At 50.7% G+C, this 71,469-nt stretch overlaps 4 protein-coding genes across 4 annotated transcripts; 3 read left to right on the top strand and 1 right to left on the bottom strand.

The window, feature by feature from the left end:
- The first annotated feature begins 14,331 nt into the window (after positions 1 to 14,331).
- On the top strand, positions 14,332 to 16,005 carry CHC_T00007188001 (hypothetical protein). Its single transcript, XM_005710648.1, has 3 exons — positions 14,332 to 15,099; positions 15,196 to 15,217; positions 15,347 to 16,005. The coding sequence occupies exons 1-3, from the start codon at positions 14,332 to 14,334 to the stop codon at positions 16,003 to 16,005; spliced, it is 1,449 nt and encodes a 482-aa protein (XP_005710705.1).
- Positions 16,006 to 25,665: 9,660 nt separating this feature from the next.
- CHC_T00007187001 (hypothetical protein) lies at positions 25,666 to 25,845 on the top strand. Its single transcript, XM_005710647.1, has one exon. The coding sequence runs from the start codon at positions 25,666 to 25,668 to the stop codon at positions 25,843 to 25,845; it is 180 nt and encodes a 59-aa protein (XP_005710704.1).
- A 308-nt stretch (positions 25,846 to 26,153) lies between these two features.
- CHC_T00007186001 (hypothetical protein) lies at positions 26,154 to 27,548 on the bottom strand. The gene has a single exon (XM_005710646.1). It carries the CDS (start codon positions 27,546 to 27,548, stop codon positions 26,154 to 26,156), a length of 1,395 nt encoding a protein of 464 aa, XP_005710703.1.
- Positions 27,549 to 29,678: 2,130 nt separating this feature from the next.
- CHC_T00007185001 (hypothetical protein) lies at positions 29,679 to 29,846 on the top strand. The gene has a single exon (XM_005710645.1). The coding sequence runs from the start codon at positions 29,679 to 29,681 to the stop codon at positions 29,844 to 29,846; it is 168 nt and encodes a 55-aa protein (XP_005710702.1).
- Positions 29,847 to 71,469: the final 41,623 nt, after the last annotated feature.

Below are 71,469 nucleotides of genomic sequence, written 5' to 3'. Positions count from 1 at the left end.
ACACACTCGCCTAGGAAGACTGGCCCTTCCTGCGCCAGACCGCGAATATTTTCGTGAAAGACTTCGTCGTTCGAGGCAGCAACAAAGGAATGCAAAACAGGGAAACAAGAGACAAGGGAACCGGCATTTGCTTTCTTCATTTATGAGGTGACGGAGAGTCACTCCCCAGTCTCCTCCTCGCACGCCCTACAGGACCACTGCAGCGAGAACGACTCCAGCGGAGAGAATGCGTAGCTCGACGAGCTTGATTACGGCGATCAGTCCGTCGGTCATGACGACGGCCGATGTCACAGCTCATGTCAATTTTTTTACCCCGAGCGACCAACCGTGAGGGTCCCTCCCCTTTCCTTTCCATGTCCTGTTCCCCTACCCTTCTACTTTATTATTTCTTTCTGTCCTCCTTCTATCTGTTTTTTTGCGAAGGCAGTGAAGTACAACGAAACACAGCGAGGAGATGGAGAGTGTCGTTTTTCAAGCCTGGGGCAAGGGACGCGTTCCCCACGTACCAAGATCGACGATGTCGCGAGTGGCCTTGGCAAGGGCGACGACGCTCCCCAAGATCACCAAAATTCCCCGACTCCCTCTAAGACACAACTATAGGAGGACTGTCAAGCCCCCTCGCGATGGAGGACCAGAGAGACATGTTCTGCCTCTACGCTCAATTTTATTTGGACTAGATATACCCGACCCGGGATGCAACGCACGAAGACAGTAGAGGCATCGCACGAATGGCCTGTCTCACGGAGATCGTGGTCGACCACGAATGGAATTTTTCCCGGTATGGGAGCAGAGACAAGGACGGTCAAATAACACAATCGTCGCGCTGGTGACGCAGTCGCCATTGTTTTTCCACTTAAAGGGGAAATTCGAAGGGACGATGCTTTTCAAGCTCGTTCCCAGTCGCAAGAAAGAGGGAAGCCCCACTCTTGATGGGAAAAGGGGTCCCTCCGATACGAGGGCAACGTGTGCAGCAAGACGCTGTCATACAAGATGACATAAATATATAAGGGGGCGACGCCCCGTACACTCGGACAGCGGGGTTGTCCGATACCATTTAGTACTTTATTTATTGATGCATTTGGAAGGATGGAAGTCCTCGAAGAGGACGGCAGTTTTCCGCCCTCATAGGAACGAGGTAGAAAATGGGGGAATGACGAGTGAGCAACATTGACAGGATCACCGGTGCGTGCTTCAATCTTGAAGGCTTCCGAGGGAATGGGCTGACGCCCAACGCACAGGACGAGGAGGTTCGCGTACTGTAGAGTGGTTGAAACTACGATTCGACGATGCATTATATGAGGCGGTTGAATACCAAGAAAGGGCCGAGACGGAGTGGGCATGTCGTGCGCGCTTTGAGCCCTCGCGGGTGATTTACACGTGAAGAACTGGTTTGACGGCGGAGTCTGCTGACTCTCGTTTGGCCAGAAGGCCACAGAATGAGACCTCATCGGCCCCAGTTGGAACACATCGTGACAAAATCGGCAGTAGGAAAGCGAGACCAGCCTTTGCATAAGAGGGAAGAATCAAAGAGGTCGCGTCACGAATGAGGCGATGGTTTTCCGGATAGCGCATTATACTGCTGATCGATGACGTATGGGCTGACAGTGATATCGGATGTTATATTACAGGGAGGCTGCGTCCGATTGCGGATGTGGGGGCTGACGGACGTGAGGGAAAAGAAAGTACTTCGCATCTTTTCGAAGGCGAAGTGTGGCAGAAAGGAAGGAACGATTGTTGAATTAGAAGAGGATGCAGTGCTCAACATGGAGAAAACTGCCAAGAGATTTTCACAATATGTGACATCTGGAGAGGCCTCGGGGTGTGCAAAGCTTGTATGAGAAGCTTATCTCATGGAGATCAAGGTCAGTGTTCCAGCCCGTTCGCTCCGATTGAGGATGAGGCATGTGAGTCGATGGGTCGCAGGTAGATGGCACAAGTTGGTTTTCGTCTTACCCTTGCGCACGCAGCGACCGACGGTCGGAAGAAAAAGGAAGAAATTGGGACGCAAGGGAGTGAAGCCGCTGCGCAAGAGCGCTCAGAAGGGGGATATGTAGTGCAATACCCGTCTCGGGTAGGGGGGTGAAAGGAAGTGAGAAAAGGAAAAAAATTGGATACTGTAGTCCGGGCTGGAGGACACACGTGTGCAACGATGCGCACGATTATTTTAATTATTTAATTCTATTTACAAATTAGATCTAGAATCTAGAGCCGGGAGCTACTGTACTCGCCCCGGCGGGGCTATATAGCATAGTCCCGTTACCAACCCAAGTGAGTAAAGGTAACCCGAGTTGCCAGAGTTTGATATCGCCTTGGTCGAAGTCCGTCTTTTACAAGACATTCCCTTCTACTCTAGCCTACGGTATCCTTTGCGCTCGGGGGCCCCCTTTTTCATTATCAATTTTCCTTTATTTCCCTATCCTAATTTCCCTTAATCTTGAGTTGGTCCCACCTTATAGGATTGCGATCCGCAACGTGACGTCATTAGCCATCGGGCTTCTGTGTTGGTGCACCAGTGGTGCTTTTCTCAGAGTTGGTTCCATCGGAATCTGGTTACGACCGATCCGGTGTTGGTACTTTGCCATCGGGCAGTACGACGATGTAGCGCTGCTGCGTTTTCTTCATTCCCGACGGGCTACGTTGCGACATCCCCGTCGAAGACCTTATCAAGGGTATAAGGTGTACAAGGCGCTCTACGAGCATTGGATTTACGACCCATCGGACCAGGTTTACCTAGACAACCCTCCGAACTCGTCGAGCAGTTGCCTTTACAAGACTCTACCACCAGTTACCGATCCCGGGCTGGGCCCTTCTCTTTGCCCTCCCTATCAGGGATCCGAGATACTGCGGGCCGCAAACCCGCTTAAAGAGGACAGGGAGCTTCGAACACTCCGTAGCGCTGTGCCGTTGGCAGTTGTTGTTTTTGTTGTTGTTGTTTGTGTAGGACCATCGGACCTGGGTCTCTGCCTGACAGGCACATTGCACTACAGTATCGTCGGCTGTGGCCGGCGACAACAAGTCTGTGGCAACTCCTTTGGTTTCTTGATCTGAATTAAAATTTCGCGTCATCCCCTGTATCTCACTTCTGCTCGCGCACCACTTGTCCTTTGTCCACTCGTGAAAACCCCTCAAAAACACTTTCCTTTCAAATTATTACAAGCGAGTGTGGATCCCTGATCCAAGCGTTCCAGCGCGTGCGCCTCACTGCAACGCGTGATCATATATGATCGCAAATTACGTATACGTAATTTGCGCAATGCCTCATCCAAGGATACAATTTTACTCCAATTCCTCGAAAACGCGTTGCGCGTCAGTGCCATTATGGGACGCGTTGCAAAAAAGGACTGCCAGTTTCCTCCCGCTCTCATGTCTTCTATCTTCAACCGTCGCGGTCCGTCGCTTCCTTAAACTTCTGACTTCTTTGCTGGCTCTTCTCTGCATTCTTTCTTGACAACAGCTATCTAGGTACCGCGTGCGGGACTTGCCCCGGCAGGGGCAACCGTTTCCTTCGGAAATACGTGACTGCTGTGCTACGAGGTAACTGCTCAATGGGCTCCCACGTCGCGTCCTCGATGGTATGCCCATACCATCTCACTTTGAGAATTAATTTCTCCTCGTCGTAGCTATGGTCCACGATCTTGTCGATCACCTACTCCTGAATCTCGGCTCCTTCTTCCTGCGTGTCCAACTGTCCTTCCCCCTTCCGAAGAGCCAGCGACTCATCCTCATCCTGCTCTTCCGAACCTCCCATCTCTTGTAGATCGGGCGGGATGCCCGCAGTATAGTGCAATAATGGGCTCTACAGGGAGGTGGAACGAAGAGAAATCCATAAGGTATGACAAAGTAGTCCGGATTGGGGGACACAAGTGTGAATATTTGCACAGTATTATTTTAATTATTTGTTTTAATTTAGTTACCAATTATTTAGCTGACATTAGATTAAATTAAGAATCTAGCGCCGCGAGCTACTGTAGTGGCTTCGGCGGGGCGATACATAACTTAGCCCGTGGACCACCAAGTCAGTAAAGGTAACCCGAGTTGCCGGAGTTAGATCTCGCCTTCGTCGAAGACCGCTTCCGTTCACGCGACGCGCTTCATCACTTCTACGCTGCTAACGACATCCTCTATTGCTCGGGGTCCCCTTTCCTTATCCTTTTACCCTTTTCTATCTCTAGTTCCTATCCTTTTCTTTCTCCACCTCTATTTTTCCCTTAATTGTGTTGGTTCCATTAGAGTCGGTCGCGACCAATCCGGTGTTGGTGTGATTGCGATCGGGCTGCACGTATGTCGTAGCGCTGCTACAGTGTCCTGTTCCGTCGGAAGGCTGTTGCCACGACGCCTCCTACGAAGGTCTTATCAGACAAGAAAGTGTGGGTACCACCAACCGCGATTGCGATCGCATTGGTGTCGGTGTTTTGCCATCGGGCAACACGTTGGTCGTAGCGTTGCTACATAGTTACGTTCCCGTCGGGTAGTGCTAATCGAGCCCCCGTCGAAGACCCTGAATTATACGCAAGGTGCTGAAGACGCTCGTCGAGCATTGGCCTTACAACCCAGCGAACCGCGGTTAGGTTCTCGTACACAAGCCCAACCCGCACTCGCCGAGCACTCAAGTCTTCACAAGTCTCTACGACCATTATCCTCCCCGGCCGGGCATCTTTCCTTAACCCCCCCGTCGGAGTGGAGCTACCGTGGGCCGCAAGCTCACACAAGGGAAAAGGGAGTCTCGAACGCTCTGTAGCGCGTGCCATCGGCAGTGGTTGTTTCTGTTGCTGTTTTCTTCTTTTTGTTTGACCGTCGGACTGTGTTCGCGGCCTACCAGGCACATTGCACTACACGCAGCTTCCTGATTTATCAACTGTCCGTCATCCGTCCTATCCTTCGCTTGCGCGGCGGGTTCTTCTCGTTCCCCACCTCGATTTAGGAACTGTAACGCTTGTCGTAGCCCGATTATCGGCGTGTAGTCCATGGGACTAGGGGCTAATTCGACTCTATCTCGCGACACGCGCTCTTCTTGGTCGCCTATAACAATGACGACTGTATTCTCAGTTGACTCCTTCACTTGATATGGATCCGCAGCTACTTGGGCCAACTTATGTTTCGGCTTGGTAGTCGTGCCTTGCTCTTTCCGAAGGAATACGTATGATCCTGAAGGGATGTCATACCTCGGTTTGCGGAGCCGTGCGTCAAAGTTTCGCTTGTAGCGCGCTTGTTCTTTCCGCAAGCTCTTACCAGCGCCTTTGATCAGGCTTTCCAACCACGACTGCCATTTCAGGTAGTACGCTCGATTCGAGCTAAATCCTTCCAAACTTGGCTGCGCTTGTAACGCAATGCTTCTTGGCGCCCGAGCTAACACCAGCTCGAAGGGCGCGATGTTCGTAGGTCGACGAACTCGCGTGTTGTATGCGAACGTCACAGCGTCGCTAAATAGGTCCCAGTCCTTGGGATGCTCTCCAACATATTTTCGCAACGCGGAAGTCAGCGTGCGGTTAAACCTCTCAACTTGGCCGTTGGCTTGCGGGTGGTACGTAGTCGTGAACACATTGCGTATGCCGAGAATTCGGCAGACGTTCTGAAAGAACCGGGCCGTGAACTGTGTTCCATTGTCAGACAGCAGCTGGACCGGCAGTCCGTACACGAATACCCAATGGTGAACGAAGGCTTGTGCGATGTGCGCAGCTGATATTTTCTTCAACGGTACGGTTCGTACCAGTTTCGAGTATCGATCGCTGATCACGACAATATACCTATTTCCTCGTTTAGTTGTAATTAGCTCGCCGAGAATGTCGATGGCGACAAATTCCAGCGGAGCTTGGGGCGTGAACAGCTTCATTTCTTTCGTGTTTCTTCTTAACTTCACCCTTTCCCGCGCACATGCGGCGCAATTCTTCGCGACTGCGTAGCAGTCTAGGGCCATCGTAGGCCAGTAAAAATATCTTCTCAATGTCTTGTACAGTTTCCTGCCTCCAGGGTGTCCTGCCAGTTTTGCGTAATGGCTTAACCCAAGGACGCGGTCACTTAATGATTGTGGTATTACCATTTGTACGAACTCCGCCGCGGTACGGCATAGAGTTCCTTCGAGTTCCTCGGTCTCCGTTGTGAACGTGCGCGTCTTTCCCGCATCCATTTCTTCTTTGGTTCGGCTGCAGAAGGGGTCGACGGCTTGCTCGTTGCTCGCGATTGAGCTCCTCCCGAGTGTCAGCTTGGAAGTGATCGAGGCGATCAGAGGTGGCCCCCTCCTCAAGAGCGAGGATGTCGTCGAGCCGTTCAAAATCTTCTTCTTCGTCTTGTGTAGCGTCGGCAGGTTCGGCCATAAAGAATGGGATTTCGTCGTCGATTTCGTCGACGGTTTCTCCTGCTGTCCGTAATCTTGACAGTGCATCAGCTTGGCTGTTAGCCTTGCCCTTTTTGTACTTTATTTCGAAATCAAGTTCCGAGAGGCGGAGCCTCCATCGAATTAATCTCCCGCTGGGGTCGGTTACGTTCATCAACCACCTCAATGAGGCATGGTCGGTATGCACAATGAAGTGCTCGCCATATAGATATGGTCTTAGAGTCTGTACGGCCCAAATTACCGCTAGACATTCTTTTTCTGCTACAGAATATTTTCTCTCTGCTGCGGCTAACGTTCTGGAAAAGAACCCGATGGGTTTACGTTGCACATCCGGATGCGTTTGGAATAATGCAGCGCCGATTTGATAGTCGCTTGCATCGGTATCTACAGAGTATGGTAGGTCTTTCTTCAGCAGCGCCAACACCGGTGGCGCCAAGGTAGCGTCTTTGAGCTTATGAAAAGCTTTTTCGCATGGTTCGTCGAATCCTTCCAACTAGACCGGTTGTCCTTTCTTGAGTAGTTGGTTTAGAGGATGCACAATTTTCGCATAATGCGGAACGAACCTGCGGTAGACATTGCAAAGTCCCAGGAAGCTTCTGAGCTGCGTCTGCGCTTGAGGGTACCTCACTGGTTCCAATGCGGCGGTTCGCGCGGCGTCAACTTCGAGCGTACCTGGCCGAACGACGTGGCCCAGGTACTTGATCTTTTCGACGAAAAATTCGCACTTGCGAAGCTTGAGCTTCACACCTGCCTTCTCCAATACAGACAGTATTTCGTCAACGTGGACGACGTCCTCCTCCCAGGATTTGCTGAAGATGATGATATCATCTAGATATACCAGACAGCATTTCGAACGGAACGGAGAGAGCAGGATATCCATGGCTCTCTGGAACGTTGCTGGCGCGTTGGTAAGCCCGAAGGGCATTCTTGAGAATCGGTACAAACCTGAGTGACACGAAAATGCGGTTTTGTCGCGATCGCTTTCGGGAATTGGCATCTGCCAGTACCCGGAGATGGCGTCTAACGCGGAGAAAACCTTGGTGTCACCAAGCGAGTCTAAACACTCATCCATGCGCGGCAGCGGGTACGTGTCCTTCACCGTCACTGCATTCAATCTTCTATAATCAACGCAAAAGCGCATTGAACCGTCCGGTTTCGGCACCAGCAACACGGGCGACGCCCATTCTGACTGTTCCGGCTCAATTACTCCTGCCTCTAACATCTTCTGTACTTCTGCATCTTCTTTCTCGCGCGCCTTAGGCCCGGCCCGATACGGGGCTTGCGCAATTGGTCTTGAGTCCGGGACCAATTCGATTCGGTGGACCGTGGTGTTAATTTCACCAAGGGTCCCATCCCACATGCGGGAATATTTCTTGAGCATCTGACAGAATCGCTCGCGTAGCCGGTTCGGGACGTGGCTTAGGTCGAGTTCATCCACGTCCGGCGGTGGAGGCTCGATCCGTCGTTCCGGCTTCGCAGTTGCCGACGCGGAGAGCCCATCCAACCGTTCTTCTCGCGGATCTTTCGGGTTTTGCTCTGATGATAGAAATTTAACGTCGCCTGTAAGCGACGGAGTAGAATTAGGAACTCCTTCCTCGATTATCTCTTGTACTCCAAGTACCTCACCAATGGTGGTTTGGCTTGCGAACGCGGCTCGCGGATGCGGTAGAAGTTCGGAAACCACCTGGCCTTTTTGTAGCCTGACAGGGTACTTCTTAAAATCCGCAACGTGTAAACGGAATGGCCTGTCAGGCTCAACCTGGACGACACCATTCGTGCTCACTAAGCCGTGTTTTTGATATAACGTTGAGTACGGCTGGAACACGACTAAACCAGTCCTCTTCGAGGTGCATTCGACTACGCGTTGCGTCCCTGGCTCAATAGTCGTGGCTCTTGCCACCTTCACTCTGGGGGAAGTTCGTTCTCCTTTTTTCTCTTCCTGGTGCTCTCCTGGGACCAGAGTTTTCTTTCCCTTTCTCGGCGAGAACTTCCTTATAATCGGAACCTCCGAGAAATCTGCCAACTCCACAGTATTCTTACGAGGATAGATTGCTTCCAAAAACCGATCAAAGTAGTCCGCACCTAGAATTAGGGGGAAAGGAGTTTTTCGTACACTATGAATTAGGCTGAAGCCACGAAACGTCCAAGTCTCACAGGCATTTTGAGTGTACCTAGAGTTCGGAGTGTCCTATTATTCGCATCGCCGATGTCTTGGGTCGCTCGGAATGACACAAGAGTTTCCATTCCTGCGGGGAGCTGGGATCTTCGGATGAGATTAGGTCCCGCGCCGGTGTCCAACACGGACAGTACACGGCTCATCAATCCGACCGTTGGTCCAATGTCCGCAAAGACTTTGTAGTTTTTCCTCGCAAGGACTAAAATCTTCTCGGGACATTCCCCGCGCTTGACCCTGTACCAGGAGCGTCGGACTTGCTCCAGCGGATCGTCCTTGCCTCTTCGCAGAATCTTCTTGACCCCAACGGGTCCTTTCGGTTTCTCGACGATTCCAACTGTCTCCTCTTCGTTGACTGCCTCTTTCGCTAAAAGCGGGGAACGGGACTGGGTCCCGGGCATGGTTCGCCGGACACATGTATCTCCTTTCGAATTATTTGAGATTCTCCCCCTTAGTTTTCCTGTCGCTGCGGATTTCTTCTCCAGTCCGACGACGGCCCTGCGGCCGGCCTTCCTGATGTTCGGTTCGAACCTTCGGCAGAGGCACTCAGTGTGCTCGCCGTCTGCGATTCGAACCATTGTTTTACCTTCAGGTAACTTGTCGACGGAATTCCTAACCTCCCCATCCGGGAGGGCGCCTCGTAGTTCTTTAGAACTCGGTGCATCTCTCGGAACGAGGGCAAAAACGTAGGCGCTCCGTGCCCCTTCTCGTAGCAATGGTAGCATACGAGGCCATGCTTCTTCGGAGGGTACGGCGACCTTGGCGGTCCTCGGGCCGTCGGCCGGCCCGTCCAGCCCGGTCTTCTGAAGGCCGTACCCTTGTCTTCCATCGGAATTCTTGGCGCTGGCATGTGTCCGCGCCCTCGAAACGCTTACACGGGATTCGTGGTTTTTGTATACGAGTCCGTCGTATACGTGGGCGTCTGTAGCGTAGACATCCCACTAGCCCCGTGTTCCTCGTCTCCATATTCCTCCGATGGGTCATAAAAATCGCCCTCGGCGACCAATGCTCCTGCGTATCTATTTTTTTCCTGATCAACAGTACTAGGTCCTCTGGACGCAGACAGTGAGTCGGCCAAGTGGACAGCGCCGCGGGTTTTTCGCGTGGGGTGCGAAGTCTTCTGCTTCCCCCCCATCCTTAGCGTCGCTGGCGCTTGGATGGTGACTCTCCTAGTCTTTCTCTCCTTGGCGCGGCTCGCCGATCCATGCGCCTTCGCATAATTAACTAGTCTCAAAGACGAAACGTTCCGGTTGTCTTGTCGGTATTGAGATACAATCGGCTTGATACTCGAATCGAGTCCTTCAATAAACATCGTCATTTGTTCTTCCATCGAATATACGTTTCCACATCGATTGCTCGCGTCCGTCAGACGGATATAAAATTCCATCTCGTCTTCAGACGGTAGCTGCTGTACTTCCCGAAATGCGAGTACGGCTTGGCGGATCGCCTCATCGGTGGCGAAGCTTCGCAATAGCCACTGTACGGCCTCCGGCCAGACGAATATTTTCCCATGGTGGGACCCAGCCGTTTGTGACACCGAGGTGTACTGTCTCAGGGCGATTCCGCTGAGAAACTCCGGTAGCAAGCGGATCGCTTGGCCTTCGTTCATCTCCTGGGTGTGGAATTCTTGGACTATCTTAGCTAAAAAGTCTAGAACTAATACGCCATCTTCTCCTGTGAATGTATTGTCTCTCTTCCTCCTTGGTAGTGTGTCTCTTCTGATCTTTCGCACGGCGGTCCGCCGCTTGCTCGACAAATGTGTCTGCGGGGTCCGCAGGCGGTACGTCCTGTACGAAAGCAACTTCTTGAAGAGGTGGTTGGTCGGATTTAATTACTCCAACTCCTCCCATCGCGGTCCGCGCCGCGTCTCGATGTCTTCTGGCTCCGCTTCGTTGTCTCTCCGCGAGGCGGACGAAGTGACTCCGCCTCTTTTAGAGCTCTTCTTACTTGACGAAATTCCATTTCCTTCGGTCGATCTTCGGTCAGTATTTCTTGAATGGTTCGACGAGCCGTCGCCACCATTTTCTTCTGAAACATTCGGCTCCGAATTTGAGTCGCAATTTTCGCGGTCGTCACTACAGTGACTTTTCTTCTTCTTTCGACCTTTGGCCGACCTGGGGCTCTTCCACTTGGAGTCCCGGATCCGGGCTGACTTGTCCTTCTTCGTTGGACTGTCGAGTTCTTCTCCGTCCGAGAGCAGTCCCGCGTCTAATCTTTGTTCGGCCCGGCCCGTGTCCAATCTTGGTTCTGCCCGGCCCGCGTCTTGCGCAAGGTCCTTGAGTCGTCGCAAAGGGCGGTAGAACCGGTCGTCGATGCTGTCCCTTGTCTTGGCCAGCGTTTCCAGGGCCTGATTCGCGTCTCGCCGCGCTTCTTTCGCGGCGAGCTCTAGCGAATCCAGCACTTCCGGATCTCGGCCCGGGGACGCATCGGTACTTGACTTCTCAAAGAGAACCACACGAGCTGTCAGCTCTTCAAGCGCAGCGTGGAACTCGGATTTTAGCAACTCCTGTTGCTTCTGAAAAATGCCCAGATGTTCGTTGAACTTGCTCTTCGTCTCCTGACGAATTTCCTCGCTCAACTTCTCGAACTTCTCTTCCAGGCCTTTTTTCTCAACGGCTGTCCCCAAAGAGGACGCTTCTGCAACTGGATCAGTAGCAGAATTTCCTTGGCTTCGTGTACAAGGTCCGCGCGGAATTCTCGACTCTTGAGCTGATCCAGGTCTTCTGACCCCAGGACCGACGTCCTTGGGTTGGCTTGATGCCATGGTCCGCTCTTAATAAACGAGACCTATCGAACTAATTTACCTATTTCCGACTTCTGATTTCAGTTCCAGATTCTAGGTCGGGCTTCGTAGTTTCCAGATTCTAGGTCGGGAGACCACTTATGTAGTGCAATGTGCCTGTCAGGCCGGAACGAGGGTCCAACGGTCCAGCAACAACACAACCAACAAACAACAACCAACAAGAGTTGTCGACGGCACAGCCTTACGGCGTGTCCGATTCTCCGTTTCCCTTTAAGTGGGTTTGTGGCCCACAGTAGCTCAAATCCCTGACAGGGGGGGCAAAAGGAAGATGCCCAGCCCAGGACGAATGGTGGCAGAGTCTTGCACAGGCAGTTGCTCGGCGAGTTCGGGGCGGTAATTAAGAAGCCGGGCCCGATGGGTCGTTAAGCCAATGCTCGCTGAGCGCCTGGTACACCTTATACCCTTGATAAGGTCTTCGACGGGGGCGTCGCAATGCAGCCCGACGGGAATTAGCAAACAAGTAGCAGCGCTACACCTCCGTACTGCCCGATGGCAAAGTACCGACACCGGAACGGTCGTAACCTGTATCCGATGGAACCAACACTGTCCTGTATACACAACAGGACCTTCGAGGGAGACGTCGTCGCAACAGCCTCCGTCGGGGGACGTAAACAAGTAGCAGCGCTACACCCACGTGTCGCCCGATGGCTAAGACACCTACACCGGTCCAGTCGCAACCAAAACCGATGGCACCAACAACAAACAAAAGAATCAACACAAAAGCCCGATGACTCCAGTCGTCACAATGCGGATCGCAATCAGGCACTGTGGAACCAACACAAGGTAAGGGAATAGAAATAGGGATAGAAATAGAAATAGAAATAGATAGGTGAAATAAAGGAAAAGGAAAGGGAACCCCCGAGCGCAAAGGAAAACGTAATCTGTGGTAGAAGGGAGCGTCTTGGGAAAGACGGACTTCGACCAAGGCGATATTCAACTCTGGCAACTCGGGTTACCTTTACTGACTTGGTGGTCAGTGGGCTAAGGTATATATCGCCCCGCCAGAGCCACTACAGTAGCTCTCGGCGCTAGATCCTAGATCTAATCTAATGTCAGCAAAATTAATGCCAACTAATTAACTAAATAAAATAAAATAATTAAAAATTAAAACTGCCCAATTACTCACACGTGTGTCCCCCAACCCGGACTACTTTGTCATACCTTATTGATTTCCTTTCGTTCCACCGCCATGTAGAGCCCATTATTGCACTACAGGACACGAGGACTACGGGGCAAGCGGGTCGTCAGCTTTACCGACGCCCCCATACACGACGGAGTCGTTTTCAGAGCCCACGGATCCCGTGATGATGTTCCGGGGGCGCGGCCTTACGCCGGCGCCGCGCATTCCGATGGAAGACAAGGGTACAACGTTTCGAGAGCCAGGCTGGATGGGAAGGCCGCAACATCAAGTAAGGCCGCCGGCCCGTGGAGGACCTAGGCCGCAATATCCCGTCAAGAAACACGGAATGGTGTGCTATCACTGTTACGAGAAGGGGCACGCGGCGCCAACGTGCATTCTTTCCCTCCGGGAAATGCACCAAGCTTTGGGAAATTATGAGGCGTTGTCTCCGATGGAGGGATTGGGGATACCATCGACGAGGTATGTAAGGGTCAAGAATTGGTTCGATTTGCAGACGGCAAGCACGCCGAGTGCTTCAACGCCGAGGTCGAACCAACCAACCAACAACCAACGTAGCCGTTCACATCCGAAGGCGGTCAGTCGAGCTATGCTCCGGAGATGAAGTACCCATTCAAAGGAGACCTGCGATGACCTCCATCAGCCATCCGACAGGGGAATGCCCCGAAGTGAGTACCAAACGAGACAGAGACCTATTTCTTAGAGTTACCAAGGCCGTCGAAATTCCGGCAGGCACGGAAATGATGGTTCATGTCAGCTGCCCAGCCTCTGGCACTGTAGTTCTAGAGACAAGACCCGAAGTGTATCTATGAAAGCAAGTCAGCCTGTCCAATGGGGTCGCTGACATACGTCCTCATGTCCCATTCTTAGTCCGCGTTGCGAACTTCTCACGGTCAGCGACCAAACTTCAAAAACGAGAGCGGATTGGAATTGCTGTGACAGCACCTAATCAAGTTCTGTCTGTCGACTTTGGTCTGCCAACCAGAGAAATATCACGAGATGAAGAGGGGTCAGGGCCTGGCCTCCTGTCGCTTGTACCGCCGGAAAAATCTATACATGGAGACAAGAAGTCGAAGTCGACATATATTGATGACTTAGAACTCGATCATCTGTCGGACGACAATCGACGCAAGGTGCGAAAGCTCCTCCGTCCATTCGCCAAAATGTGGCAAGGTCAACTGGGCTCCGTGGAAATAACAGAACACAGAATACCGTTAGTCCTGGGAGCCAAACCGGTTTTCTCCCAACCATATCGAGCAGGGCCTGGGGCCAGGAAAGTCTTGAAAGAATCCGTACAGGAGATTCTGGACAAGTATGTCATCGAGCACGCTTAAAGTGAGTGGGCTAGCCCGGTGGTGCTTGTGCCCAAGGCAGATGGATCTCTTAGGTTCTGCGTTGACTACTGAAGGCTAAATGCTATCACTGTGAAGGATGCATATCCATTGCCAAGGATGGAAGACTGCATGGACTCGCTGGGGGACGCTAAATGCTTCACAACCCTCGATTGCAACAGTGGTTATTGGCAGATCCCCGTGGCGGAAGCCGATAGAGAGAAGACGACGTTTACATGTCATGAAGGTTGTTACCAGTTCCAGAGAATGCCCTTTGGCTTGTGTAATGCTCCAGCCACCTTCCAGAGAACACTAGATATATTACTATCATGATATAGGTGGAAGAGTTGCCTCGTGTACCTTGATGACATCACCATTTTCTCGAATTACATTGAAGAGCACTCAACTCACGTTCAACAGGTTTTAAAAGTCCTCCAGGACGCAGGGCTTTCTCTGAAGCTTGAAAAGTGTAATTTCTTTGCTGAGCCGGTCGACTATCTTGGGCATGTCATCCGCCCTGGACTTTTGACCGTTGCCGAGAAGAACACCGATGCCATGAAGAAGGCACAAGAGCCGACGACGCAAACTGAGCTTCGCTCTTTCCTCGGCATGTGCAATGTTTACCGAAGGTTCGTGGCGAACTTCGAAAGAACTGCGGCACCCCTGAATGCACTGTTAGCAAAGGGGAAGCCTTTCCAATTAGAGGAGTTTTCGGTTGAACAGTCTAAGGCTTTTAGTTTACTGAAGACCGCGCTTATAAGTCCTCCCATTCTCAAGCTACCGCGCTCAAACCTTCCAGTCTCGGTCGACACGGATGTTTGCAAGCGACAAGTGGGCTGCGATCTATTTCAGACATATCTAGACCGAACGCGCCATCCGGTGGGATTTTGGAGTCGCTCCCTGAACCCAGCGGAAAAGAATTACAGCGTCGGCGAAAAGGAATGCCTCGCCATAATTTGGGCATTACAGATTTTGAGACCATATCTCGAGCGGAAGCACTTCGAGCTCTACACAGACCATCAATCCTTAAAGTGGATGATGAGTCTAACAGACGCCAGTGGCAGGCTTGCTCGATGGCGTCTCCGCCTACTGGAGTTCGATTTCACAATCAAGTACCGCAAAGGGGCTGTGAATTGCATTGCAGACGCTGTGTCAAGGCTGCCGACATTTGGCGAGTGTGCTGTCGAATCTGACTCAGACATTCCTTGTTCCTGGGTTCAAGAGAACAGCGCTTGGATGGATGAAGATCAAGATGACGAAGATGTCGAGATCGAGCTCAGGCGCGATGCAATCACGTCAGATTTCAATGACGAGGGGATCTGCGTCATGAACGGTGAGAACACAGATCTATCTCCGGTCCGAATCGAAGAGCTGGTGATCTCTCAAGCTAACGACTGATACTGTCAAATGTTGAAAGAGAAAGTCGACAATGAAGAGACAAGTCGCTTCTACGTCGACGACCGCGGTCTCCTGGTCCGCATTGCCACTCTCGACAAATGCAGACAAATTGTCGTACCGACCATGTTAAGGCAAAAGATTTTTTACCTATGCCACTATACAAGAACATAAGGTTATCGTGGGGGTACAAAGATGTTCTATACAATGCGACGCACGTTCTACTGGCCTTCCATGGCATTGGAATGCCACGCTTGTGTGAGACAATGTGACTCATGCGCCTGCGAAAGAGTACAATTGCGCAAGCACTCTATATTTTTGAAACTCTTCCCCGCGAGAAGACCGCTAGAGTTCGTCCCCATCGCCATTTTGGGACCTCTACCCCGATCGAAAAAAGGGAACCAATACCTTTTGGTCATATCCGATCGGTTTTCGAAGATGACAAGAGCGATACCGCTGAAAAGCATCACATCAATGACAGTGGCAAGAGCCTTCGTCGAGAATTTGATTTATCCGTATAGACCACCTGCTTATCTTCTATCCGATAACGGTGGTCAATTTGCGTCGAAGTTCTTCCAAAAGATTTGTCAAATCATGGGGATTGGCAATCTCTTTACCGCTGCGTATCACCCTCAGACCAATGGTCCAGTGGAACGGTTCAACCAAACCATATTATCAGGCATACGCCACTACGTCATGGAACATCAAAAGAAATACGATGAATACTGTGGTCCTCTGACGTACGCGTATAACACGCAAGTACATCGCAGCACGGGATGTATACCATTCGAACTTGTGTTGTCACGACCTCCAGGGCCCGTGGCCTTGGTGTAGTGCAATGTGCTTGGCAGGCCGCGAACGCAGTCCGACGGTCAAACAAAAAGAAGAAAAACAACAACAGCAACAACCACTGCCGATGGCACGCGCTACGGAGCGTTCGAGACACCCTTTCCCCTTGTGTGGGCTTGCAGCCCACGGTAGCTCAACTCCGACGGGGGGTTAAGGAAAGATGCCCGGCCCGGGAGGATAATGGTGGTAGAGGCTTGTGAAGACTTGAGCGCTCGACGAGTGCGGGTTGGGCTTGTCTACGAGGATGTAACCGCGGTTCGCTGGTTTGTAAGGCCAATGCTCGATGAGCGTCTTCAGCACCTTGTGTGTAATTCAAGGTCTTCGACGGGGGCTTCTTCAGCACTACCCGACGGGATCGTAACCGTGTAGCAGCGCTACCACCGACGTGTTGCCCGATGGCTAAAAGCACTCTCACCAGCGCGATCGCAATCGCAGTAGGTGGTACCAACTCTGTCTTGTACAGTAAGACCTTCGACGGAGGCGTCGTTGCAACAGCCTTCCGACGGAACTTGAAACAGAAGCAGCGCTACACAACGTGTTGCCCGATGGCTAAAACACCTACACCGGATCGGTCGCAACCAACTCCAGTGGAACCAACGCAATTAAGGGAAAAATAGAGATAGAGATAGAAAAGAATAGGGAAATAAAGGAAAAAGAAAAGGGGAACCCCCGAGCGCAAAGGATAACGTAATCTCTGGTAAAAGGGAGCGTCTTGGGTAAGACGGACTTCGACCAAGGCGATATTCAACTCTGGCAACTCGGGTTACCTCTACTGACTTGGTGGCCAGTGGGCTTAGCTATATATCGCCCGGCCGGAACCACTACAGTAGCTCTCGGCGCTAGATCCTAGATCTTATCTAGTGTCAGCAAAATTAATGCCAACTAATTAACTAAATAAAATAAAATAATTAAAAATTAAAACTGTGCAATTATTCACACGTGTGTCCCCCAACCCGGACTACTTTTCATATCCAAATATTTTCCTTTCTTTTCACCACCCTGTAGAGCCCATTATTGCACTACATTTGGAAACATTCCCGAGAATGGTACGATGCCAGAAACTCGAGGCGAACGTATAGGGCCGATGGATCATCTTAAAAGTCTCATGGACGGAGCCACCGACACGCTAAGAGCAGCTCAGACACGATACAAGGAAAATTGCGACAAGCATGTCGGAAAAATAGCATCCCAGCGGCTATTGGGGACAAAGTGTTCGTGAAGAGACAAGTACCGCTACGTACGGAAAGTGGAGGGGTTTCCGAGAACAAGCTGCAGCCAAAAGCAGATGGACCATTTGAGGTCATTGGCGCGACATCACACACAGTCACTATTATTCGTGATGGCCTCACCGAGACGGTAACCCGGGATCGTGTTTCAAAGAAGACCTTCCAAGCAAGAATTACAAGAGAAGTCGAAAACGACAATGAGTCTGAAGACGGAACCCCCAACCTGCCCGCTGCCAGCGGCAGTCAATAATCCCATCATGAGACCAGGAAAAATTCCTATGAGGAGCAGGGGGGTAGAACGCCGTCGGAAGAAATTTCTGAAGAACATCGGAGACCCTTCTCTCGCCTCCGAAGATCAGAAATCTCTGAGGCGGAATGTGCCATAGACGGGAGAAGAAACGAGCACTCATTTGACGCAATTCTCGCGTATAATGACCGAAACGATCGATTCAGAGTCCGATGAACCGGTTATGATGAGTCGGGTGACACTTGGGAACCAGGGCGAAATTTGCCTTTCAACTCCGTTGTCCGCTATTTCCGCCGGCGTTCGCCGGTTCAACAGAGACGTACGTCGTGCGGGGAATCTGGAGAGGAGAAATGCCTTGCGAAATATCAATCTCGATATCCGCAGTCGCATCCAGATCTTTGATCTCCTCCCTGCTCGCGGAGTATGAGGGACAGGCTGTCACAAGGCTGTGCAAAGGGCTACTGCGCAATAGGGTTTCAATTACGTCGACTACACCACTGGCAGATGATGGCGGTGCGATACCGACAGATGCCGTCCTCGGCTGCAAGCCTCGCTCGACGAGCAGTGATCTAATCTGTGAAATGCCACCCTCTACAGTGCCAGTATGGCCATCCAGAGGAGTCGATGAGGACGGATCACGTGCTTCTACCGACGCTAGTGTTGTCCTGTTGTGATGTCCCACACCCCGGCGATTCTTTCTCTCTCGTCTGCTGTTACTGCCCGCATCCTCACGAACGCACTCCCATGGTGCTAGGACGGGATTTGGCACGTAGTGGTTAAGAAACCCCGTATGGAACACGCCTGTAGATGGCATTGGTTCGCATGGACGTCCGTCATAATCTTCTTGGATGTACATCGCATCCGGCATTTGTGTTGCCCATCGTTGCGCGTCGAACTCGACATAATCACCCGAGTCATACACCGGGGTACCGTAATGGTTATACTTCGGAACCTTTCCGTTACACTGCCACAAGCGGTCCCATCGGATGACTTCCATTTCGTGAAGGAGTGCTTCTAACTCGACCATGTGGTCATCGTGACCAAAACAAATGGCACCAACGCCAACTCTGCGAATTGCCGCAATTAAGGAAGGGGAAAACCGTTGCAAACGGCCTTGTCGGGCTACATGGATGGCCTCCGTTGCCGCGAGCCAAGCAAACTCTGCGTAGAAAATTTTCCCGAGGCAATCGTCAAGGCTTGCAACTGCCAAGTCGATTCCCAAATTCGTCACGACAGGTGGCGTGCCGACCGGCACCCATAGAGGAACCTCCAACGTCTCCCAACCTCTCGGGATCCGCGGCCATCGTTGCCTCACAACCTCCGGTCGCAGACCAAAAATTTCGCGATGCTGCAGAGCGGCGAACACGCCAAACCTGTGTCGTGATGAACGTTCCCACCGACGCCATGATTCAGGCATATATTTGTGACGACCGTCGACATGATCACCCTGGGGGTTGTCATAGAAGGACCAATGCGTTGGATGAATCAGCGATGCCTTCGCGACCAAACAGCGACGATCGAACTGCTCCGCATCGTCGAAGAAACCGATCGTCGCTCGAGCAGCTGCCAACGCACGGCAATATGCCAGTTTACGTCCGTATCGAGCGAACGCCACATCAAGCTGCCAGTCGGGCGGCAGGGCGTCGTCGTAGAAGCTGTAGTCCAAGCGCTGATTGACCATGGCCTGCGGTGTCCAATTTCTTGGCAGGCGGTTCGCCGATCTCCAGTTCTCGGGTGCGCTGTCACACCGCCAACGGAAGTCCCGCTGCTCGAAGACTTCGCGCGGTACCGCGTGGCCCCGGAGCCACACGAAATTGCCCACCTCGGCGGCAGAGCCCTTGTGCATGAAATCGGCCATCCGGCTTGGGCGCAAGCGCACCCAACGTCATGCAGACAGAAAAAAAGAGGAAAGAGATCGATGTCAGAATCAAGGGCAGCCCCGGGACGGCTTCGGTTTGGGCGGGGGGCCGTGTGGTATCACAGCCCAGATTTGTAATTTGTACAGCACCCGCCGCCGCGGGTGTCTTACAGGCGCGCGACTACACGTGTGCCTTACAGGCGAATGGACTACGCGGGTGCCTTACAGGCGCGCGACTACACATGTGCCTCACAGGCGGACGAACTACACGTTGGCATTACAGGCCGATGACGTACTGTATACATTACAGCCCGGAGGTTGTATATGACAAGGTACATTAGTAATGGCATAGTACAGTGCATTGCACAATAGAGTACGGTAGTACAGTAGGATGGAGAATGTCCAAGACCCCGCGACCTCGCTTATTTAAGCGACGGCCCCGAGCAATGACAGTAAACTGTGAAGGATCTTTTGGGAACGGATTTCCTTCGACGGTGCGACACCGCGGGTCAAGACAAGCCTATGACTTAGGCGACATTGTCGGCATCTGTCTTGCGACGTTTCCCTGGCTTCTATTGCCTTTACATTAACTTTTCCAATCCTCCGTCTTTGCCACTACGCGGGTTAAGACTAGCCTCTAACCTCGGCGTATTACTGTCGCACGACCTATTTCTCTCTCCCTACATTGTGACGATTGTCAAGTTGCGGGCTACAACAAGCCTCTAGCCTTGGCGGCACTATTGACATCTGTCCCGCTCGTTCCCTCTAGGAATTTCCGCTACTCGGCGCTCCGCCCGTTTCTGACACTAGTCTGTAGGCTCGGGTCCTCCCCTGTTTTATGTGTTCTTGCACAACCCCTTCCAGTGCAGGTCCCATTCTGGGTCCACACTTTGACCAGTTCGTCGTGCTTTTACAGTCGGCCGACGTACTTCCCCTTTGCTCTACAACCGTCCCGATCTACCGCGGGACACCACCTATTGGTTGTTACCTCTTCCTCGAGCTAGCTCATAGCTGGCGACCGCCACTATACTACACAATGTGGTTCCATCCATTTCGGCACTTTTTGCCACATTTCCCTTGCTTCAGTGTGAAATGTTGCCTGTCACCTTTCTTTGGTGGCGTTTCGCTTTACTGGAAACGATTGGTGGATTTTGATGGAGCTTCAAGTCACGATTCCAACGGTCCAGAAACCATGTTCTGCGGCCCTCATTTCCTATTTTTTAAATTACTACCCGTGGCCAAGAATTAGGGCCACCTACCTTTAGACAGTTCCTGCCATCGCATTCAGTTTCCGGAAAATCGTCCCATGCACAGTAAAGCTTTACTGCACATCGGACCACAGAAACGGTACCGGGAATACAGCTAAGTGGTATCTGGAAATGGGCCGTCATACGCGTTCTACCGGGCACGAACCGCAACATAATGGCATGATCCACGACGATGTCATAAAAGCGCCGCACCCCCTGTTAATCAGCAGCTTGCCGTCCGTGGCGTGAACGCCAACGCTGTGCATCGTGCTTAAAAGACGCTCCGTAGTCGTTGCGATGGTGTCTGATGAAAGCGGGGCGAAAATATGACGAAGATGAGGATGCAACGGTTGCGGGGATTTTCGGGCCGGGGTGTGTTGGGTGAGAGCGAGGCTGTCGGGGAGGAAGAGGGCAGGTAGGAAGGCGAGGATGTCGCAAAAAATAGAAAATAAAAGGAATGATAAAGAGTTAACTGGCAGGACCGGACGAAAAACGGGAATCGCGTTTTTACTGTTGTGTTTTGTTTTCGTTTTTGCTTGTCTTCGGGCAGCTAGTCTGCCTCGAATCTTCCCGTATTTATACTACTTCTGCCCTTCCTCTATCTTACGGTTTGTACTATCACAACATCTCTGTAGGAGAGGATGCACTCTAGCTTGATATCTGAAATTATTAAAATGCTCCCGTTTAAGAGCATCTCCATCGCGGCCCAAAATGTTTGCCATATTGTAAAATATACCTATTTTGCAAATTTGTCATCACCACCGCGCGACGATGTTGCCAAATCGCTTGGAAAAAATACGATTTGCCACCTGAGCGCACGCATTTTTCTCAGAAATGCGTCCAGTTTCGTCGCAAATCGTATTTTATCGCCACTTTGCGTGGCCACGTTTTTGTGCTGCCGCGCAACAAGACTGTGAATTATGATTGAATTTGGGGACCGAAACACCATTCACGCGGGAACCGACGGAGGCATATTGGAGTGCGAGATTTCCGGAACACTATCCGCGCTTTGCGGGGGTCTCTGTTCTATGTATGAAAGCACGCGCAAAGCGCCGATAATGCGCTGGAGAGGGTGTATCCCGCTCTTCCCTACAGCATCAACCTTGCGGATAAACTCCGGCCGCATACTCAGCGCGGTGTACAGTCTGTCGAAAACGCGTCGCGGTATTCCAAACCGTCTGGAGAAGTCGGTGTTGTCGTAAACAGGTGGCATGCAATCGACGCCAAAGTAGTGCTTTCGCAGTTTCAGCACGGTACCATCAAAGTCGCGCCTCTTATTGGGAGATTTCCCAGGTGCAGACTCTCCATGACGTCGTGAATCGAAGTCGTTCTCGTCAGCTTCCGCCGCCAGCTTGCACATGAGCAAAGTGAACTCGTCATCGTCGTCGTCCAAAGGAAAGTCAAATGACTCCACGTGCGTCGCAAGAGCTGGTCCCTCTGTCACAGCACCTTGCAGCTCCTCAAGGCCTTCGAGCTCGTGCAGAGGCTCCATGGCGAAAAATAGCAATCTACCTGCGCGGTGGTGTTCCGCCGACGAATTGTGACGACGCAAATTGCGATACTTTCCAGTACAGAGTGCCCAACGAGAATAACCAATTAGAAGTGGGACAAGTGTCCTAGAAATAGCAATATTCTGGCTGCGCGGTGGAGATGCTCTAAGTGCAGTATAATAATTTCGTTGACGGGCATTTTTCGTACAGTAAAACGTCACCGTCAAACGCCATTTTTCACAGAGGACGAGGATAGGGGCCTGGTGTCGGCGAGGGGTGAGCATGGCTGTTTCGGTTACGAGCCGCGGACGGGTTAGCGTGATGGGGGGTCTGCGAGGTGGACGCGAAGTCGGAGGCGTATACTGTAAGGAACCACTCAAGATAGGGTGGTGGGTGAGTCTGGGGAAGTGTGGCAGACACGGGAATGCGTGGGAGGGAGAAACTTTGTGGTAAAGACGCTGCAAGATAGAGACCGGTGGCGCAGGTCACAAGTACAAGTGCCCATCTGAGAGCACTGTAAAGGTAGGTGACCCTAATTCTTGGCCACCGGTAGTAATTTAAAAAACAAAACTAAGAAATGAGGGCCGGAGAACATGGTTTCTAGACCGTTGGAATCGTGACTTGAAGCTCTATCAAAGTCCACCAATCGTTTCCGGTAAAGCGAAACGCCACCAAAGAAAGGTGACAGGCAACATTCCACACTGAAGCAAGGGAAATTTGGCAAAAAGTGCCTAAAGATCGGTCACTGATCGGAATTGGCCCGGTGGACTGCCAAAATTATGTAACGTTTATTGGGTCCACGTCACTCACTCGATCCACCACCGCCTGTTGCAGCATCGTGTGCGAGACGTGCAGCATAGAGTTTGGCAGAAGCCCGTCGTTCTCCGAGGGGTCGCACATGATTTCTATATGTTTCTATCGATTCCCCACATTGCTTTGCCCTCCTCAGCTCCACAAACTCTCGCAGCAATGCCCTCCTTTTCTCCCAAGCCACTAGTTTCCTCTGTTCCACTAATTCCTTCTGCTTGGCGACCAATTTCGCCGATGCTGTGGCACGTCGTTTGCGATTGACATGCGCCTCAATCAGAGTCAGGGCATTCGCTGACGTCATGACTTGGCTGCATGTAGTGTCAACATATCCCCTTGAATGTACAACCGCTTCCTCGCCAAGCACTTGTTCCCTTAGCACTGCCTTCTTCTTTTCAAATAAATCAGCTAACTGGCCCTTATCCAGTATTTTTTCTAAACTGTCAGGCGCGGCTGGGCGTGGTACAGATAGGAGCTTCCGACTGTCCAGATGCCATAATCCCGCTCTGCAAAATGCTGCCTTGATATTTTCTCAAAACAATGCTTTCTCATATGCATGCCTTATTAGCATGCACAATTTAAAGACATCCCAACTCTCACCTTCCTCCCTTGTAGCAACTGAATTCATGACTTTGTTCAGTTCTCGCTTGAACACACTGAACACTACCACGTCTAACGGTTGTGTCTTCCAGCTGGTATGGGCGGGCAAAGCGTACATGATGATGTTGCTTTTATGAAACAACTGCAGAACACCAAGTGATAAATGAGAGCGGTAAGCATCACAAATGAGCAGCACCTTCCTCCCATTTGCTGTCAAATCGCTAACACTGTCCACGAAACAGCGTGCCCAGTTGAGAAAATTCGTTTGATCAACGCCTCCGCACTCCTCTCGCAGTGCACCAAGAGAACCCCGCGGTAGTACGCATAAAGGTGTTTCTGACACTACAGTTCCATGAAGCAACACATTCCTGAAAAGAAATTCTTTTGCTTTTAAAAACGAATTGACATGTCCCTGTACTGCCAGCTGCCGATATTGTGGGCATCATCGTTACTATCTTGTCGTACGAGAAGCGGGGGAATTTTATGTCTTGCGAGCAACTGCGAGGCATCATTTTTCTTGATTTTGACCTGGCATTGACATCCTTGCCAGGTGTAACTCTACACTCGTCCAAATGCCACATACGTTCAGCGTCGATGTGGTATTCAGCAATTATTCTCTCAACGGCAGCAAAATGCGTAGCCAAGACCTCCCCACTACATGCTGCGAATCTCTCGGCTTCTTGCTTTGTTGGTTTGGAAAATTTGATGAGTTTGTTCTGCCTCTTAATGAAGTTTCGTACCCACTTTCTACCCGGTTGTCCCTCGCGAAATGGCAGTAACACTTGTCTTGCTGGCGTCATGTGAGACACCATGATTGGGACGGCCTGTCTCACATGATGGGAGTCCATCGGTATTCCTTTGTTTCCGTACTCAGTAAGGAGAGCGAGAATTGGTTTCTCTTCTTGATCAGTTAGCGCGCGTGGTCTCCCAGCCTGCTTCATGATTGTTTTGTTTAGTGTTGCTGTGGCGTACTGGACTGTGGACGGAGGAATTTGAAACCACTTTGCGGCATCTCTTGCCAACATTCGCCCTGCTCGGTACTCTTGAACCGCAAGACATTTGCGGTCTTCACGGCGCCGAGGTACATGCGGACGGCTCATAATGTCGTCTTATGCTATCACAGGGATGACAAATTGAGGAGAAGGAACAAGGAAAAGTGGGGGAAGAGTGAAAGGGGGGCAGCAGTTCTAGTTTGATGCCTGCTTGTGAGTGGGAAGGCGGGGTTTTGGCGACATTGATCCCAGAAACCCGCCCTCTCACTGTACTCATGAGAATCTAGGATCTGATAGATCGTATTCTGCTGTTTTGGACACAGCTGAATCGATTGGTCTGATTTGTTTTTGAATTCCATCACATGTTTTGGCACAACCGCATTCAGAAGAGATGGGAAGGGCCATTGTGTGGACCGAGAGTGCATAATTAATAATTTCGATTATTATTACGTAACAACATCGTGGCCAAATGATTAGGGGCACTGGCCAAGAATTAGGGCCACCTACCTTTACAGTACAAGAGCGCACCTGAGAGACAGCGCTGCCCATTTATGTAAAGCTAACTTCCACGTGTAAGACGTGGTTGATTGCGTCACAAAAGCTCTGGGTGCTCGGCGTCTAGCTAGAAGATGGCGGCTTTGTGGCTCTCGACCGCATGCTTGTGTTATTTTCTGGATGCACCCAGTCGTGAGGATTTCTTAGTCGTCTGTCTGCACTAAGGAAAAGGACAAGCCTTCGCAACGCAGGAAATGTAGAACATTCACAGGTCAGATCCGCTCGCACTCCAAGAGTTGATTACTGTGTGGTGACGGGAAGCTGGTTGATAGATCATAGATACAAAGATATGGACGTCAACGTCCATGAAACAAGACTCTCAAGCATTCGCATCATCAAAATGAACCCCACCCCCCTCAACTACTATGACGCACCATTGCAACACAACACAAATACCTGGGGTGGCAAGCGTCTATGGCTTTTCGCGATTTAGACCACTATCGTCATGGAAGCAACCGGATTAGCCACCACTGCAACTACATCTGCGTGATCGTGCCGTATCAATGAGTTTACTGTAGTCTCCAATCGAGCCAGGACAGCTTCAGACCCCGTCCTCTCGCCTTCGCGCAACTTTTCTCTTGCGTGGAGTTACTTACCATGTTTGTCCTGTAGAAACATTACCCATGTCTGCCGTCCCCAGAATTCGATCCGTGATGTCTTGTCAGTCCTCTACCCACTCGCAACGAAGGTTGATCCATCTATCCACGTCCCACATCCGCACGGTCTCGTCCCAGGATGCAGATACCACATGTCTTCCGCCCGCACTCATCCCAACGCTGCGCCCCTATCCCTGTGTCCAGTGAACGCGCCCCTCTTTGTGCTCTGTCTGCTACGAATCCAGCGACCGCGGTGCAGTGTGCGTATGTCTCGTTATCAGAAGATGGACAACCGTTTCATAAAGCCGGGGGATGCATGCAAAACGAGAACCGGACACTTTCATGCCTCCACTAGCGTCCTGACGTTGATGTTCCCGCCACAACTTTCGCACTTTCTTTGCACTCATTATGAAGCGCATAGAGCTGATGCCAACTGCAGAACCACTCGTCCCAGACTACAACATCGTACACGTTAACTCAGCCCAAAAATATGTGGTCATCCTTTCCTTCTTCGGTCACATCAGCAAGTAACGGACACTTTTCTCTAGCCACTGAAGGGCGTCTTCTCGGGGAGCACCGTCTTCCGCTTCCCTAGCTTTGTCCAAGTATATATATGCTCGCACGAGCCGTGAAAGATCATAGACTTTCGCGGTTAAGCTGTACAATCCATCAATGTCAGCTATGTCCATTTCCTGTGCATAGACCTCCAACAATTCCCGGTTGCACCAGTGCACATCAAACAAAGGATGGCTTGCGAAAGAGCTGTCAAAGTCAAAAAACCGGAACCCTGGACCCTCATCGGTGCTCTTCCTGGTTAGGTTCCCTTCCAACTGGTCATTGTGTATCAAACAATTAGGCATTTCCCAACTAATAAGTTCCGTCAGGTATTCTTGCAGCTTGACCTTGGTGTTGGACAGCTTCTGGCTTGGTTCCGTTTCCCGCACAGACAAAAGCTCCTTAGACTGAAAAAGTGAGGTCAAGTTCTCACGCATCCACAGCGGTGAATAACATGGTAGCCCGGCCTGCAACAAATCGGGCAACACATTCGTGCTTGCGCGGTGTAGACGCACCGTATCTCTTACCACCTGCTTACGCCCTTTAAGTTCTAATCTAAACATGCCAGTCTCGTCACCGTGGTCGGCAAGGATCATTTGACGACTTTCCACGTCTGCAAACAACGGCTTGGCGACAAGATCGGGAGCAACGCTTGACATTATTGACGTCACTCCAGCATCGTTCGACGTGGATGGGCTGCATTTTAGGTAGTAATCACCCCCATTCGTCTTGATCTTTAGCACGGCTCCTCTGTATGACGTACGGATCTGAACCAGATCCCCTATCACATGCAAATTGTGTCCACGCAATATTTCGCGCACTTTTCGAAGCGTTTCATGGTGCCATTCGACAGAGGCCCAAGGCACCCGTCGAGGCGGCGAAACGTTGGCTGCGGCCTGTTTTAGTTCTCGTCGAATAGCTTGCTCCGCTCCTTTCTCCGAGTGCGAGACATGGACGACACCCGCTCCGTGATTATCGGCGATGGCCACCCAACTGCATCCAGAAGGCACTCGTTCAGATTTCTCACGGCACCCAACAACGATAATACCGCGGCTTCCCGAGTCTGAATGATCATCGGTTTCAACGGACCACTCTTCAAAGTAACAATCTCGGAGAACAATGAAAGGAAATTCTATACCAATGACTGTCTTAGCAGCGCTGCACACATCATGTGTCGGGGTGACATCTACCGTGTCAGAAAGAAATCCCGGAAGCCTCCATTCATTAGGACCGTTTGCCACAAGCAAAACGTATCGATTGCTCACATCAAAGGTGAGAAGTTGCACCTCATTGACCGAATCCCTTTCACAGCGTGCCCTGGACGACTTGTAGATAGGCTGTTCGCTGCGGAACATGTGTTCCGATCCTGGGAGCAATCTTGCGTGCCCTTTCCGTCGCGCTTGAGATATTTTCCAATAAAATCTTTTGTGCTCGTTTGTGTCGAGCGCGTTGAGAGAGTTTGCGTTTGTACAAGGCGATCGCAGACTTTTGGGTAATGTTCGTACTGTACAAGATGGCAAGGGACTCTGCTACCATGTGAAAAGTGAGAAGCAAGGCCTGGATCAAAAAGATCTCAGTCAAAAAGAGCTCAGTGGTACGCGACTGCGCAAAATTTGAATTTCTTTTCACAGCTTAAGAAGAGGCCTCATGCGAGGCCACGTGTCACCGAGACACTAATTTTGCTGGACTGGGTCTGCATTTTGTAAACCTTGTCAACGCCTACCCTTATCTGCCAGCTTGCGCTTGAGAGCTAGGCGGATAGTGGCGCCCAGTGTAGAAGCACTGTTTTGAAGAGACGCCCCTGTTGCTGTTTGAAAGGCCTTCATAACAAAAAGAGGTTGGGATTCGGTGTTATCAATCTGAGGTTGAAAACAATTCACACTCGGCAACTTTCGTAAAGTAGAAATGATGCGGCTGACGATACAGCGCACAACTAATCAATGCACAACCGATACACTGCACGTTTTCAGTTGAAATGCGACCGAATGTCGATGTTGTACATGTGTATCTGTCTTGCTTCTGCGACATGAATATCCGAGACAGGATGCTTGTACAATTGCGAAATGCGTGCTGCAAACATAGGAAGGGTCGTAAGTCGCGTTTACCGGGCAAATCCCGCAGGCATATTCCAATATTGTCTCAAATCGACATTGAGCAAGAAGTGGCTCGTTGCGCTTCCAGCTGGTCATTTCATCAGTCAGTTTATCGCGCAGACTGCTGCAAATTAGCAGCTCAAGAGTTCACATGTACAAAATCTAGACTTCTCCCGTTCCGCTCGACAAAACTGTCTCTGATACAGTCTGTACGTTCTTTCAAACACATTCCATTAGAGACCAGTCCACCATTTTTTGTTTTTCGCAGGGAAAATCGCTTCCTGCGTCGCAGTCTTCAAGCATCAGGCATGGTGCGGCTCGAAAGATTCGTGTCGCGACTTGACGGAGGTAATGTGGACAACTCAGCCGCGATTTGAACTTACGAATCAATCGCAAGCGCAAACCCATGTACATCATGATGTATTTTCCAGATCTGTAGCAGCCAGATGTCCAACTAAGATGAAGTCTATAATAAATGCCATTCTTTACCAAGGACTCTGTAATGCTGCTATACATTCGTTTCAAGGAAGCGACAGAACTCTAGTGACAAGAAGGATCGGACAGCTGTCCACAGCTTCGATATCCGGTGGTAGGTTTCATGGCATTGTCTGTTACACATACACTCGAGCTTCAAGACACGTTCTAAGTAAAGCGTCCCAGAAAGCTCATAGGCAATTACACAATTGCTTAGCACTGCAGGATTGTCTATTTCGCCGACATTGTGCGCGCCGACCACCTCTGCTCAATTTGTACATCTGCAATATTTGTTCACATGGATCGATTTTCGTCGCCATTCGGGCGGGGTGAAATCACTCGCGATCAAGAAAGCGCTTTGTTGCCATTCGTGAACAGTTCGCCTTGCCCTCATGTCCGCGCACGTTGGCTGCTTGCATTGTTTGTACTCTGAGTTTTTTTCAGCTGCAAATCTAGGTAGATATTCAGTGATGACAGCGGTTTACACTGGTTAAAGACAAGGACTGCCTGACGCTGCCAGCTAACCTGTGACTTCGTTCCTGGGATTTAAGGATATTCCTGTCAGAAACAACTGCGTATGAGAGCGAGTCATGCGATTCGAGTAACAAAAGTGCCCGAGATAAGTGAAGCAAGTCCCACGAGGTGAAAATGAGCTATGGCGCGCACTGCTGAAGAGTTGGTATGACGCAATAAAGGAATTCAGGCCTTCGGGCCCATGCGCTTTAGGCAGGCGTCGCATCGCGCAGGACGAAAGCTTCGTGCCACTCCATCACGCGCACAACCACGTCCCGGAGATATGATCGAGATGTGCATAATGTCGCAATTTATGGATGCGCAGTGCAGGTAAAGGAACACAAACATTTGAAGGGAACGAAAAAACTACAATGACAGCCCTCCCTTCCCAACATCAACTATGCTATGCACACCTGCACGGAGGTAAATTCGACTACAAGGATAGATATAATGCACAGTGGCTCACGCCCCAGATCTAAAAAAATCAGTTTCGATCTCTTGGGGATTCCTCAATGGCACTTTTTGACAATGGGCGGGAGATGTAGCGATTTCAGGCAGCGTACCTTAAACTAACCTAGCGACGTACGTGAGGCCACTCCTTGACAACCACCCCAAATACTTTCTGGAGGCGACTTCAGTTCAAACTTGGACGTAGCGTCTTAAATGATTGTACAACATGTGCTTGGCGACGATCCAGGTATCTGTCCGCCCCTCCGTGGCTTGGGAAGTAGGTCCCAAGCCGACGGCAAAGCTTCATCAAAAGCATCCTTCAGGAGTTCCTGCGTGAGTGCACAGCCCTTTACAGTAACTCCTCCTCCCCCCTCCCCCCTCCCCCTCAGAGGTCCGGCCTTGTGCCGTCGCGTCTCCTCCCTCAGTCAAAAGAAGGAAAAGGAAGAGTACAACTCTATTGTGCTCCACACCTCGACGGTCGGGCGATGTTCCGGCGATGGCGGCCACTGCAAAGGCAGGGCTTGATGCGTATGACGCTGGAGTTGGTGGTGTTAGACCCACTAATGACCACTACGTGGTCCCGGTTCAAGCTGGGATCTACAAGGGTGAGCGCAATCCAGAATCCTCAACAAACTATCAGCCTTTCTTCACTTGCTCTACTTGAGGTCTGGATCGACAAAAAACGGCGGCCGTTCTGCAAAGTAGATCAGTCTCGTTGCTGTAGGTAGACTAGCGTTGCGTAAAGCCAGGTGATGCATGTAAAATCGAAGAACACTGAACAGAATTTTAATACGAGTGAGCGTCTCCTCACCAATGGATATCAAAAATATATTCATATTTAAATAATTTAAATAATTCCTAAAGAATAACTTATTCTTTGGATGGGGAAAAAAGAATAACTTATTTATTTTCATGAATAATTCTAAATAATTCATGCTAGTTCGACTTGACACTGGAACATTTTTAGATTACATTCGACGTCGTCGATGTGTACCCTTCCAAGGGAACCAGTTAATGTTAACAACTATCGAAGCAATGACTCCTAAGAGCGTCCACAGCGGTGGGAGGGGTCCAATCCATATTCTCCAAACGTGTAACGATTGCGTTGGTGCTTCAATCACGGTGGATTTCAGAGTCCAACCAAATTTAGAATGGACCACCTCCTTTCATATGGGCACCCCACCGGTCAGCACTACAACTTTACGGTGAGGTCCCACACTCACCTCCCACTCCCTCTCCATCTTCGCAAGACCAACCACCAATACCAACCAGTTGGTTGCTACTCGCAGTGACTATGCCCACCAAGGGCACATTACGCCACATGCTCCACGATGACGCTTCGGACGAGCTTGAACTTGCCGCTGTCTTGTCGTACCAAATGCAAACTATGGCGGCGTTACAACTTCAGGACACAGCACAGCAAGCTGGCGGCTCTCGTCCCGGCTGTCGCCCGAACGTCGCGCGTGACTTCCGCGCCGCTCATCGGCGTCTAATGCTAGACTACTTTTGGCCTGCCGCGGATTTGAGGCCCGACGGGTCTATGCAAAGGGGACCTGTGTACTACTCGGAACAGTTTGAGCGGCGCTTTCGCATGTCGCACCCTCTATTTTATCGCATTTTTTCTCACGTTGTCATGCACAACCAGTTCTTGCGCCGTGGGCTAAAACCAGATTGCACGGGAAAGTCTGGTGCTTCACCTTTGCAGAACGTAGTCGCATCCTTACGGTATTTAGCATATAGCTCTCCTGCAGATAGTTTAGATGAATATGTTAGACTAGGGGAGACAACTACACTGCAGTCGATGAAACAATTTTGCTGGTCGGTCGTACAACAATTTGGTCCCCGTTATTTGCGCGCGCCCACCGCCACAGAACTTAACGAGATTGCCTCCTCGTTTGAAAAACTAGGATTCCCTGGCTGCATCGGGTGCTTGGATTGCGCGGGGTGGGATTGGGAGCAGTGCCCCAAAGCTTTGCATGGCATAAATGTGGGGAAAGAAGGGAAGCCTACGTTACGTATGGAAGTGATCTGCGACATGGACCTAAGAATTTGGCATTTATGTTTCGGCTTTCCGGGCTCGATGAACGATCTTAATATTCTTAGTGTGAGTCCACACTTCGCAAATATTCTAAATGGGAGTTATCCCCAATTGATATACAGTATGTTATTGATGGAGAGGTGTTCACTTGGAGTTACTATTTAGTAGACGGTATATATCCAAAGTGGAAAATATTCGTCAGCACTGTGGTGAACTCTTCTCATTGGAAAGAGAAGAGGTTTGCAGCGCTACAAGAAGCCGTACGAAAGAGTGTAGAACGTGTCTTCGGAGTATTATTTAAGCGTTTCCGCGAGGAGCCGTCTCGTTTATGGTTTAGTGAAGATATGGGGATTATTCTACAGGCCTGTGTCATTATTCATAATATGGTCGTCGAGGAGCGTAAGGATGGGTATATTGGGGATGGGGTCGGGGGAATTCGGGAGAGGCTCTACGAGCTGTTTGAAAAAGCGAGGGAGATGGAATTTCTAGGGGGATAGTGCAGGGTCCGTATGCCACAACCCCGAGTCGCAAACGCAAATATCCGAGAGACTGAGCAACAACTATGGTACTGTTAACACGGACATAAAAAACCGAACTGAACGAGCTCGGTTGGTGAACGCCTTGATTGATCATTTACACAAAAGGTCGTAGTTTTTCTATGATAATTGATACGTTTAGGGTGCACTGTAGTTGACGAACAATACATGTTCTAAACCTTTGCTTTTCTTTCTACGCTCTTCCTCAGACACTCCTCCCATCACCACCTTCCACCATCCCCTCCGTCCTTCCCCCCCTCCGCCTATTAAGCTGCACTGCACTCTGACGCGCGCCCCATACCCAAACCACCTCACGCCGCTGCCCCTTTATGACTTCTCTCACATGCCCGTCCAGGACGCTCCATTTCTCCTCTCGTCGCGCCGAGTTGGCATGCGTTCCCGCGACTTATCCAACTTGTCGAGTCAATTTTTCTTCGACTCTTGCGATTCCTTGCCCACCTGCAACTTTACCCAGCTCCTTTCCGCGATAGGCGGCTCCATCCGTGTGCGCCTGGACACCGTTGCCCCTTGGCAATTCGAGCGCACGGACCCCTCTCTGCTCTACAATTAGGTCTTCCGCCTCTCCTCTGGCATGCTCATGTGCGATTCCCGCGTCATCGCTGCCGACCTATCGCTCGAAGGTACCGCTTCGGCTATCCATCCTATGCTACTGCGTCTCCCGGCACCACCGCGGACCAGCGCGTTGACGCTACCCGCTCTTTGTTTTCTACCCTCACACGTGCGACTTCCGCAGAACGCTCCCCGTTAATACCTTCATCCCACTCGACGCGCCAGCCACAAGTCCGAATTTCTCAGGCTATGGCCAACGTTTCTGGCTACATCACGGCTGCGGCTGCCGCCTCCGACGACCAAGACGCGTCGGAACGACCCGGCCCGCCTATCGCTGTTTCCACACCTCATCTCCAAGCTGCGCTCGCGGAACCCCAGCCTCTTACGTTTCAATACAAATGGCCAAATACAAATTGGTAGATGGTACAAGGAAAGGATATTGCGAGCTCGTGCGGGACCCATGATATTTATTTTGATAGTCAGGATTGTGGCCAAGGCAGACACCCGACAAGATGTTATCACTCAATAAGTTCCATCACGGATATCTTCTTTGAAGGGTTTTGATTTGACGTATTACCTGAAGAGTTTTCATCGTGCCCGCCGCAGGATTCAGACGATGTGGCGCTAATGAGAACATCTGGGGCCCTCCCTATCGCAGCTGTCACGCGAGCGTCGCTCCGCACTTTGTCCGCTCGAGTTGCATGGGTCTGTTCACCTTCGGCGTGGGGCACACATCGTTTTTTAAACGGGGCCTGTCCTGGTGAATCGCTCTCAACTTGCAAGTCAACAGTCACCGTGTTCATATTACGGCCTTTAATTGATGGCTTGACCCCCTTCACCCCGGCCAGCTCGGCGAGGAATTTCTGTTGTTCAAGTGAGCGAAATTGATTGAAGAGGTTTGGATCTGTCCCCCGCATTTGAAACAGATCTATGCTGTAGTTTCTCTCTTCAACTTCAAGCAACCTCTCCGAGATGTCATTTAGCTTTTTGCTTTCATGTGCAATTTTCTCTAATCCGTCCGCACCCTTATTCAAAGCGACGTTAGTCTTTGCAGTTGCTATAACTTTCTTTGCACCGACCGGTCGTTGCTTATGACCCGAACTATTTATCCCACTCATTGGCTTCTTCTCATCCAAACATACTGGCCCTTGAAATCCATTCACATTGACGTCAAGTTTGACTTCTTGTTCTTCATCCACATCAATGTACACAGTTCGACTATTTGCGCTACCTTTGAAGTCAGGTATCTTCATTTCAGATGCCTTCATGGCATCCTTTGCAGCAGCAATAGCGTGGAGCGTCTCCTCCCAAAACGGCGTTTTCCTCAACCACAAATAGCAATTCAAGAACTTAAACGATTTACCGGGATTGGCCGGGTCGTCCCCAAAAACCGATACATATCCCTTCATCCCTTCATTCCCACCTCAAGTATCTTGTTCTCGATTGCGGTTGCGGCACGAATAATGTCATTGTCGCTTGGATTTCCCGTCGGGTTGACAGAATAAATTAACTGCACATGTTGCTCGAAACATAAACACTTCTTTTTGATATCTTTGTACCTCTGCACTACAGCCTCTGATGTACGCCTCGTTCCCGATCCACTCCATCCTTTCGCCTCCATCTCAGTAATGAGACCTTCATACTCCTTGAGTACACGGGCTTCCAGCTTTGTCATTTTCTGGCTTATGCCACGCTTGGAGTCTTCAGATGATGCGATGTAGGCTTTACAGGCGCAGATGTTCTCTTCATTGCTCCATTTCAGCCCAGCACCCATTGCGAAAGATCACGATTGTCCTTAGAAATATGGATGTGTAATATGTTGCTGAAGGGTGTTCACGATGTGTCGCGAAAAGTAACAACACATCGATACGGAATTATTACGATGGAGGTTTCTGCAGGTACAATGGTAACAAAGGGTTTGCTTTCGTTCGTTTTTGGCGGGAAGGTCATGTCGTCGGGGTAGTTCGTGGGATCGGGATTCCAGGACACAGAAGCGGGACGCACGTTTCGATTTCTGTTTGAAATGGGATTGGACCTGCGTATTTTGGGGTTCAATCTGGCATTGTTTGGACCTCAAAATCAGGATGTCCAATCCAATTTCATTTTTTGGATTGGGACTCTGTTCACCGGTGGGGCTGGAAATTGTGCAATACAGTCCAAATTTTGGATTGGACTCGATTTTTTACTACCGCTGTGGACGCTCTAAGCTCAAGGGAAAGCGGCTTGCTGAGCTCTTTTTCACGCGGGATGTACCCGGCAGCTTACATTGGACATGTAAGTGTGGCGCTCAACGGGTACAGAAGGGATCGGGTTACACAAAATTGTGCTCCCATGTCACCAGCGAGCACCCTGAGTATCGCGACCTTGGCTCTAATACAGAATCTTCACAGAAGCCCGTGACGGTCATGGATCACTTCTGGCCGCAGAAAACGCAGCAGATTCATGCATGGCTCGAACTGAACATAATGGGTCTGATGCCGTTTTCATTCTGCGAAAACGTCTATGCCAGGAAACACATGAAGCCAGAATCTGTATCTGTGAACACCTTCAAGAAATATATGGGCGGCCTAGTTCAATTAGTAGAACAAAAGGTATGTGCAATGTTACCTGAGAGGTTTGCGCTGGTTTTCAATGGTTGGAGTTCAGGGACGACACACTATCTGAGCATGTTTGCTACATTTCCAGCCGAAATAACCAATAGTTATAGGTCCGTGCTCTTGACATTTTCACCTATGGCCGATGAGGAAGCATTGGATGCTGATGAGCATTTTACATTTGTTACATACATTCTTGGATTGTACAAGAGATCATGGGTTCACGTTGCTGCTATTATCGGCAACAACTCTTCTACTAACAAAGCCTTTGCCCGAAAGGCAGCCTGCAAGTTTATTGGCTGTGCTAGCCATAGATTCAATTTGGTGGTTCAAGACATTCTGTCAGATTACGATGATATCATTGGGTTGGTACGGAAGCTAATAATGAAGCTGAGAAATCTAATTCCAGCAGCGAAATTGCGGAAAATGACGCCGTTGAGGGCCAGGTGCAACAATGTCACACGATGGAGTTCTACATTTGAAATGCTTTCGCGCTACAGGGAGATAAAAGATTTCCTTCCGCATATGCACATGGATTCAGTAGACGAGTTGATGCCAACGACGAGGCAAAATCGGGACATAGATGAATTGTTCGAGCGGTTGCGGCATCTAAACTCTGTCACAAAGTCGTTGCAAAGGGATGATTTAACAATGACTGACGCTCGTCATCTGTTTGATACTGTATTAGATGCGTATCCGGAAACCCGATCGAGACTGGCTCAAGACGCCAGTATTGTCTACGATCATTTATTTGAACGAGACGTGGTGAAAGTGCTTCAGAAGTTGACTATGGATCTATCGGTCGATGAGGAGAGGGCAGTAGAACACCTCAGGACTAATGTGAATGACGATGTCGACCTGCCAGACATGTCTGGCACATCGCTTGCTGATCGTGCTTTTAAACGAAGAAGAATAAGCCAGAATGGCTCAAGTAGCCAATAATTAGACCTGCACTTCCTCCTCCCGACCTCCAATATTTGTGGGAGGCTATTCTCTCAGGCCGGCTACGCCTTAACTGATCGCCGACAGAGCATACTGCCAACCAATTTCGAGTCACAGATGTTTCTGAATGTCAATTCAGACCTTTGAGGCATTGCAGAAGTGAATAAAGTAATACAATGAATTATTCTGAATAATTTAAATAACTTATTCTTTTTTTGCTTCGAAAAAAATAACTTATTCTTTTTTTGCTATGAAAAAATAACTTATTCTCAGTCTCGTTTCGAAAAAATATATTTAAATATATTTTTGATACCCTTTGCTGCTCACCGCTGCACACACCCGAGGCTCCGCTATCATCTACTTTGTCAGAAAGAAATCCCAGAAGCCTCCATTCATCAGGACCACCTCCCACTGGCAAATGTTACCGATGGTTCATATCAAAGGTAAGAAGGAGCCCCTCATTGACTAAATATCTGTCACACCGTGCTCTGGAAGACTCGTAGATAGGCTGTTAGCTGTAGAATGGCATGTCCCCCAATCCTAGAAGCAATCGCCGAACTTCTTTCCGTCAGTCTTGTGATATTTCTTCAGATGAGCTTCCTTTTTCTTTTTGCAGGGCGCGTAGAAAGATGTTCCACTTTCACAGTGCGACCGCAGACTTTGCACATCACGACTAGCATGTTCTTAATGTATGTGGAAGGGGAATGTTGGCGTACGAGTTGGAGCGGGCGGAAAGGACAGAACATAAAAACAGTAACTCCTTGCTCAGGACAGTGCGGTACTTCAAAACTCCGTGGTCTGGGGCGATGCGGTGGGACGTATGGGCTTGTTCACTATAAATACACAACTGGGAACCTGTACAATAGAGCAAGCACATGCGCAGAGTTGACGTACTCGTGTAGCATGCAACAGTGCCTGTCCAATCGCAACTGATGCGAACAGTTCGTATCTTTTGATTTCCTCGGAGCCTCTAAACCTTGGCTAAGTTTATGGGCGTTTTCGTCTTTTTGCATCCATTTGGCCTTAGGAAGGAAAACAAGCGCGCAACACTGTCTCATATGAACTATATTTGAAAGATCATCGCTTCAATAAATGCTCGGAAATTCACTAAGACTGTGATATGGGTACTTGGATATCACAAGAGAAGTTATGTCCTGTCTCTCGTTTCACACAGACAGGTGTGCATTGTGTGGTGGTGCACATAATATGTGCAAGCGATATGTTATATCGCTTTCCCGCAAGCTGGATGTAGACATCCATCGCTTCCAGTTTCCGGAAAATCGTCCCACGCACAGTACCCTTGGGTACTGCACATCGAACTACAGCTACGATACCGAGAACACAGCTAAGTTGTACCCTTCTCATTGGCGTATTTTGGCACATGGGGAATTATGGAACACCCCTAATTTTTGGACTAGGCTGCGCGGGATTTCATCTCGCCTTGTCCCCATAACCGCGTTTTAGTTACAGCACCCGTGTCCACCAAAAGAATTCCAAGCCAACTCGAGACAGACCCGTGTCCACGTGAGGTGGCACCATGCCACCGTCTATGAGGGCTCAGACGCAGGCGCATAGGCGGAGGACAGAGAAAGCTAATATGGAGGGAGAGCGGCGTCGTCGGGCGTTGGATCTCTTCAAAAAAGGTTATAGTGTCAGGAAGGCGGCTACCCTTAGTGGTATATCAAATACTACAGCGAGGCGCATCAAGAAATGCGCAACCACAGGCGATGACTGTGGCCTCGAGCGACTTCTAGACCCTTCCAATTTTCGTCGCGGTCCTACCCCAATAATTTCACCCCCAGAAGAGGTGCTGGTAGTTCGTAGGCATCCCATCGGTGCCCAGAGAGGTTTTGCGGTTGATAACAAGGGCCTTAAGTCTGTGCTAGCGCAGATCAGCAACGATGGACGCCGCAATTTCAAAAGAGGTGTGCTATACCCAGACACCATTCGCAACTTCAGAGCTCGTCACCGAGAACTGGCATACAAAGTGTCAGAAAATGTTTCTGTTGCTCGTCTCTCAGCGGAAAATGTAACATATAGGCAGTTTGAGGACAGTGTTCGAGAAAATCTTTGCTGAATGTCCAGAACTGCGAAGTGATCCAAGACGCGTTTGGAACTGCGATGAAATAGCTGTCCTTGGGGAGTATGGGAAAAAGATCAGATGCTACGCCTCATCCCAGGGTCACAATGGAGGTGCTAGGATTTCCCTCAGAGATGCAGGGAAGCATCTCACGGCCGGTATTTCCATCGCAGCGGACGGAAATATTGCACCCTTGTTTTTGATAGCATCAGAAAAAAAGTGCAGGTCCAGCTGGAAAATGCCCCTAGCAGTTGACGATTTCACAAATAAGGAAGGAAAATCTCATTGGCTTTGTAATGAAGATTGGTGGCCTGAAGGCACCACTATCGCGGTCACTAAGAGCGGTTCCGTCGATCGTTCTGTTATTGTGGATGTCATCGAGCCCCTCGATAATCATGCCAGGAAGACGATACCTACCTCTGAGAAAACACTCGTTTTGGTCGACGGTCATAGCTCTATACATAGCCAGCAATGGATTGACGAGTGTCATCGTCGTAATATTGCCGTGGTGAAACTTTCAGCTAACACAACGCACATTTTGCAGCCTTGTAATCAATCGACCAAACAAGCAAAAAAAAGTACGAGAGACAAGGAATGACCTGTTGTCTACTAGGCACTTCTCCTGGGCTAATACGGCTATGAAAATCAAGTTCGCCGTCGCAGGACATAAAGCTGTAACTCCAGCAATTGCTCGCAAGTCCTTTGAGGAATCCGGCATTTGGCCCATGAACTTTCAGTTCATGAATTTGTTTGATTCTTGTCCGTCAGGTGCATCGCCAACACACTTAGTACATGGACAGAACCCTCAAAGGGACAGGTTCGGGGTCATGGATGTAGCAGATCAACCTCGGCGACAGGCCGCCATTGTTTTGGCAGAGCGCATAAAGACCTTATTGAATGGGAATATATCTTTGACACGTGCAATTGCGGAAATTGCAGTGCTGATGAATACGACATACGTCGTGAACAAGATATTGTCTACAGCGATAGCTCCGACGCGACAAGCGAGCAACATAACTAATCGAAGGCGACAGACATCCAAGCCCAAATCTGCGATTATATTAACTCAGAGGCCTGGCAATTCGCGTCGAGACAGGAGTAACCTTCCCGTATCCTCACACGGGAGAACGGCTCGGAAGAGCCCAAAGAATCTTCTGTCTTCCTTCAATGCGTCACAAAGTCAGGACAAAGAAAACATGGTACCGGTCAGGGCAGGTGAAGCTAATCAGGGAGGAGAATACGTTGAAGATGAGTTGAGCGATGACATACCTATCGTAGTACTGCGAAAATGGCGCCTCGAGCGTAAAGATCGCTGCTCAGAGAATGATGCTGCAGGGCAGACAAGTGTGGCAGCCCATAGTTTGCTTCACCTTTCGAAAATGCGGTGAGTACCACTAGTGTCTAGACGACAAGCAATTTGACCTCATATGAGGTCAGTCATGGCCTCATATGAGGCCAGCTTTTTTTTGCAAAAATATATAAATTAAATCGAAACTTTAAAACATTCAGTTTGGACACCATTTCTTTAACGTATACGCGCTCGGCAATAACATCTTGCAAAACATTGGGATGGCGGTTTTCAATGCACAGAGAGACTAAGAATCTAATGAAGTATCAATGATGAGTTGACTTTTTAAACAGGCGTTTTGGTTGTGAAGATATCAACATAAAACCTTTTGAGGTTGGTCAAAAAAGGCTCCTTTTTGGGCATTTTAAAAATGGCTGGAGAAGACGTGCAGATCTCACCAAACTCCACCCTTCCACAACGCAGAAGTCAACTGCCGTGTCGAGAGTATCTTTTTTCCATCTTGTTGAGCTAGCACAAGTCGAGAAAAATAAGTTGAAAAGTGACCTCATATGAGGTCAAATGGCCTCATATGAGGTCATTTGTCACCTAGACACTAGAGTAGAACATTTTACAGTGTTCCATAACTCCCCAGCCTTTCACGAGCGCTGGCCGGCGGACTAAAGTTTTCTTCGAAAATCAATGCATTTTTAGGCGCAGTTGTCGATTCTCTGAATGGCGGAAAGTGTTCCACAATATGCCGATGAGAAGGGTACAGTATCTGGAAATGGCCCGTCATACGCGTGCTGCAGGGCGCGAACCGCAGCATAAATGCACCCAAAGCGCCGCAGTTTTTGCATAATCCACGACGATGTCATAAAGGGGCCCACCCCCTGTTAATCAGCAGCACGTCGTCTGTGGCGTGAATGCTAACGCTGGACATCGTGCTTAAAAGACGCTCCATACCCGTTGCAGTGGTGTCCGAGGAAGGCGGGGCGAAAATATGACGAAGGCGAGGATGCAAAGGTTGCGGTGATTTGGGGGCCAGGGTATGTTGGGTCAGAGCGAGGCTGTCGCTGAGGAGGAGGGCAGGTAGGAGGACGAGGACGGGGATAGGGGCCTGGCGTCGGCGAGGGGCGAGCATGGCTGTTCCAGTTAAAAGCCGCGAACGAGTTAGCGTGATAGGGGGTCTGCAAGGTGGACGCGAGGTCGGAGGCGTATAAGAAACCACTCTAGATAGGGTGGTGGGTGAGTCTGTGGAAGTGTGGCAGACACGGAAATGCGTGGGAGGGAGAAACTTTGTGATGGAGACGCCGCAGGATAGAGACCGGTTGCGCAGGTCACGAGTGTTGAGAATAAGAGTTCATCCAAATGGCGTGATCCATTTTTGTTGATCCTGTCATGTGCAATTGCCTCACAAAGGGTGGGGGCGAGACGAAAGGTCGGGAATGAGTGCTTGTGATATGTAGGGCGGAAGGTCAAGGGTTTTAGTGTCTGCGTTAGACTGAGAGACAGCTACTGTCGGTCGTAGCGGAGAAGAAAGAAGTTAGCTACCTTAGAGCGAGCGAGACGAACATCGAAGGAAGAGAGAAGATAGGACGGAATAAACAACTCCATTGAATGCACTCCGCAATAATTGAGCGACATCTACCTGTGTAGACGTCGTTTTGCCGCCTCAACCCGACTCGTGTTCCTGCGAACGACTTGCGCTCTGTGTGAGCTCATCGTCAGAGTCACTACTGTATCTTTCGGTCCACCGTACCGAACAAATCGGACTGTTTATCCGACATTCCGGAATCAAGGGTTTACAGTCTGCTCAATTCGAGAACGAAACACCGCAAGAAAGAATCCGAGAAGATGACTACAACGAGACAGAAGCCATGGGGAAGTATCACTCTTTCTACCTCGAAGCGGGAAGGCATGCATAACTTGTTCGTCGGTTATGCCACTGAGACACCGCAATTGAAAGGGGTGCCTCTTCTTGAGGCTATTCGCGAAGACATCTCATTCATGGAGTTTGTCGATCCAGACGTTGTTTGTAATTACGAAGTCTACAAGAGGATTCGAAAATTCATGAACGACTGAGAAGTTGACACACTCGAGAAATCTCAATCTGGCAAAGGCATTGCAGGTAGAGTTATCTGCGCCATTTGATGTGGAGATAACTTAAATGATGATCTCCAAAAGGCCCTAGCAGTATTTGATTCTATCAAACATGGTGAATGGCAAGGCCATGCGTCTCTGTCTCCAATTGGTGCCGTTCAGACACTTTCCTCATTTGTCCTTCCGTCTCCGACCGGTATTCCCCGCCCCGCTCCTCAAACTACGCAGCCCACTCCCGTTCACACAGGTACTCGTTCCGATCCAACGACTACCCTTAGTAACGCGTGTAGTGCAATACGCACCTGAAAAGGGGGGTGAAAAGAAAGGAAAGTATTTGGATATGAAAAGTAGTCCGGGTTGGGGGACACACGTGTGAATAATTGCACAGCTTTAATTTTTAATTATTTTATTTTATTTAGTTAATTAGTTGGCATTAATTTTGCTGACACTAGATTAGATCTAGGATCTAGCGCCCCGAGCCACTGTAGTGGCTCCGGCTGGGCGATATATACCTTAGCCCTCTGACCACCAAGTCAGTAAAGGTAACCCGAGTTGCCAGAGTTGAATGTCGCCTTGGTCGAAGTCCGTCTCTACCAAGACGCGCCCTTTTACCTAAGCCTACGGCATCCTTTGCGGTCGGGGGTTCCCCTTTTCTTTTTCCTTTATTTCCCTATCATCTTCTACTTCTATCTCTATTTTTCCCTTAATTGTGTTGGTTCCACTGGAGTTGGTTGCGACCGATCCGGTGTAGGTGTTTTAGCCATCGGGCAACACGTTGTGTAGCGCTGCTACTGTTTCAAGTTCCGTAGGAAGGCTGTTGCAACGATGCCTCCGTCGAAGGTCTTGCTGTACAAGACAGAGTTGGTACCACCCACCGCGATTGCGATCGCGCTGGTGAGGGTGTTTTTAGCCATCGGGCAACACGTCGGTAGTAGCGTTGCTACACGGTTACGATCCCGTCGGGTAGTGCTGAACAAGCCCCCGTCGAAGACCTGGAATTATACACAAGGTGCTGAAGACGCTCGTCGAGCATTGGCCTTACAAACCAGCGAACTGCGGTTACATTCTCGTAGACAAGCCCAACCCGCACTCGTCGAGCGCTCAAGTCTTCACAAGTCTCTACTACCATTATCCTCCCGGGCCGGGCATCTTTCCTTACCCCCCCCCCGTCGGAGTTGAGCTACCGTGGGCCGCAAGCCCACTGTTGTCGGACTGAGCAAAAGAAGCAACTACTCGGACTTTCCTCGCCGTTCCTCCCTCCCTCTCTCTTGTCGCGCGCGCGATCCCTAGTAGGTTAGAGCTTATTCACTAACTAGAGAATGCCGAGGCCTGGAAGAAACAACAACAACAACAGATCGCGGTATGTTCTTACCCCGCGTTCAGCACTTTACTGCGCCAAACCAAGATTCAATAAACATACGCTACCCTCGTCCCCGAGTAGGTTGAGGGATTGCAATACTTAAGCTATGGTTTCTGGTAACCGTTTCCCTAGTTCAGCGTGTCAATTCCAGTGTAGGCACCCCTTGAGGAAAGAGGAGTATATCGCGCTCCGTATATCACGCGCCCCTTCAGTGGTAGGCACCAGGTTGAATGTCCAAGTTCTCCCTCCATCGGTCGTGGCATGTGTCACTGTAATGGAAAGAGATCCTCATTACACCATCACATGGTCACGGTTGACAACACAGCCTCAATTGTTTCTTGGCAAAAACCTGGCTTGTCTACAGCTAGACATTGCTTCTCATTCGTCCCATACTTCTCGTTTACCCCATCGCTTCAACAAACAGGCACGGCTGTAGCGGAATCGGTTCCCTGTGGAAAATTGATATACAGGTTGGATATAGGTAAGATATAGGTTTGGGGATGACGGATAGATATAGAATTGATAGGCCCGAAAGATAGAGTTGGGGTATGTCTGGGATACACCTGGGATATCTGTGGGGTATAGCTAGGACAAGGCGGAGATAAGGCTGGGACATGGCTGGGACAGTAGTGGGATTGCAAGGGAACACATCTGCGACACAATAGATTAAATACTAAATACAAAATAAGTAATAATATATTTAATTAAATATATAAATATGGACGTTCATATTAATGTACTAATTTTAAATTATTGTTATACTGTTATTTAATATATTATTTTTATTGATTTTTAATCGCTGGAAGAAATTTACTATTTTTGAGTGCGTATACCGTGGACGTGCAATCTGGGATGAGGGGTGCGTCCAAGTATGATACGTGTGCACAGTGGCGGCGGGATCAAGCTAAGGCAGTGCGGGCCATGTGTGTTCGGTGTGCGCCATATTGCACATACGCGCAGCGATGGCGTGATCGGCATGGATAAAACTTCAGCGGGTCAGGTGGCAATCGCAGCAGGAGATTGAGGCCTTTCAAAACGTCAATTCTTGGTTCATCGCGATGAGGTCGGACGCCAACTCGTAACAAGCAAACAACGGCCCTCTCTGGAACAGCAGACGGGTGCGTTGCTGGTACAATGTCTCGGGCCAGAACTCCGTGGATCGCAGGCCATAGCAACCGCAGTCTATCGCGATTCTGCAGCGTGAGTTCGCACAATAGCTCAATGCAGAACCATGTAACAAAGCCTCTCAGAGGTTCAGAGCGCAAAGCCTGGCTGGCCTTGCGCTCGTCCCGCTCCTTCCATTGCCTTGCCCAGTGTGACTTCCGATTGCCCAGTAACTTCCCGCGCCCGCCCGCGCGCCCGCCTTCTCCCCCGGTGCGCCCCGTTCCCTCATCGTCGTCGTATTGCTCTCCGAGTACTCGTACACGCGCGCGTTGCCGCCTTCGTTCGAGCCCCCGTTCGCGTACCGGCGTTATCGACACCCTCAGCCATCCCTCGGACGATGCCCTCTTTTCCGTTATCACCGCCATAGGTGAGAGTCGGCAGACCACGTCACAGTTCCAGCCTGCGCTCCATCCCGTTCCGCCCACGCTCCACCCTTCCCGGAACCTGTCCTTCAACCAATCTGCTTTCCCACGAAGCCCGTCCCGCAATAAACATCGGTGGAAACCCGCTTTCCACCCGCACCGTTCCCCTACCGTCCCCGCACCGGCCCTTCATCGCACCTCCATCCTCCCTGGCATCCCGAAGATCACAGTACCAAGGTGACCGGGCATGTTTGCGCTGTACGGCGGCGCGCGGTACAACGGCGCGCAGGGCGGCGGGCGTCTGCCATGCGCAGTAAGATGCAGCGCCGTTCATTTGCTTCGAGCGACTTGAGAGGAAGTTGCCCCATCACTGCTGCAGAGCACAAAGTGCCTGCACGCTTTCTGCTGGAGGTCGAGGTCCTCTGAGATGGCAGCGACCTGGTGCTAGACCTGCTTCTTTTCTGATCCCGCCCCGCACTAGCTATACAGAATGTGTTTCCCACGAACCTTGGACAGTATGGCTGACTGCCGGGTCAGTTGGTGCCCTACTACAAACGCGTACGACAAAGAAGGAGACCATGGCCGTTTCATTGACTCGTAAACTTGTTTGCGATTGACAAATGTCATTCCACACTTCACGCCAGCATTGCAGGCTTTTGAAAAAGCCGTGGCTTCTAGCCGTGTTGCGAAGTGAGAGAAATTTTGCTCACTTCAAACGTTTGGTTTCCTGACACCTTGTGTCCTCCTTGCTCAATTTCAAGTGTTAGCAGAACACTCTGATAACCAGAATGTATGCCCCCGTAACGCTAGGATCTGTTTCGCGCAAGAACCGTGACGGCGAGAGCTTGGAAAAGCAAATATCTTGGTCAGCAAGGACGTAAAGTAGCAAGCCGGTGACGTGAAGCACCGGCCAGCGCCATAAGAACAGGAGAATTCCGGGAAGTTATTCACATGGTGCGAGTACTGTCACCAAAAATGACCGTACGGTATGAGAATGCAAAAAATGTCTAGCTCTTGCTGGGAAGAGAGTGAATTATTAATGCTTGATTGCCTTACCAGTGGGCTACTTGCCATATTTTTGTAAGCGAATGTGGACCTTTTCACCTTGCTTTCGGCTGGAAGTGATATCAAAATGACCCCCTGTGCTGTTTAAGTGCAAATAAGCAACCATTTCAAGACACCTTCTTCCCTACCCCCGCGCCTCGAAATGGTAGTACACGGCGGTGCCGCGCCGTTCTTCTCGGCGTGCAACTCGTACGACATGAAGGTCGTCACGCAGTGCTAATCCCCTCCTACCCCGTCCTCAAATCCTGCGTCACTCAGTCACGCCGCTGCAGTTTCTCAGACATGGCATTCAATATCCTTGTGGCATTCGAAGCTATCCACTCTGCTAATTCTTTTCGGCTCTCAGGCTGAATCGACGTCTTCCTTGCAGCGCGCCACGTCAAAGCAAATTATTTCCAATTATGAGACAATCAGTCCAGTTGGATACTTGACGGTCGGCGGCGAAATTACTAAGAGTTTTCCTCCCTCGAAGATACATGGGGCGAAATGGACGATGACTTTGCAGCCGCAGCCGAGCATATTAAGGACGCTGCAAGCTTGCATGTATTCAACTTCGATGACCACAAATGCAGTGTCTTGAAACAGACTCGGCAACGCTGGACATTGTCTTGGTAAAGAGCAGCGCCATTTACTTCATCAGAAACATGTAATGGCTTTTTCGCAGTTTCTGATACGCAATTGATCGGTCTCCGCCCCAGTAGTTCGAGCTACTGTTCCGTGCTGCCTGCAGGTTTCTTGCACACGGGTATCGGTCTGAGGGAATAAGATACCCGAATGAAACACACACACCTTCCAGAAAAAACAATCACGCGTGATCCGAATGGAGCTGCAGCTCTCGTATCTGTCTCGCGGCCGGACTAGGGCTTCTGCTTCGCAGTAATCGAGGAGAATATGGCACCCCTTCATCTGAAGTGGCTCGCCAAAAACGAGTAGGCAACGAAGAAACCGTTTTGTATTACATGCCGGATGGTCTCCATCCAATTACGCCCTCATCACATTGAAATCGAACGACGATGCACAATTGAATTGTCAGTTGCCGCCACAGCACCACACTGAAGCGAGGGATGGACAGGACGTACCGACGATAGTCACATATTTTACGTTCCAAAATGGCCATGTCAGTCGAAGTATTGGGAGAGCAGTGGACAGAAAGAAGGCATTGGTCAATAACTCAGTTACACAGAAGAGAGTGGCGAAGAATGTTGCAGTAGAACAGTACGCAAAATTCACATGTTCGCATACCTACAAGCAGAAAACTCATGAACATTACCGGACGGCGTTCGGCTGTACAAAAATTCTGAACCCGGGTCAGTAGTCTTACAGGCGGGTGTGCATGGCAGCGAGTCAGGGTGATTGCTCGAAAGTTCGGACGGAACAGACTATGGTTGGCCATACCGAAAGGGCGCAACAAGCGGCCAACAACAACAAACGAACTTGCCAACGACGGAAGGGAGGACGGGGTTATTTCTGTTCGATAGGAAATAAGGTGAGGCTGTAGAGTAGTGAAGCTGAATGAAGCGTACTGCCGCCTGCAGAAGAGATGAACGGGTAGGAGAAGAAGGGATATGATCAGAAGAAGTGGGCGCAGGATGCAGGACGGAGAGAAAGGGGTGAAGGGTTTCGGTTGGGTTAATTGGAGGGCCTTGAATATACGTGTGTATATTTGGGCAGAGGTGTCACCCGTGTGCCCTTCGCTACTGGGCGGCGTCCTGGTTGAGAGGTACATGTGCGAGGGAGAGCGCGAGAGCTGCGGAAGGGCGGGTTGGGAGGAGCTCAAGGGGCAGGAGTGGCGGCTTTTGGCGCGGTGGCGAATGCAGGCATGGCTCTCTCGCAGGGAGTAGATGCCAGCTGCGGTAATTAAAGGTGCGGCTGGCTCGTTTTGAGTCCTTCTGTTTCTCCAGCCTGAAGCGAAAAGTGTTCATTGCTGTGATCCAAATTGCTGTGATCCACACTGTGTTTTAGCTGTACACAGTATGATTGGTCAAATGCACGAAATCTATGACGTGGCCCACCAGTGCTTTCCAAAAAATTCAACTTCATCCCCTGATGTGCATTTTTTCCGGAATAACTTCCCCTTCAACTGTTAACAGCTGCAGGACAAGTATCCTCGCCCTCCCTCCACATACTGCACATACCTTACACACACAACTGTTGCAGATAGATGCCCCGCCCTCATCCGGCTCCCCCCATCCCCCCACCTTCACCATGTCCACCTCCCCCCTTCCCCCTCCCAAACCCGGACGCCTACCGCAAACCATACCACCTCTCCTTTGTTTTCCGTCCCCCCTTACCCCCACCCCGCCCTGCTCCGCCCCACCGGTCCCTATGTCCACTGCCGCCTCCAAGCACGGCCGCCGCCCCGTCTCCACCATGCGCAGCCCCGCTGCGACCGTCGCCCCTGCTGATCCCACCGTCGCTACCGGTATCACTGTCCCTGCTGATCCCACCGCCCCCTCTAACTCCTGCCGCGGCCGGCACATCACGCCACAGCCATCCATGCCTGTGGCTCCGTCCGGCGCCGCGGCCGCGTCGGCCGCGCCGTCCGACGACGACGGCGCCACCTACGAAGCGCGCACGGCCGCGCGCGTCTCGCGCACAGGCATCGTCGAGCGTAGCGCCTCGGCGGCGTGCCAGCGGGACCTGTCGCTTAATCCGCGCCCGCCGTTGACGCTTGAGCCGTACGCCCTTAAGAGATCTATGAGTACGAAGCTCAGGTGAAGGAGAGTGAAGAAAGTTGTTCTCGAGCGTTATTGGAAATGGCTGTGCTAGAAAAAACGCAGGTCAAGGCTTCCCACGAAGCCAGCGAAGCCGAAACCCCTTCTTGACAAGCAGACGAGACCACAAAAGGAGCAAGCAGGAAGATGAAAATCGTTCATGACGACATGGCTCAAGTAAAATTTAAAAGCCGTCAGCGCCACACTGAGCACATCCAGGCTCAAGAAAAATTCTTTATGCCTACAAAGAGATGGGAAAGGCAACATGGCCGAATTATTGGCACAGGCGCGAAGTACGGGGGGTTTCTGCCTGAGAATGTCGACCTCTGCGTCGAATCGTCTAGCGTATGGCATGGATAACCCACAACCCAGAAACGAAGATTGGAAATGAACAAGGACAGCCCGGAGCGCACAGCGGCTGAAATAGAAACTGACTGCCTTGGCTCAAAGATGAAGAACGATTAAACGGCTTTATGCCTCAAATGCCATCAGAAGTACTTCTAAGTAGCGTTTCTGTGGAACATCGTTTAAAAGACGGCGCATGGGAGAAGCTGAGCCTCATTCACAACGAAGTCCTCTCAGATTGTGGATCTTTGCATCGAAGATCTCTTTCCTGATCGGGTCAAGAAAATATCTTCGTCCCAAGTGATCAAAAAAGCCAATAACGCGCTTCACACACGAGAGAGGCTCTGTAGTCTTACTTGTATCTTTGACACTGCCTTTTCGCTTTCCCTTCAACCTCGTGGACACGGTCCCAGACGCCTGCCCATATTGCAGCCCTTTCTGCCATTCGATTGAAGCCAGTTTGATGTCTACAATAATTTCCTTCTCTGCTCTTCTTGAAAAGCCAACAGTAACCATTAGCAAGTCAACGATACGTCCATAATATACATCACGGCTTTTGTCGTCCTGGGGCAAGCTTTGATCTATTTTATCAGAGTGGTCATGATCTGACTCATATTCGGCGGCTATCCAGCACTTTTGACGCGCAATAAATCCCTGGCGTGACTGTTTGAGTTCCCTCTTGGTGTATGCTCCGCTCGATTCTATGTGAAACTGAACCGGATGTTCTCCCAGTCGTGCTCTATTATGAGACCTTAAACACAGAATTCTGATATCTTCACCGGACGTTAACGCAAGAACGCCTTCAAAACAGTTTGTAATTTTGTCGCAAGAACAGTATCGGATGTCTTCAATTCCTCTCCTTTTCCCAATAGCTTGCCAGGTGCAAGGCAAGGTCTTTCTGGAAAATTGTAATGGTCCTCTCCATCACAGAGAGCTCTGTGTGCCATTGTAGCTTCCAAGTAGGTTGCAGATTTGGACGTTCTACAGCCTAGTTCAATATCATTGTCATTCGCGCTGTCGTGCTGTCCCAAATCACCACGGAGTCCACCCGAGACCATTCGAAACGCAAAGAGCTTGCGTGATGAATGGAATAGATTTGCTTCTGGGCGTGCACGTGACTTTGCGTGCTTGCCCAGCTCACCTATTAGCCGTTCTGGTAGAAATTGGGAGACGTTCAGCAACGGCCCCGAAGCCTCAAGCATCTCTGGTAAATGCAGGATGGCATGAGTCGACGGCGTGAAGCAAAATGCATGATCCTGGTCTATGAAGAACAAATCGGTAAACAGCGCGTGAGCTTGTTGAACTAGAATTGTGAGATGTTGGATGGATGCCGTTGGCGGTGTTGGGTCATGGACAATTTCCAAGAGATCTCGTGTGTGCTTCCATAGCGTCGTCAGTCTCCGGTCAATTCCCCTTCCCGAGAAGACTATTGTGGCATAGTAAAGAGCAAAACTCTTAAATGTTTCGGCCTTGTACATGTAACGTTTATCTAATCGCAGTGGTGCGCGACCCCAGGAAGTCGGGAAACCTCTCGTGGCTTCTTCCAACGACAGGTTGATTTCCATTTCAACCCCTTCATTGACGACAAATTTAGATTTCGAACTTCGCGTTTTATCGTGTATGCCAAGGCAGAGGTCAAGCAGATGACGCACCCAACCAAGCAAACAAAGATGCATGGGGTCGTAGGGGAACGCGTTGCAAAAGTCAATTCTCAACTGAGAGATCTGCAGTCTTCTTTTGATACCTGTTTCCCTAGTGGTTTTACTATTTGATTTTCCTGCATACAGAGGTTCGTATTTGAACTCCCTATCGAGTAAATCCCAAACAGCTTCCGTTTGATGGTTTGTTCTCGGATTTGGACATTTCAAATTCATCCATCCAACAAACCCTGGCCCTCCTCTCATCGCCAGACGTCGGATCTCTGCATTTCCACAGGGAACAAGGTTCCTTCCCACGCTCGTTTTGTGACAGTACCTGCAAGGTTTTTTCGCCATGTGGCCAGCATATCCGCTCAGTTTGGTACCAGCGGGCCAATCGGATGTAAAACAAAACAGAAACCCCCGTAGCATCCTTCTTTTCCGATCTGCACATGTCACCACAATGCCTTTCTCTAGCTCCTTCAGGTCCTCTATAAATGGAATTATGAACGTTTCAAAGTAATCAGGATCGTGAGAACCGGGGATGAATCCCGACAGGATGCAGTTGGCAGCTCTAAAGCGATGTTCGCATTCAATGTTGAGTGTAGTGAATAATATACGTCAGCAGCTGTGCTCTCCCTGGGGACCAGTGAATACTTGAAATCCATCTGTCGACATGTTCAGGAAAACGAATAAGTGTAGTTCGGGATCGTAGTTTCTCATGACGTCTGTGAACCGATCGCGGAACATCGTACCATCATAGTAATCAAACAATACAGTTGGGTTTTCGTACGTAAGGGCTGTATGTGCCCTCTTGCAACCATCTGCTAATTCTTGAAATGACTTATCCTCTAAACATAGTGCACGCAACTGCTCAGATGGCTTGAAGTACCAAAACTTGTTTTCCGGGACGACGCTTCGTTTGCATCCAGGGCTCTTGCAGCGCACTGCGCCGTGTAGGGGACCGCTAGCGACCATGTGACCTTCGGGGCACGTGGGCAGAAAGTACGCATCGACACCACAACGTTCCTTGGCATATTCCACAAGTTGATAATGAGAATATTCTGCTCCCACTACTGCTGTGGCGAGAAGTTTTTCGCTCAACTCTCTCGAGGTACACGAAATAGCAAGAATTTGTAGAACTTCCTGTAGGCGCTTCAGCTCCCGTTCTTTTCCCGACTGTCTCCCAAAATGCATATCTCGCGTACTTGGAGCTACATCAATGGATCCTTGGTTCTCTTCAGAGCCGAAAAATGCCAGCTCCTCAATTGATTTATGGTCGGGTTCAGCAGTAGACTGACGATCAAAAGCGCTTCTATATTTCATTTGGCATGTTTCCGATGATTCTCTCTGTACGGAAACTTGTGGATCGCTCTCATCGGAACCGTGGCTCTGGTGTGAGCTCTCTGATCCCCAGCGAGAAAAAACTGCATGCTCTGTGACCGCATTCCTTGCTCTTTTGCGGGGTGTTTCTGGATCAAGAGAAGGCGACGATACAATCAAACTGTCTCCGTAGGTTGAGTAAAATGGGGTTCTCGCGCTGGGGGACAGAGGGGTGGACGGTGACGATTCCGACCGTGAGATGCCAGGCCATATTTCGATGCTGAGGGGTTGTCCGTCTACACTCTGAGTCGATCTTGATTGCGGTGAAGGGCTGACCATTTCCAGGTGTTGTGCAATGTACAGCTTCCAAATGGTTGAGTCGGCCAAAATGCACAAAGTAGAAGCTGAGGTAAATAGTAAAGCCCTGAAACTTTGTATTCTTTCGCTTCGGATTTTGTTTCGCTTCAGTTAGCAAAACGAATACTTTTTGCGTTTATCACTCCCTTCCGTAGAAGCAGAATGATGCGCAAGTCTTTCTTATCTCCAAACTCTACAGACTACGGTCCGTCGATATCATCCCCGTTCCATCTTCTTGTTCCCTTTTTCTCCAATTTGTGCCAATTGCACGCACTGTTGCCTTCAACCAGTCACATCTCAAACCCGCACATGACTGGGGATGGTCGTGACAGAATTCGCGGGGAGCAGGGGCCCATGCCACGTGACGGTCGTGATAGAGGTCGTAGAGAATACAGACCCCCGAACCCTGATGCAGGTGTTCTGAAGATTCCAGGTGCAGCCATTACGCGACGGGAGAAAAAGTGCAACCCAGGAGCACGCGGTTCACGTCGAAGTGCGCAAGAAATTTTTAATCGAGCATACGCAGAATGGAAACAAGTGGAGTACAGCGACCACACCAACCCCATCGATGCCTCCAGGTGCAGGCAGATCAAAAAGAAGATCCGTAATGCGCTGTACAACGAGGGATCAGATCGCATCCAAGAGGGAAATTTGACCTATCGCGAGGCAACTAAGAAGCACGGAACAAAACTGCATCACGTCCGGAAGAGATTGGATGGCGCCTTCACGGATCTTGAGCTTGCCGAAGACTCTTGGGCAGCTGATTTTTTCATTCAAGACGTATTTCAATCTGATCGCTCGTACAAATCGGCAGGGCTAGAATGGGTCCACCCTCGCCGTCGTTTCACTGAAACACTTGGCTTCCGCAGGAACTCCAGTAACCGGGATATTGAAGAGTGTCTAGATGAGGGGCCGGACCCCCACCACGATTTTAACCCTTCTGGAAGTGTTAATGGTAACGTATTGTCCAACGAATCCGAAGAGGAGAGATATGAGAGTTTCTCTAACGAGTCCGATGACGACATCCTGCCAGCACCTCCGACATGTAGCCCACGTGGCAAGAAAGCGCTAAAAGGAATGAATAGTTTTGATCGCAATGCACCTTTCACTACGTCACGACCTGCACGTCGTAGAGTCGACATAAATGACTGTCGCACAAAACAACCGTCACCTAGATGGAGGAAGTCACCCGGAAGGCAGTTGCATGCAGTTAATAACTCTGTCCGGCCGCAGGTGTCCGAAACGACTTGGAAGAGAAGCAAAGCAGCCGGGAAGCGCCGCAAGCGCAGTTCGGATTCAACCGAAACGGAAAGCGGAAGGACTAAACGGCGCCGAGTTGGTAGAAACGGGAACTCTCTGCGCGAATAGTTAAACACTTTCATTTTTGATACTGAGTTTCACTGTTATAAATTCTTGGTCAATTGGAGAACATCCGGGTCCGGTGGGGCCTCGAAGACGTTGCGGTCGGTGACGATCTCTATGGCGTAGGGGAAGAGCGGGTTGCGGCGCATGTGTTCCAGGGAGCGCCTGACCGTTTCGAACGGGTACCGCTTATTGAGGCCACACCAGACGATTCGGAAGGCGAGGAGTGGGCGGTGCGGGGGAAGTGGTCGAGGCGGTTGCTTAAGCAGTACCAGAAGGAGCCGACGAGGGTGGCCACGTAGATGGGCAGAGAGATGACCAAGAAGAAGTGCCGGTGGCGGCAACCCAGGTGAGAACGACGAGACGGGGCAGAATGATGGGGCCGCGGAAGGGGATGTAGCGGAAGTGTTCTGGCATGGGGCCGCGGAAGCGTGAAGAGTGGGGAGACCATCTCGACGTCGGTTAAGTCGGCGGCGTGGTTCTTAGGTGGGGATCTGGACGATGAGGCGGCGCGGCCGTCAGAAGAAGGGTTCAGCACGTGCAGCCGGATCGTGGCCATAGTGAGGGGAGGCGAGGATGCAGGGAGAGGAGGAGAGGACGAAGCAAGGGGTCTAAAAGGACTTGGAAGAGAATCAAAGCAGCCGGTAAGCGTAGCAAGCGCAATTCGGATTCAACGGATATGGAAATCGAAAAAACTAAAGGGCGCCGAGCTGGTATCAACAGGAACCATCTAGGCGAATAGTCAAACATTCATTAAACTTACATTTTTGAAACTGAATTTCACTCTTATAAATTCTTTGTCAATTTGGAGATTTTTCGGATATGATTTGCATAACGTTGCAGGAATGAAGTTAAATCCTTTGTTGATCCGGCATATATCCATCTCATATCAGCCAATGTGATCTATATCCACCAAACATCCAATCTGGATCTGCTCGTCGGACCAGCCTGCGCCCTGTTCACTGGAAATCTATCCGACATTTATCCCACCTATATCTAAATTTCCAAAGCTGTATCTGATCTATATCCCAGCTGTATCTCGATTTCCTATAGGTGGTTACCCGAAGTGTTTGACGTGCCGATTGCGCCAAATTCCGCGATTAATCTCGCCGCTCCTCGCGACTTGCGGTAGCGCTATCGCATTCTTCTGACTTCGATCCACGCGGCGCCGCTTCTTTTCACCGCCTGTGCGCTGCTGAGCCTTGGAACCTAGTGCCGTCTGTTCCCATTACTCAGCCATAGATTGGACTTCCCCCGATCAAAAACCACACTAACTTCCCCAACTTATGCACGGCTCCCCACTGGGGCTCGAGAAACCCATTGAGCCACCTTGCACTCTGCATTCCCTTCCATCATGCCGGTGAGTGCCTTGCTCTGAGTGAGCTTAGTGAGGGCGTCTGCTGGGTTGTTCACACCGGGGACATGAGCTACACAGTCGATCTCATGGCGGTCGTACGCCTCACGAATTGCCGCCATGTCGATCATGAGGCGGCGCTCAGTAGAATATGACTTTCGAGTGACCATGTCAAAAAGCCCTCTACTATCAGTCTTCATTATCAGCTGGATGCGCTTCCTTAAAATGTGTTGCAGATCATGCTTCAAGATAAATGCTGCGTCAAACCCTGCAGTGAAAGCTAGGATCTCCCCGGCCAGGGACGAGTGCGTGACGCGGCGGCACTTCCTGCTGCAGTAGTCAACAATGTTGCAATTGCCGTTCACATCGCGGAGTGCTATCACGTATCCGAGCTGGCTGGAGAGGTCCGGATTATTAGCCAAAGATGCATCGGTATACACCTCGATTGACACAGTATTCAGATCCAACTTGGGAATTGCGATGCCCTTTTCTGCAGTCTTGAGTACATACTTGATGACCTGGTTCGCTGCCTTGACGTTCTCGACTCCGTAGTCTCGCTCTCGAGCCTGCGCCAACTTGGCCACCGCGCAGCAGATGTCCGGCCTAGAATTGACGAGCCAAGCCAGCTTCGCTCTCATACTTCTGAACTCTTTGTAGTCTGCAGCTTCGTCCATCTTTTTCAGCTTGCGTGCATATGACTCCTGAGTCAACATCGCTTCTCCTCCCTCTTGCTTGACATGGATGCCTGCAAAGACCACATTTTCCATCACCCGTTCCTTGCTTTTGAAGCGGTCCACCGTTTGACGAGTGTGATCCAGAAACTGGTCCGTTCCACACTGGAGCGTATCGTCTACGACGACTCCAGATAATCCCTCCAGGCCTACCTCGCTTCTGTTGAAGAAGAAGCTTAGGTCACCGCATGTAGTGTCCATTCCTGGATCCATCTTATGGTGCCTTGACGATGTAGACCCCCAATAATCTCCGCTATCGGATAGTCCGTACAATGGCTTGATGAGCCGAAATCCTTGATGCTTGGGTAGGTTGAGCTCTTTTGGCGGTATCAAGTAGACATTTCTCTTGAGCGGCGAGTCAGCTTGGACGTATGCCTGGGTTATGTCATGAGCCCATATTTTATATCCGAACATTACCGCGATTGATGTGATTACCCGGATCGACCTGTGGTGAAGGGTAGTCGTATCGTGAACGACATTAAACTTATCGCGGTCTGTGTGACCCTGCACGACCATTGGCGCCTTCGCTATTTCCTGGTCCGTACCCACGTGTTTCAGTGCCAACGCGAATCTCGAGCCCATGACATTAGCGCCGGTTGGTATGTCTCTGAGATCGACGTTCTCCCATGTGCCCATTTCCTCAAGCCCCTGCAACTCGCTCCGCCTTGCCCTATCGAACCTGTCCTCCTTCCGGCGCGAGTCATTGAACGAAAGTACCTCAGTTAGGTGAATGTACTGTTCCTCCCCAAATATGTCTCCCGAGTAAAATTCATCTCGCTGGTCTTCCATCAGCACCAGGTATTCATCATCGCAGTCGCTCTCTTTGTAGTTCGGATCCCTTAGGAAGTCGTCTTCCTCACTTTCGCTGTCCGTGTCGTCCTCTCTGTATTTTAACAAGGGAGGCATTGAATCGCCGTCGTTCGGGTCATGATCGGGCGGGATTTCGCCTGCTATAAACGGCTTCACAGCGGACGTATTAAACTCTCTCGGACTGCCCCGCTCATCTGAGATCGTTATGACCTTCCCCTCGATCTTTAGTACTGAATACGGCCCGGTCCACTTACTGTGCTTGCCACACATCCCCAGTTTCCTGTATATGAGTACCGGATCCCCCTCCGACAGGATGGCGTGGGCTGCTTTCCGTGCCTTTCTCTGTAGCACAGTGCGTATCCGTTGCTTAGCGACAATGGTTTCCATTTCGAGACGCGCCGTTTGCATCATGCTCATGCGCGTCTCTTGATTGGGGTGGCCGATATCTCCTGTTGCTATCCTGGGAAGCGTGCCGAAAACTAGTAGGCTTGGTACTAAACCGTCTGGCCCGCAAGTGTCATTCATAGCCTTCGTTGCTAGAGACAATTTCAACTCTCTTGATGCAGCCGGGTGGTCGCGGTGTATCTTCATGTAGATTCTACGCAAGGTATCGTGGTACCTTTCACCCACGCTCATAGAGTTGGAACTTTTCACCGGAGTTATCTCCACGGCCATACCTGAGCTATCTGCGTGCTTGTTCCATTTCGCAGAGGTGAATACAGACCTGTGATCTGCCTTGACCGAGTCTGGGAAACCTACGTAGGTTGACACCCAACATGTCAAGAATGCGTTCCACACGTCTTCTGTAGATTACCCTCCCAAGAACGTCGCAGCAGAGTATCGAGTGTCTGCGTCTATGAGATGTAGCACCGGCTCGCTGGTAATCCACATTAGATCTAAGATTACTTGACGATTAAAGACTATACCTCCCGGTACTGTAGCCTTGAACGTAGTTGGTCTTGGGGTGTGGTACTGGCAGGTCCTACACTGCGCAGCTATCTGCTCGAGAATCTTACTAGTTTCCGCTGTCGCATCTTGTGAGTTTGCGCGACGGATAAGATTAATCAGCTTCTCCGTGGACGGGTGATATAAACCGAGATGCATCTTCTTTAGCTCGCTTACGGTGAAGAGTACCTCTTCTTCCCATTTGTAATATACATGCCCGTTGATTCGCTGTAAAGGGATAGCCCAGCCCAACTTATCGTGCACCAACAAGTTTTGGACGTTGTTCACGTACACCGTGAACTTGTCCATGGCGTCGAGGCCAATGAGTAGACGGACATTTGGGTGAACGACGTCCACCTTCCGTTCTAGATATGCATTTCCGGGGAGTGGTATTCGAACCACTATCGTCCCGAGGCTCTTCGCTTTGTCGCGTCCGAATCTGAATGTCCTCTGCGATTTCCCTGGATTGAACTTGAAGCCTGCAAATCGCGCGTACGCCTTCGCCTGCTGAGCCCCGCATACCGAAGTAGACGCGCCCGTGTCTAGACATGCGCCTTGAAATGTCTGGTTTCCCGGTCGGTTCGAAGCGTGTGTGTGAAGGAGAGGGGCTTCGCTCGGTATCTGCAGTACCTTTTGTCTGCTCTCCTCTTCGGATCGATTTCTGACCCTGGATACTGTAAACGATGCAATGCTGTATTTCAGCCCTACGCTTGTCCCATCTGTATTATTGATCGATGCTTGATTGGCTGTTCCCGGTGTTGTGCAGATCCAGATGGAATCTTGCTGCATTTTGGCGGGATCTGCCAAATTGTTTTCTCGTGTTTTAATGGATGGTTCGCCGTCGGTGAAGGCCACCCCGAACTGCTCTGTGTAACCTTCTTCTTCATCCGACTCAGAATAATCCCCTTCATAGGCCAGACCGTCGGTCAGGCCGTCGTACGTGCTCTCTTCGCTGTCTCCGCCCCCGGTAGCGAACGCGATTGCTTCTCCCTCTTTCGACGCGCTTACCTCTTCTTCTTTCCCTTCTTGTGAACCGTCCAGGACCTCGTTCCAATTTTCTCCATATTGGATCTTTAGATCCTGTATGACCTCTGCTGCTGCGGCCATTGAGGTGGCCGAGTTTATTGCTCGCAGAGCTTTCTGGCCGTCGGTCGCGTAGCTGCGCTTACCCTTGCAGGTTGGGCAGTCTACGCGGCGGTACCCGAACTTGCCACACCCGAAGCATATTCCGTTGAACTGCTTCGGGGTGCTGTTCCTGTCAACGAATGGCCTGTATTTAGGGTTGGGTCTAGGGTTCCCATACGTGTCTCCGAATAGCACGTTACCTAAAGACTTGTCGCCGATCCTGCCTCTCGTGGTCTTGGAGCTCCCTCCTTTCATATCTGCCGCTCTTTTTTCTTCTATGGCTTGAGCCCTCAGAGTAGCATACATCGTGGCGAAGTCGAGTTCGCTTGCCCGTGCGGTCGTGGGTCTTGCCCATCGATACGACCTCACAGCATACTTGAGCCAACGTTTCTGCTCTTCTTCGGTTTGCAAGTTTTTGGGCACTAAGTTGATATGTTTGATGATTTCGTCTCTGACGTGCTTTAGACCTTGTACGATCGAACCTTTCTCGTTGGCTGAGTTGTATAACGACAGCGAATTGAGGTACTCAACGGTCGCCTCTTGTGCTTCCCTACCGTGAAACGTGTCCAAGACGAACTTGTTCACATCTTCACAGCACTTGAACTTCGCTGGGTCACTCTTGAGCTTTCTCTTATAGTACGTTCTTGCTTCTCCTGCCAATATGTTTTCTATGTTGCGAAGCGCGGCGTCCTCGGAGACGCCCCACTCAAATGCACACGACATATACGATGTGTAAATGTCCTCCCAGTTTTCACCCTCGTCTCCGCCGTATTTATCCGAACGATCTTTGAAACGTGTACTGAGTTTGCTCAGCACGCCTATCGTTTGTGTCCATGTCGGCTGTCCATTTCGTGCGAGACTCGGGGCGTTGCGGTGGTCTTGAGGCTGTTGGGCTACCTGTTCTTGCCCTGAATTGTCCCCCCCTCTCGGCTTGGTTTCATGGTACGGTGCCTTGAATCTGTAAGGCGGGTATGCTGGTTCTGCTGGTGGTGACTCTTTAGGCATAGCGATCATTGTCTCTGCGGGTTCTGGTGTCAGATTGCTCTTCCTCGTCGTCGCGAGTTGTGTGGTCGGCTGACTTCCGTGTGGTGACGGGTACCCTTCCGAGCTGTACGAACGAGTGGTCTCACTTCGCCTTAAGACTATGTTTTTCATACCGTCTTCTACTAGCTCTCGGCACAGGTCCAGTGCGTCTTTGGTCGCTTGCTATTCCCCGTAGAATTGTGCAAGTGCCTTCTTTATCTGCAGGTCGCGTCGCTTCTGGATTGCGCATCCTTGCGCTTGTATCAGATCTCGGATTTCCTTATACATCCTGGGAGCGTTGCGGCCGTTCAGTGCTTCTTTGGAGAATAGGGTCTCCGGTGGGAGTTGCTCCAAGTAAGACTCCTGCAGCTGTTCTCCCGTCGTGTTCTTCGTGACCACTTCCTCCATCCATCGCCAAATGTACTCTTGCTTCACGAATCTTGCGTCCGCTTTCCATGCCAGATTGCGTACCGCCGAGGAAGGCCCCGCAAGACTGCTAGCTGGGTCACCTTCGCCTGAACTGTGTGAAGACATCTTACCAAGTTAGTTGCCGTAGTCCAGCGCCAGCTGACGATTCCGGAATGTTGTCGGACTGAGCAAAGCAAGCAACTACTCGGACTTTCCTCGCCGTTCCCCCCTCCCTCTCTCTTGTCGCGCGCGCGCTCCCTAGTAGGTTAGAGCTTATTCACTAACTAGAGAATGCCGAGGCCTGGAAGAAACAACGACAACAACAGATCGCGGTATGTTCTTACCCCGCGTTCAGCACTTTACTGCGCCAAACCAAGATTCAATAAACATACGCTACCCTCGTCCCCGAGTAGGTTGAGGGATTGCAATACTTAAGCTATGGTTTCTGGTAACTGTTTCCCTAGTTCAGCGTGTCAATTCCAGTGTAGGCACCCCTTGAGGAAAGAGGAGTATATCGCGCTCCGTATATCACGCGCCCCCTCAGTGGTAGGCACCAGGTTGAATGTCCAAGTTCTCCCTCCATCGGTCGTGGCATGTGTCACTGTAATGGAAAGAGATCCTCATTACACCATCACATGGTCACGGTTGACAACACCCACACAAGGGGAAAGGGAGTCTCGAACGCTCCGTAGCGCGTACCATCGGCATTAGTTGTTGCTGTTGTTGTTTTTCTTCTTTTTGTTTGACCGTCGGACTGTGTTCGCGGCCTGCCAGGTACATTGCACTACAACGCGTACCGAGACGAGAAGCAGAAGTTCACAGGAGATAACGAACAAGATTGGTCCACGAAACTGGCTCGCTACAATCTGCTCTGTATGGACAACAACATTCGTGCTGCATATAAAGTTCGCCACATGCACCATTTGCTGGAAGACGGAGCCCTTCAATTTTATATTAACGAAATTGAGGGGAAGCATGACAATTGAGGGGCTGTGGTTCAGCTTTTCCACAACCGCTACTCCTCCGCTGCCCGGAGAGAGAAAATGTCCAACCGTTTGCAAGCTCTGAATATCGCTAATTTCGAGTCTAGCGAATGCCCCCAAACTGAGGCATTGCGAAAGGTTGTATAAGAAATTGACCGACTATCGCCAATGTCTCACTCCGAGTGTCAATCGGATCGCGCCAAGCGTATTGTCTTACAGAACGCCGTCCGTGGTCGCGATTGGGCTTTCATTGTTCTCTCTAACTCGTACGCTGCTTCTCTCAAATACAAAGAGCTACTAAATCAACTTGAGAATGCGCAGCAGCAAACCGTTTTCCATCGATCCGTGAAGGAAGATGACGTAAATACCGAATTTCGACCCTCACGTTGGAAAAATCCTGCCAACACGACCTACGCTGATCAGTGCCGATATGCACGCACGCCTACCAGCAGTCGCAATATTGTGCCTCGCTCCGGTCTTTTTGAACGATCCCCGACCACTTCCATGTATGATGGCAGTGCCTCGCCGACAAAAGGCACTGCTCTACAACGCCACTTCACCCCAGGCGCCGGAACATGCCACAACTGCGGTTTGCCGCATTGTCGCTGGTTCGCTGTAAGAAGCCCTTGGACATGAGCCGAGTCATTGCCAACCGCCAGAAAGCCCGTGCGCAAGAGGCCAGCGTAGTCGTCAACACCAACGTTGCCGACATTGTCCACGACCTATCTTCCGAGCTACGCGAAGCGCTGGTGGTTTCTCATGCCGGAGATGGCACTGTAGTGCAATATGTGGCGACTCGAGATGCCCTTTTCTTTACTTTCGCTCTCCTCTATCCTATCCCTAATATACTCCGCACCGTCCCCGCTGCCCGCGGTGTCCGTCGTGTCCACCTGTCCACGTGGACAGGTTGCGTCCTGACACAATACAGGGCTCTACAGGGGGGTGAAGTGAAAGGAAAATATTTGGATATGACAAGTAGTCCGGGTTGGGGGACACACGTGTGAATAATTGCACAGTTTTAATTTTTAATTATTTTATTTTATTTAGTTAATTAGTTAGCATTAATTTTGCTGACTTTACATTAGATCTAGGATCTAGCGCCGCGAGCTACTGCAGTGGCTCCAGCGGGGCGATGTATACCTTAGCCCACTGACTACCAAGTCAGTAAAGGTAACCCGAGTTGCCAGAGTCTGATATCGCCTTGGTCGAAGTCCGTCTTTTACAAGACATTCCCTTCTACTACAGATTACTTTATCCTTTGCGCTCGGGGTTTCTCTTTCCTTTTCCTTTATTTCCCTATCCTTTTCTATCTCTAATTCTACCTATTTCTCTTATCTTGTGTTGGTACCATCGGTATTGGTTGCGACCGAACCGGTGTAGGTGTCTTGGCCATCGGGCGACACAGCTGGTGTAGCGCTGCTACTGTGACCTATTTTCCGACGGAGACTGTTGCAACGACGTCTCCCTCGAAGGGCTTTGTCGTGTGTACGAGCCAGTGTTGGTGCCATCGGCCTCAGTTGTGACCAAACCGGTGAAGGTGTTTCGAGCCATCGGGCGGCACAGTTGGTGTAGCGTTGCTACTTTCATTTCATCCCGTCGGGCTGCGTTGTGACGCCCACCTCGAAGGCCTTGTCGCGTTACAAGGTGTCGAATAAGCTCAACGAGCATTGGCCTTACAAGCCAGTGGAACCGGGGTACCTAAGTACACGCCCCGCCCCACACTCGTCGAGCAGTCCTCTTCGCATGGCTCTACCACATCGATCCCAGGCCGGGCTGTTTCTCTGTGCCCCCCCTATCAGGGATCTGAGCTACTACGAGTCGCAAGCTCGTTTAAACGGGGAAGGGAGAGTCGGACACTCTGTAGCGCTGTGCCGTCGGCAGTTGTTCTTTTTGTTGCTGTTGTTGTTTTTGCTGGACCATCAGACCGCGGTCTCTGCCTGACAGGCGTATTGCACTACAGGCACTCATGACAGTGATGAAGATCTGACGCCCACGATCGCTGATGTACAATCGGAGTTCCATGACGACTTGAAAGAAGCCTCTTTCCAACATGCAAATCGCCGTGTCTCATTTGCTATCGATGATGGAGATAGCGACAACAATGATAATTCGGGTTTTTAGGTAGGGGCTTGTTTTTCCAGCGAGTCCCTATCCTCAGGCACAAGAAGCCACCCGATAATCTACAGCACAAGGTCCGGAGCCCAGCGCCAGCTCAGCGCCTTGTCGGCCTTCGTCAATACGCACAAATCACTCAAAGTCCGCATTATTCTGGGCGCATTGTCAAGCTTGCCCTTTCCGTTATCTCGAACACATTTGCGCTCCGCGGCTCGAACTGATTTCTTGGAGCCTGTCTGGATACTGGAGCCAAAAACAGTGTCATTGGCCATGCGCAGGCAAAGGCATACTGCAAAACTTTCGGCGTACCTTTTGACCTCCAACCGTCTCCTTGTAGTGCAATAATCGACTACACGGTGGGGGGGGTGAAAAGAAAAGGAATTGAGGGGTATGACAAAGTGGGGGGGTGACAAGTGAAAATTATTTCACTTTATTATTTTAATTATTAATTTCAATTAGTTGCATATTAGTTATTTAACATTAGATTAGATCTAGTATTTAGCGCCGAGAGCTACTGTAGTGGCTCCGGCGGGGCGATATATACCTTAGCCCTCTGACGACCAAGTCAGTAAAGGTAACCCGAGTTGCCAGAGTTAAATATCGCATTGGTCGAAGTCCGTCTTTCCCAAGACGCTCCCTTTTACCACAGATTACGTTATCCTTTGCGCTCGGGGGTTCCCTTTCCTTTTCCTTTATTTCACCTATCCATTTCTATTTCTATCTCTGTTTTTATTCCCTTATCTTGTGTTGGTTCCACAGTGCCTGATTGCAATCCGCATTGTGACGACTGGAGTCATCGGGCTCTTGTGTTGGTTCTTTTGTTTGTTGTTGGTGCCATCGGCTTTGGTTGCGACCGGACTGGTGTAAGTGTCTTAGCCATCGGGCGACACGTGGGTGTAGCGCTGCTACTTGTTTACGTCCCCCGACGGAGGCTGTTGCGACGACGTCTCCCTCGAAGGTCCTGTTGTGTATACAGGACAGTATTGGTTCCATCGGATACAGGTTGCGACCGTTCCGGTGTCGGTACTTTGCCATCGGCCAGTACGAAGGTGTAGCGCTGCTACGTGTTTGCTAATTCCCGTCGGGCTGCATTGCGACGCCCCGTCGAAGACCTTATCAAGGGTATATGGTGTACCAGGCGCTCCGCGAGCATTGGCTTTACGACCCATCGGGCCCCGCTTCTTAATCACCGCCCCGAACTCGCCGGGCAGCTGCCTGTACAAGACTCTACCACCATTCGTCCCGGGCCGGGCATCTTCCTTTTGCCCCCCCTATCAGGGACTTGAGCTACTGTGGGCCGCAAACCCACTTAAAGGGAAAGGGAGAATCGGACACTCCGTAGGGCTGTGCCGTCGGCAACACGGCATCTTGTTGGTTGTTGTTTGTTGGTTGTGTTGTTGCTGGACCGTTGGACCCTGGTTCCGGCCTGACAGGCACATTGCACTACATAAGTGGTCTCCCGACCTAGAACTCTTTGGTGTACAGGAGACCTGAGCAAGAATTTTGCGTACGAAAGTCCCAGTCTGGAGACGCACTACATAAGTGGTCTCCAGACCTACAATCTGGAAACTACGAAGCCCGACCTAGAATCTGGAACTGAAATCAGATGTCGGAAATTGGTAAATTAGTTCGATAGGTCTCGTTTATTAAGAGCGGACCATGGCATCAAGCTAACTCAAGGACGTCGGTCCTGGGGTCAGAAGAGCTGGACCAGCTCAAGAGTCGAGGATTCCGCGAGGACCTCGTACACGAAGCCAAGGAAATCCGGCTACTGATGCAGTTGCAGAAGCGTCCCCTTCGGGGACAGCCGTTGAGAGAAATGGCCAGGAAGAGAAGTTCGAGAAGTTGAGCGAGGAAATTCGTCAGGAGACGAAGAGCAAGTTCAACGAACATCTTCGCATTTTTCAGAGGCAACAGGAGTTGCTAAAGTCCGAGTTCTACGCTGCACTTGAAAAACTGACAGCCTGTGTGGTTCTCGTTCAGAATTTAAGTACCGATGCGTCCCCGGGCCGAGATCCGGAAGTGCCGGATTCGCTAAAGCTCGCTGCGAAAGAAGCGCGGCGAGACGCGAATCAGGCCCTGGAAACGCTGGCCAAGACGAGGGACAGCATCGACGACCGGTTCTACCGCGCTTGGCGACGACTCAAGGACCTTGAGCAAGCTGCGGGCCGGGCCGAACCAAGTTTGGACGCGGGACCGCTCTCCGACAGAGAAGAACTCGACAGTCCAACAAAGAAGGACAAGTCAGTCCGGATCCGAGACTCCAAGTGGAAGAGACCCAAGTCGGCCAAAGGCCGAAAGAAGAAGAAAAGTCACTGTAGAGACGACCGCGAAAATTGCGACTCAAATTCGGAGTCGAATGTTTGAGAAGAAAATGGTGGCGACGGCTCGTCAAACCATTCAAGAAATTCCGACCGAAGATCGACAGAAGGGAATGGAATTTCGTCAAATAAGAAGAGCTCCAAAAGAGGCGTAGTCACTTCGTCTGCCTCACGGAGAGACAAGGAAGCGGAGCCAGAAGATATCGCGACGCGGCGCAGACCGCGATGGGAGGAGTTGGAGGAATTAAATCCGACCAACCACCTCTTCAAGAAGTTGCTTTCGTACAGGACGTACCGCCTGCGGAACTCGCAGACACATTTGTCGAGCAAGCGGCGGACCGCCGTGCGAAAGATCAGAAGAGACATACCACCAAAGGTGAAGAGAGACAATACGTTCACAGGAGACGATGGCGTCTTAGTTCTAGACTTTTTAGCTAAGATAGTCCAAGAATTCCACACCCAGGAGATGAACGAAGGCCAAGCGATCCGCTTGCTACCGGAGTTCCTCAGCGGAATCGCCCTGAGACAGTACACTTCGGTGTCACAAATGGCGGGGTCCCACCATAGGAAAATATTCGTCTGGCCAGAGGCCGTACAGTGGCTATTTCGAAGCTTCGCCACCGATGAGGCAATCCGCCAAGCCGTACTCGCTTTACGGGAAGTACAGCAGCTACCGTCTGAAGACGAGATGGAATTTTATATCCGTCTGACTGTTGCAAGCACTCGCCAAAAAGCTAAAAGATCTTATGCGTGAACAAGATATAGTCGCTCGCTGGACTCGATTCGAGTATTAAGCCGATGGTATCTCAATACCGACAAGACAATCGAGACGTTTCGTTTTTGAGACTAGTTAATTACGCGAAGGCGCACGGCTCGGCGAGCCGCGCCAAGGAGAGAAAGACTGGGAGAGTCACCATCTAAGCGCCAGCGACGCTAAGGACGGGGGGAAGCAGAAGCCTGCGCACCCCACAAGAAAAACCCGCGGCGCTGTCCACTTGGCCGACTCACTGTCTGCGTCCAGAGGACCTACTACTGTTGATGAGGAAGAAAATGGATACGCAGGAGCACTGGTCGCCGAGGGCGATTTTTATGGCCCCTCCGAGGGATATGGAGACGAGGAGCACAAGGCTAGTGGAATGTCTACGATACAGAAGCCCATGTATACGACGGACTCGTATACAGAGGCCGCGGATCCCATGTTTGCGTTTCGAGGGCGCGGACACACGCCAGCGCCAAGAATTCCGATGGAAGACAAGGGTACGGCCTTCACAAGACCGGGCTGGACGGGCCGGCCGACGGCCCGAGGACCGCCAAGGTCGCCGTACCCTCCGAAGAAGCATGGCCTCGTATGCTACCATTGCTACGAGAAGGGGCACGGAGCGCCTACGTTTTTGCCCTCGTTCCGAGAGATGCACCGAGTTCTGAAGAACTACGAGGCGCTCTCCCAGATGTAGAGGTCGGGAATTCCGTCGACAAGTTACCTGAAGGTAAGACAATGGTTCGAATCGCAGACGGCGAGCACACTGAGTGCCTCTGCCGAAGGTTCGAACCGAACATCAGGAAGGCCGGCCGCGGGGCCGTCGTCGGACTGGAGAAGAAATCCGCAGCGACAGGAAAACTAAGGGGGAGAATCTCAAATAATTCGAAAGGAGATACATGTGTACGGCGAACCATGCCCGGGACCCAGTCCCGTTCCCCGCTTTTAGCGAAAGAGGCAGTCAACGACGAGGAGACAGTTGGAATCGTCAAGAAACCGAAAGGACCCATTGGGGTCAAGAAGATTCTGCGAAGAGGCAAGGACGATCCGCTGGAGCAAGTCCGACGCCCCTGGTACAGGGTCAAGCGCGGGGAATGTCCTGAGAAGATTTTAGTCCTTGCGAGGAAAAACTACAAACTCTTCGCGGACATTGGACCGACGGTTGGATTGATGAGCCGTGTACTGTCCGTATTGGACACCGGCGCGGGACCTAATCTCATCCGGAGATCCGAGCTTCCCGCAGGAATGGAAACTCTTGTGTCTTTCGGACCGACCCAAGACATCGGCGATGCGAATAATAGGCCACTCCGAACTCTAGGTACACTCAAAATGCCTGTGAGACTTGGACGTTTCGTGGCTTCAGCCTATTCATAGTTTGCGAAAAACTCGCAGTCCCCCTAATTATAGGTGCGGACTACTGTGATCGGTTTGTGGAAGCAATCTATCCTCGTAAGAAGACTGTGGAGTTGGCAGATTTCTCGGAGGTTCCGATTATAAGGAAGTTCTCGCCGAGAAAAGGAAAGAAGACTCTGGTCCCAGAAGAGCACCAGGAAGAGAAAAAGGAGAACGAATTTCCCCCAGAGTGAAGGTGGCAAGGGCCACGACTATTGAGCCAGGGACGCAACGCGTCTTCGAATGCACCTCAAAAAGGACTGGTTTAGTCTTAGTCCAGCCGTACTCAACGTTATATCAAAAACACGGCTTAGTGAACACGAATGGTGTCGTTCTGGTTGATCCGGACAGGCCATTCCGTTTGCTCGTTTCGAATTTTAGGAAGTACCCTGTCAGGCTACAAAAAGGCCAGGTGGTGGCCGAACTTCTACCGCATCCGCAAGCCACGTTCGCAAGCAAAACCACCATTGGTGAAGTACTTGGAGTACAAGAGATAACCGAAGAAGGAGTTCCTAATTCTACTCCGTCGCCTACGGGCGACGTTAAATTTTTATCATCAGAGCAAAACCCGAAAGATCCGCGAGAAGACCGGTTGGATGGGCTCTCCGCGTCGGCAACTGCGAAGCCGGAACGACGGATCGAGCCTCCACCGCCGGACGTGGATGAACTCGACCTAAGCCACGTCCCGAACCGGCTACGCGAGCGATTCTGTCGGATGCTCAAGAAATATTCCGGCATGTGGGATGGGACCCTTGGTGAAATTAACACCACGGTCCACCGAATCGAATTGGTCCCGGACACAAGACCAATTGCGCAAGCCCCGTATCGGACCGGGCCTAAGGCCCGCGAGAAAGAAGATGCAGAAGTACAGAAGATGTTAGAGGCAGGAGTAATTGAGCCGGAACAGTCAGAATGGGCGTCGCCCGTGTTGCTGGTGCCGAAACCGGACGGTTCAATGCGCTTCTGCGTCGATTATAGAAGATTGAATGCAGTGACGGTGAAGGACACGTACCCGCATCTGCGCATGGATGAGTGTTTAGACTCGCTTGGTGACACCAAGGTTTTCTCCGAGTTAGAAGCCATGTCCGGGTACTGGCAGATGCCAATTCCCGAAAGCGACCGCGACAAAATCGCATTTTCGTGTCACTCAGGTTTGTACCGATTCTCAAGAATGCCCTTCGGGCTTACCAACGCGCCAGCGACGTTCCAGAGAGCCATGGATATCTTGCTCTCTCCGTTCCGTTGGAAATGCTGTCTGGTATATCTAGATGATATCGATATCATGATGATGATCATCATCTTCAGCAAATCCTGGGAGGAGCACGTCGTCCACGTTGACGAAATACTGTCTGTATTGGAGAAGGCAGGTGTGAAGCTCAAGCTTCGCAAGTGCGAATTTTTCGTGGAAAAGATCAAGTACCTGGGCCACGTCGTTCGGCCAGGTACGCTCGAAGTTGACGTCGCGCGAACCGCCGCATTGGAACAAGTGAGGTACCCTCAAACGCAGACGCAGCTCAGGTGCTTCTTGGGACTTTGAAATGTCTACCGCAGGTTCGTTCTGCATTATGCGAAAATTGCGCATCGTCTAAACTAACTACTGAAGAAAGGACAACCGGTCTAGTTGGAAGGATTCGACGAACCATGCGAAAAGCTTTTCATAAGCTCAAAGACGCTATCTTGGCGCCACCGGTGTTGGCGCTGCCGAAGAAAGACATACCATACTCGGTAGAAACCGATGCAAGCGACTATCAAATCGGCGCTGCATTATTTCAAACGCATCCGGATGCGCAACGTAAACCCGTCGGGTTCTTTTCCAGAACGTTAGCCGCAGCCGAAAGAAACTATTCCGTATCAGAAAAAGAATGTCTAGCGGTAATTTGAGCCGTACAGACTCTAACACCATATCTATATGGCGAGCACTTCATTGTGCATACAGACCATGCCTCATTGAGGTGGTTGATGAACGTAACCGACCCCAGCGGGAGATTAATCCGATGGAGGCTCCGCCTCTCGGAATTTGATTTCGAAATCAAGTACAAGAAGGGCAAGGCTAGCAGCCAAGCTGATGTAATGTCAAGATTACGGACAGCAGGGGAAACAGGCGACGAAATCGACGACGAAATCCCATGATTTATGGCCGAACCGGACGACGCTATAGAAGACGACGAAGAAGATTTTGAACGGCTCGACGACATCCTCGCTCTTGAGGAGGGGTCCACCTCTGATCCCCTCGATCACTTCCAAGCTGTCACTCCGGAGGAGCTCATTCGCGAGCAAGCCGTCGACCCCTTCTGCAGCCGAATCAAAGAAGAAATGGACGCGGGAAAGACGCGCACGTTCACAACGGAGACCGAGGAACTCGAAAGAACTCTATGCCGTACCGCGGAAGAGTTCGTATAAGTGGTAATACCACAATCATTAAGGGACCGCGTCCTTGGGTTAAGCCATTACGCAAAAATTGGCAGGACATCCTGGAGGCAGGAAACTGTACAAGACATTGAGAAGATATTTTTACTGGCCTACGATGGCCCTAGACTGCTACGCAGTCGCGAAGAATTGCGCCGCATGTGCGTGGGAAAGGGTGAAGTTAAGAAGAAGCACGAAGGAAATGAAGCTGTTCATGCCCAAAGCTCTGCTGGAGTTTGTCGCCATCGACATACTCGGCGAGCTAATTACAACTAAACGAGGAAATCGGTATATTCTCGTGATCAGCGATCGATACTCGAAACTGGTACGAACCGTACCGTTGAAGAAGATATCAGCTGCGCACATCGCACAAGCCTTCGTTCACGATTGGGTATTCGTGCACGGACCGCCGGTCAAGCTGCTGTCCGACAATGGAACACAGTTCACGGCCCGGTTCTTTCAGAACGTCTGCCGAATTCTCGGCATACGCAATGTGTTCACGACTACGTACCACCCGCAAGCCAACGTCCAAGTCGAGAGGTCTAACCGCACGCTGATTTCCGCGTTGCGAAAATATGTTGGAGAGCATCCCAAAGACTGGGACCTATTTAGCGACGCTGTGACGTTCGCATACAACACGCAAGTTCATCGAACTACGAACATCGCGCCCTTCGAGCTGGTGTTAGCTCGGGCGCCGAGAAGCATTGCGTTACAAGCACAGCCAAGTTTGGAAGGATTTAGCTCGAATCGAGCGTACTATAGTACTTTCCAACCACGACTGCCCTTTCAGGTATACCTGAAATGGCAGTCGTGGTTGGAAAGCCTGATGAAAGGCGCTGATAAAATCTTGCGGAAAGAACAAGCGCGCTACAAGCGAAACTTTGACGCACGGCTCCGCAAACCGTGGTATGACATCCCTTCAGGATCATACGTATTTCTGCGGAAAGAGCAAGGCACGGCCACCGAGCCGAAACATAAGTTGGCACAAGTGGCTACGGGTCCGTATCAAGTGAAGGAGTCAACTGAGAATACGGTCGTCATTGTTATAGGCGACTAAGAAGAGCGCGTGTCGCGAGATAGAGTCGAATTAGCCCCTAGTCCCATGGACTACACGCCGATAGTCGGGCTACGACAAGCGCTACAGTTCTTAAATCGATGTGGGGGACGAGAAGAACCCGCCACGCAAGCGAAGGATAGGACGGATGACGGACCGTTGATAAATCAAGAAGATGCGGGCATCCCGCCCGATCTACAAGAGATGGGAGGTTCGGAAGAGCAGGATGAGGATGAGTCGCTGGCTCTTCGGAAGGGGGACGGACCGTTGGACACACAGGAAGAAGGAACCGGGGGTCAGGAGTACGTGATCGACAAAATAGTCGACCACGCTTATCAAGATGGAAAATTAATTCTCAAGGTGGAATGGTATGGCTACGCGATTGAGGACGCAACGTGGCAGCCGATTTCCCAGCTACCGCTCAGTGCAGTGGTGACCTATTTTCGGAGGAAGAAACTGCCCCTCCCGCCGCAAGTTGCACGTGC

Source organism: Chondrus crispus, genomic scaffold, assembly GCF_000350225.1.
Source record: "Chondrus crispus Stackhouse genomic scaffold, scaffold_64, whole genome shotgun sequence".
Lineage (NCBI taxonomy): Eukaryota > Rhodophyta > Florideophyceae > Gigartinales > Gigartinaceae > Chondrus > Chondrus crispus.
Note: the sequence above shows the minus strand (reverse complement) of the source record. Positions and strands in the feature narration are given on the sequence as shown.

Coding starts and splice junctions, on each gene's coding strand:
- CHC_T00007188001 (XM_005710648.1), top strand. CDS start 14,332: ATGAAGAAGGCACAAGAGCCGACGACGCAAACTGAGCTTCGCTCTTTC. Junction 15,100..15,195: donor TCAATGACGAGGGGATCTGC/GTCATGAACGGT, acceptor ATGTTGAAAGAG/AAAGTCGACAATGAAGAGAC. Junction 15,218..15,346: donor AGTCGACAATGAAGAGACAA/GTCGCTTCTACG, acceptor CAAGAACATAAG/GTTATCGTGGGGGTACAAAG.
- CHC_T00007187001 (XM_005710647.1), top strand. CDS start 25,666: ATGTCTGCCGTCCCCAGAATTCGATCCGTGATGTCTTGTCAGTCCTCT.
- CHC_T00007186001 (XM_005710646.1), bottom strand. CDS start 27,548: ATGTTCCGCAGCGAACAGCCTATCTACAAGTCGTCCAGGGCACGCTGT.
- CHC_T00007185001 (XM_005710645.1), top strand. CDS start 29,679: ATGCACACCTGCACGGAGGTAAATTCGACTACAAGGATAGATATAATG.